The sequence below is a fragment of the Stomoxys calcitrans genome, chromosome 4, assembly GCF_963082655.1.
Source record: "Stomoxys calcitrans chromosome 4, idStoCalc2.1, whole genome shotgun sequence".
NCBI lineage: Eukaryota > Metazoa > Arthropoda > Insecta > Diptera > Muscidae > Stomoxys > Stomoxys calcitrans.
In genome coordinates, this window is record NC_081555.1 from 185,702,341 (window position 1) to 185,774,429 (window position 72,089).

The window sequence follows — 72,089 nt, forward strand, 5'->3', positions numbered from 1 at the left end:
TGAAGCTGGAAAATGTAATTTATGTGAATCCATTCCCTTTGGCTACAACATTCAACCCAAGTTTACTTTCTTTGCAATGAATGCCATACACTGAAAATGTTGTAGTTGAGTTGTTTAATCATTGTTACATTAGTCAAACATTTGTCTAGTTTGGTTCCGGCTATGACCTACACCACCGAGTCCACCTATCCCTAAAAAGGGTCGTCATCCTCTTTAGGGATATTGTTACATCTTTTTAGAGCTATTGTTACAATCTGACCTTAATGTTAAGTATACTGTGTTAAAAAAATTACAACATTATTTTAACACTCTCAAATAATTATATTTATACCCTCCACTACAGGATGGTGGTATACTAATTTCGTCATTCCGTTTGTAACATATTGAAATATTGATCGGAGACCCAAAAACCAATTTATGTTCTTGGTCATCTTGACATTCTAAGTCCATTTAACCATGTCTGTCCGTCTGTCGAAAACACGCAAACTTTCGAAAGAAAAGCTATGCGTTTGAAGTTTTGCAAAGGTATTTCCTGTTGCAGTAGGTCGGTTGGGATTGTTAATGGGCCATATCGGTTCATGTTTTGATATAGCTGCCATATAAACCATTCTTGGATCTTGTCTTCTTGAGCCTCTAGTCGGCGCAATTCTTATTGCATTTAGCTACAATTTCGTATGAGGTGTTTTGTTATGGCTTCCAATAACTATGCCAAGTATGGCTTAAATGGGTTCGTAACCTGATATAGCTGCCATGTAAATCGATCTCGAAACTTGAATTTCTGAGGCTCAATTGAGGGTGCAACTATTATCCGAATTGGCTGAAATTATTAAGTTTTGTGAGCCGCAATTGTCATCCGATTTGGCTGAAATTTTGTAAACAGTCTTCTGCTATAACTTTCAATATACGCCCTTGTAAGCCGATCGTTCGATTTTACGTCTTCAGCCCATGTGGGGCGCAATTATTATCCGGTTGCGCTGAAATTTTGTACCATGACTTCAACGATAGTCTTCAACAGCCACTTCAAGTATGATCTGAATCGGTGCTAAACCTGATATGGCTCCAAAAGCATGACAACTTTTATCCCTTATCCTTTGTTTACCTATAAAGAGAATTCGGGCAAAGAACTTGACAAATGCGATCCATGGTGGAGTGTATATGAGATTCGACCCGGTCGAACTTCGAATGCTTTTAGTTGATTTAACTCCTTTTTAAAGCGGGTGCATTCTGAATGCCTCTAATTCTGTTATGTAATTATATAGATGTTGTTTTTGTAATTGTGATTATATAGATGTTGATTATACAATTAAGGCCTGGAAGTGTGACATTTTTCTTTACTAAAGCCATTTGTAGAAAACAAATGAGCTGCTATGCCATAGATGCTGCGTCACATGCTGTAATGCCGAAACCACACGGCATACCTGCAATTCTGTTGCATTGCAGGTATTGACAACAGCGTCAATTTTGAAAAAATATGAGAAATGAAAAACCCAAAGAAATTTGTTTACCTGTTATTTTTGCGAAATTTATGGTACATATTGATGTACAAACATTTTCCAAGCAATTTTTAACATTATGCAAAATACTAGCCAATTTTTACCCCAAAAGTGAGATGTTTCCTGAGATGATCGTCACTAACATGTCGCTGTTAGTGCACGCCATGTCGATCTTGGGCGTAGTTGCATGCATATGGTAGTGTGCAGTTGTGATGTCTTGTGGTCTGTTAGTTAATTTGTACGGCATGACCTAACAGGACAATGGCATGCTTGTGCAACCCTTTATTATACAATCACATTGACAGCAAAATTCTTAAAAAAGATCGTCTACGGATAAGAGAACACAAAATAGGTGCGAGGGTTGCCCTTTATATTTCGGTATTAGAGATTCCAAAAACAATTATTAATAATCGAAAATCAGACTTAGCGTGATTTCAACAGCCAGACGGGCATGGCTAGATCGTCTTAGATTTTTACGCTGATCAAGAATATATATACTTTATAGGGCCGGAAATGGATATTTCGATGTGTTGCAAACGGAACGACAAAATGAATATACCCCCTTCCTTCGATGGTGGGTATAATAAAAAGTATTTGAGAGTAGAATTCAAATCTAATATCGAAATTTGGGACCAAGTGTTTGTGGGACCCCTCTCCAAAACACCCACAAAGAGGAAAAATATACCGAGCATATCAATATGGGGCTCAAATGAAAAGTATTTGGGTGTAGAACACACAATGTGATAATCACATTCGGGAAAAGTGTCTACGGGGCCATCCCACCGCCATAACATCCCTCAAGTAGGACGTAATTGCTGACCATTGCAATATGGGGCTCAAATAAGAGCCCCACACGAATCTGAGATACATTTTCAGGGCCAAGTCACTATATGACCACCCCATACCCCAAAACACCCCCGGGCTCCAAAGGAAAGGATATCTATCCTTGTTGATACGTTCACTTATGTCAGAGTCCAGTAAAATTATCAAGTAAAAAGTAAAAGCAACAAGTATTAGGTTATGTACCGCAATACTTAGCATAGTTATTGGAAGTCATAGCAAAACATCTCATGCGAAATTTCAGCCAAGTCGGATGAGAACTGCGCGCTCTATTGGCTCAAGAAGTCAAGATCCAAGATCATTTTATCTGACAGCTACACCAGGTTATAAACCGATTTGAATCATACTTTACACAGTGTTCGGAAGTAGTACCAGAACACTACGTGTAAAATTTCAGTCAAATCGGACGACAATTGCGCCCTCTCGAGGCTCAAGAAGTCAAGACCCAAGATCCGCTTATATGGCAGCTATATCAAAACATGGACCGATTTGGCCCATTTACAATCCCAACCGACCTACACTAATAAGAAGTATTCGGGCTAAATTTCAAGCGGTTAGCTTTATTCCTTCGAAAGTTAGCGTGCTTTCGACAGACAGATGGACGGACATAGCTAGATCGACTTAAAATGACATGACGATCAAGAATATATATATTTTTTAGGGTATATGACGCATATTTCTAGGTGTTACAAACAGAATGACGAAATTAATATACCCCCATCCAATGGTGGAGGGTATAAAAACGAAAACTCATATACAAGTTTACAGTTTACATATACAGTTTCAGCGAAATCACGCAATAAATCAGCTTTTTATGGGATTAAAACCCTAAAATGGAAGATCGGTCTATATGACTGCTACATCAATATAGTCTTATCTGATTGATATTTGGGTCGGATGTTGGGAGGCTTTAAACAACTCAGATGTCGAGAGGCCTAAAACAACTCACTGTTTCAAATTTTAGCGAAATCGGGTAATTACTAAAGCTTTTATGGGTTTCGGACCCTTAATCGGCAGATCGGTCTGTATGAGAGCTATATCAAAATATAGTCCGATCTATACCATGCTTTTGTCGGATGTCGGGAGGCATAAAACAACTCACTGTTCAAATTCCAGAAAAATCGGGTAATAAATAAAACTTTTATAGGTTCTAGACCCTTATGGCAGCTATATCTAAATATATTCCGATCAGGACCATATTTGAATCGGATGTTAGGAGGCTTAAAAAAACTCACTGCTTAAAATTTCAGTGAAATCGGGTAATAAATAAAGCTTTTATGGCCTTTAGACCCTTAACTGGCAGATCGGTCTATATGGCAGCTATATCAAATATGGTCCGATTTGGCCCGTTCAAGAACTTAACCTGCATGTTACAAAAATACGTATCTGTGGCAAATTTCAGTTCAATATCTTAATTTTTGAAGGCTGTAGAATGATTACAACAGACGGGCGGACAGTCGGACAGACACACGGACATTCTTAAATCGCCTTAAAAGTTTACGACGATCCGAAATATATATACTTTGTAGGATCTAAAATGGATATTTCGATGTGTTGCAAACGGAATGATTAAATGAATATATCCCATGGTGGTGGATATAAAAATAGTGTTGGCTATACAATCTTGTTTTACTACTTTAGAGTCCCGAAAGGTCGACTTTCTTTTCCGTTGAAACGGACTGAGACTTCAGCATTCTTATAGAGCTCCCTAATCAGCGTTACAATTTTTGTAGTGATGCCCTTATTCAACAGTGTGCTCGACATAGAGCCCCGCAATACTGTGTCAAAAGAACGCTCGACATCGATAAATAGTAGGTAGAGACGTGTATTAAGTTTTGTTGACAGTTCATAATTGTGCGCAAGAGTTAATGTGGGCAGCACAAGAACGCCATGGCCGGAAACGTGCTTGTTCCTTCCACAAAATGCCGTCAAGTGGATGCAAAATACGCTGAAGTAGAACGCATGCCATGACATTATTTTTCGCATTTTTATACTGTGTGCGGACAACCTTCTTTGAGATTGCATCCATGATTCCAATTTTCCATGCTGTAGGAATTACAGTTGTATCCCAGGCCTCTCTGATGATTATAGTGATTGGCTGGGCAGTGGGGTGCGCTCCACATCGCTACAGTTCGGCAGGTATGCTCTTAGGATCGGCTTATTGCCATTTTTAAGTGAGACCAATGCGGCCTCAGTTTCAGCGTAGGTGGGTGAGGCTGTATATACAATGCATCCCTACGTGGGTTTCGGCGGACTGGGGCAATAATGGGGTCGGAACCTGCGTCCTCAGTTGCTGGTCTTTAGGTAGAAGTCTACCAGCCATTTGTCATGGTCTTTCCTGGTATTGCCAAGTCGTTGCATTCCCACGACTGATTGTAGATTCTTTTGGTTATTGCCCTTAATCTTGGCGTTGAAATCCTCAATTACAAGTTTAATGTCTCCCTTTGGCAGAGAGCGTGTCAATGACCAGAGCATTGTTCAGATATGACGTAAAAGAGCTCGCTTTGCTTTCAGTGGCAATAAAAAGCTAACCCTATTTATTCAGTGGATTTCAGTATCTGAGAAAATGTGATCCATCTGGGATCTCAGGTTGTAGTTTGACATCTCATTCTGGACTTGGTAAAGTCTTGATGATTCTGAGAGATTTCTCACGTTCCATGTTTCAATCATAAACCGTATTGTGAATCCATATGCCATCATCTTTATTCCATCCATATGTTTTCTTTATTTCTTGTTGATGTTGTTGATGATGGATAGCGGATTGGGCGATCGCATCCTAGTGCCTTGTGCTGGGGCTACCAGCGACCATCTAGGCCGCTACCGACCCTATTGCAAGGTCCCATCATATTCGCATTCATATCCGCGCAAGCGGCTCACTCCCTGCTTGTGCTACCTTTTTTCCTGCGGTACCCATCATATCTGAGAAGCTTTCCCTATCCACCATCCGGGAAGGAGTCCGATGGGAGAAGTAGCATTCAGGAAGGCCATCGTAGTGCAGAGGTTAGCATGTCCGCTCATGACGCTGAACGCCTGGATTATAATCCTGGCGAGAACATCAGAAAAAATTTTTAGCGGCGGTTATCTCCTCCTAATGCTGGCGACATTTGTGAGATACTATGTCATGTTAAAATTTCTCCATAGATAGGTGTCCCTCTGCGGCGCACCGTTCGTACTCTGCTATAAAAAGGAGGCCTCTTATCATTCAGTAATATGTGTGAAGTTTGACAAAGTTCCTTAGTGGAATGTTCATGTGCAAATTTGCATTTTTTTCATAACAAAAAAGCCAAAAATAGAATTAAATCTAAACAAATATATAGACCTACATTTGACTGATTAAACATGGTAGTTACTTTTAAAAATCTTTTCAAGCAAGGTATTAATTGCTTTAATTATTTTGATACAGAAATTCTATATTTTTTGTAGCACGGCAAGTGATTAGCAAATAAGGCATACGTTGAACATATTTTTAATTGTATGAATTAATTTGTTATTCAGTAGTTTAAATTGTGTATTGACCCGTTCACAAATATGAAATGCGAAAAAAGTGCAAATGAGTCAAATATATGTCTCACATACAAACACGAATTGAGACTAGACAAAAAAAAAAGGTTCCAGATAATTGGAAGTATGGTTTTTGTTTTTATCTGTATATAAAATGATGTTTTTTTTCTTATAATTTTAAAGTTTAACAAATTTATTGTGAACAATTTTGCTCTGCAATTTGTTGATTTCGGAAGGAGGCGGACCCTCCCCCGGTACCCAAAAACACCACCTAAAATTAAAAGTGGCTGAACCTATTTTCTTCAAATTTTAACAGATTGTGTTTCAGTTTTCACAGTTTGTCTGGAGGGAAACATAGGCTATAAATTTGTATACCCATCACCATAGGATACGGGGGTATATTCATTTAGTCATTCCGTTTGCAACACATCGAAATATGAATTTGCGACCTTACAAAGTATATATATTTTCACGATGTCCGTGTATCTGTCCGTCCTACAGCCTTAAAAAATTGAGATATTGATGCACGCTGGTTAAGATCTTGAACGGGCCAAATCGGACCATATTTGGATATAGCTGCTAAATAGATCGATTTCCCGATAAAGGGTCAAATGTCCATAAAAACTCTAATTTTTTTCCGATTGTGCTGAAATATGAAACAGTGAGTAGCTATATTTAGATATAGTACGATCTGAAAGGGTCTGAATACCATTAAAGGTTTTTTAGTACCCGATTTCGATGAAATTTGCAACACTGGGTTATTTCAAGCCTCCCGATGTCTGACCTAAATATGGATTAGATCGGTCCCCCAGCCCCAACACACTTTCCAAACAGTAAATATTTAACGACCATGGCAATATGGGGCTCACATTACATGGATTTGAGTGTGCAGCACGAATTTGATATCCATATTTGAGTCGAAATGTCTGAGTGCCATCCCTCCCCTAAGAAGCACTTCTCATCACCCTAATCTTCAAAACCACCAGATCTCGGAGACTGGTAATGCGATTCGTTCGAATTTTTTTTTGCACTCTCACAAAACTTGGTTTCTATTGTTGGGGTCCAGTGCCTCGGGGGCCGTCCAAATCCCGCCGAATGGATATATAGACCAAATACAACAATGTAGAGCTCAAACGAAAGGTGCTTGAGAGTAAAAAACGAATTTGATATCCAATTGAAGAGCCATGTGTTTGGGTAACTGCCCCACCCGAAAACACACATAAAAGCTATTTAATGTTTAAATTAGTGATTTCAGGAAATTAATACTCATTTTCGGGACCTGGGGTCCACTCCACCTTCAAACAGAATTTATTTACAGATCATGCCATTATAAGGCTCATTTAAAATGTATTTGGGTCAAGTGCCTCTCTAAACCGGAAATATTTACCAATACGATAATATAGGACTCAAAAGAAAGGTATTTGGGAGTGGAGTAAAAATTTACACACATCAATGAAAGATTTTGTATCAAGTTTAAACTCAATGATAAGGGACTTCTTTTATAACCGAGTCCGAATGCGTGCCGCAGTGCGACACCTGTTCGGGAAGAATTTTTACACGACCATGCATGGCAAATGTCGCCAGCATTAAGAGGGGATCACCACCGCTCTAAATTTTGTCAGATGTTATCGCCAGGATTTGACCGCAAGCGTTCAGCGTTATAGGCGGATATAGGCTACAGTGGCACGAATTCAGGGCGAAATGTCCCAACCCTAAAAAGATATTAGAGAGTTAAAGAAGGCGCACCGGAGAGGGAATGAATATCACAAGAAATGAAGAATTTTTATTGACTACTGAAAAGAAATTGCCTGACAACGGATGGGATTTGATCACATGCTCGCCAATTGTAAATGTTTCTTAGGCCGCTAGCTAATCCTTTCAGCCGTTGCACAGCATCTTTTCATGTGTCAACACCGCTTTCTATTTCTTACTGATTTCAAGGTAATTGGGTGCCTTTTTTTATCAAAATTTTTCACATTTGTTATATTCTCAAAATTTTCTTTCCTTTGAGTACTATATCACGTAGATTGAAGGAGTTTAAAGTTCTCAGGACCCTCTTGGACTCAAAGTGCGTCCATTTTTGTGTCTAACTTTACGGTATTCGTAACGTATTGGAAACGTCCAGTTCTTTTCAGTTTTTGAGTATAACATTGTGGCCACCATAGGATGGTCGTAATTTCGTCATTCTGTTTGTAACTCCTCGAAATATTCGTCTAAGACCCCATAAAGTATATATATATATTCTTGATCGTCATGACATTTAAAGTCGATCTAACCATATCCGTCCTTCCGTTTGTCTGTCGAAAGAACGCTAACCTTCGAAGCAGTAAAGCTAGCCGCTTGAAATTTTGCATAAATACGTCTTATTAGTGTAGGTCGGTTGGGATTGTAAATGGGCTATATCGGTCCAAGTTTTGATATAGCTGACATATAAACCGATCTGGGATCTTGATTTTTTGAGCCGCTAGAGGGCACAGTTCTTATCCGATTTGGCTCAAAATTTGCACGAGGTGTTTTATTATGACTTCCAACAACTGTGCTGATTATAGTTTAAATCGGTTCATAACCTGATATAGCTGCCAAATAAACCGATCTGGGGTCTTGACTTCTTGAGCCACTAGCGGACGTAGTTATTATCCGATTTGGCTGAAATTTTGAATGAGATGTTTTATTATGACTTCCAACAACTGTGCTGAGTATGATTCAAATTGGTTTATAACCTGATATAGCTGCCATATAAACCGATCTGGGGTCTTGACTCTTTAGCCTCTGCAGGGAGCAATACATATCGGATTTGGCTGAAATATTGCATGACGTGTTTTGTTATGACTTCCAACAACTGTGCTTAGTACGATTGAAATCGGTCCATAATCTGATATAGCTGTCATATAAACCGATCTGGGGTTTTGACTTCTTGAGCCTCTAGAGGACACAATTATTATCCGATTTGGCTGAAATTTTGCATGAGGTGTTTTGTTATGACTTTCAACAACTGTGCTAAGAATAGTTCAAATCGGTCCATAATCTGATATCTTCCATATAAACCGATCTGGGGTCTTGACTTCTTGAACTAATAGAGGGCGCAATTATTATCCGATTTAGTTGAAATTTTGTACGACGGCTTCTCTTATGACCTTTTACATACATGTCGAAAATGGCATGAATCGGTTTTAAGCCTAGTGCAACTCCCTTATAAACCGATCTCCCTATTTTACTTCTTCAGCCCCTAAAGTGCGCAATTCTTACTAGATTTGGCTGAAACTTTACACAGTGACTTCTACTATGGTCTCCAATATTCAATTCAATTATGGTCCGAAATGAACCATAACATGATATTGTTCCAATAATATAGCAATTGTTTTCTTTTATCCTTTGTTTGCCTAAAAAGAGATGCCGTGGCAAGAGCTCGACAAATGCGATTCATTGTGGAGGGTATATAAGATTCGGTCCGGCGAAACTTAGCACGCAGTCCAAAACGGACTTCAGTTTAACTATCCTGAGTTCGAATTATGAGCGTGTGCAAAAAATCAAAAAGAAAATCGGTAGGTAAAATAGAAAGTAGGTAGGAGTAGATTATTACCTACCCGCCTTCCACCTGTCCTACGAATGTGTTGAATACTGCATGAACGGGGATTTCTAATAGCAAGTTTAGAAATAAGAATATATACTGACAAATAGATAATATTATTATCCATACTTCGGTATGTTTAGAGGTATGTCTTTATTTTAGCACTTCAGTATTTGTACGAAGAATAAATTATTTATCATCCAGTATGTTTGCTCCGAAGCACTTTCCTCCAATGACATGCCCATGTTTAAGTTATATTAAGGATATGCCTGGAAGTAATTGTTTATTGAATTTTGTTTCGGTTTACCCACTGACTTACCCGGTAGTGTGGCTTTTTGTTGGGTTTTGAGCTATATCAATTGCGATTTGGATACAGCTCCCATATACGGTAGTCCTTCGATTTGACATCTTGAACCCGTAGAAGCCGAAATTGTTGTCCGATTTGGCTAAGATTTGAGACCTTGAGCCCCTGGAAGCTGCAAATGTAATTAGATTTGGCTGAAATCTTGTACTAAGTGTTCGTGGTGAGTATAGTCTAAGTCGGTCTATAACCTGATATAGCTCCCATATAAACTGATCTCCCGATTTAATATCTTCAGCCTCTGGAAGCCACAATTATCATCGGATTGGATGAAATTTTGGACGTAGTGCTGTTATGACTTCAAAAACTTCGGTTTTGCAAACTTTTCTATAGAAAAAAATAGTTTTTCCAAATTTTACAATGAAATAAACATTTGACATTTTTGTAGCAATCTAGAAAAAATTAAGGAACTATATTTTTAGGTACAAATTGGCACAAAATTTTTGTATATGGCTATACTCAGACACAATTAACGCAATCAAAAAAAAAAAAAATATTAAAAAAGTTGTTGGTTGGAAAGGTTCAGAAAACTGGGTGTATCCTTTATACGCAAAACAGAAATGTCCCAAGGCACCCAAATATGCAGATGTGGGAATGCTTTGCTATTTGTGTCATAATACTGTTAAGACACTGAACATTGGGACCTTCTGTAGCCACCACTTCATAGTACATCCTGATCCATAGAAGTATTGTCGTTTTTTTATCCCTAATAATTTTCCATGATCCCTAATAATTTTCTTAACTTTTGGGGAGACTGCAGAAAAATTACATCAAATTAATATTGATTTTAGCCATGTTAATACGAATACCAATCAAAATTTTGAATCATTCAATAAGAAAGCACCCAATATAATACATACATATTACGAGTTTCATTACAATTTTTAAATTTTCCTACGGGCCAATGTGAATTTTATCTAAACTTATTGTAGTTTGAGCGTCCAAATACTTAAATTGTTGTACTATTTCTCTCTGTGTTAGAGTACGAAATGCCCTAGCGGATATTACCACTGAGCTTAGAATGTTCCATGTGACAGCGTTAAACGAAATTTCTCCCCAAAAGTGCAATATGCAACAAACAGGAGTAGTGTCCTAGTTGACCCACTTGGACTGTGCATTGCTTGTTGTTGTTGTTGATTGTGCTTGTTTACAAAGTCGACATGCCGAAGTCCACAAATGAAAACCATGTAGGCTCCACTGACCATGCATTTCTGAAACCGTCATCAACTACGTCCAGGGGACGCGGACGAACTTGGAATTTGTTACGTTTTCGTGTACACAACGCCATGCAGGAAGGGACGGCGAAGGGGATACGGATACAGGATATACAGGATATCATGCTAAATAAACTTTGTTCACTCATACCAACGCACACGGGCAGAACATATCCAGGCTGCGGCACAATGCACATGAACAAATTAAAAACTGTGCCCAGATAACCAACATTTGCCAGCAGTTTTGAAACAACACTAAATACACTCTCTTCACATTTACACACACACACAAACACATTCGCACACTACCATATACTAGAATCAAACAATGTTTAGAAGCTTCTAGCTGGAGTGAGAACTGGCAAAAGTGTCCCAGTCACTGTTAATGTTTGTCACCATTAATTAAATGCAACGTTAACTGCTGCAGATTGCGGTGGCTACAATGCCTTCCTCTAATGGCCGTAATCCAAGAACACCATCTGGAATGTTTAACTTTAATACGAGCGTAAATGTTGATATAAATTTGCCATGGAAACTGTGAGTGTGGCCACTGATTATTCATTGCCTCAAACAATCCACATGTGACTAATGCAAAATCAACACTTGATAGTGCGACTGCTAGTAAATCTCGAAATATCCAGCCGACCCAATTCTCTTTTATGAAAAACGCAAAAAAGGGAGAGCTGCATTTGATACCTTCAAGGGTCCTGAATATTACAACAAATCGTCCGCCTCTTTCTTTTGCTAATTTAGGAAACACCCCAAGGTGTAGCAATGAACCATAATGATTGATAGGGGTGGAACAAGTGAAAAGTTTAATTTGATATTTGGCTGGCAAATAAAGTACACCGGCGGAGGATTCAGAACTAATTTAGTACAACGCATTTATCCATTCACGAAAGAAAAAAAAAACAGCAGCAACTTGGAGGTTTACGCAGACCCAACAGTGAGTGTGACTTATGAAGCCACTTCTTGGAACGCAAATGTCGCACAGTGGTTTACATTATAATGTGGCGAAAACAAGTTACACAAGTTCATTAGCCATAAACGAACTTTTCGCCAAGTAAACTTCTTTTATTGAAGAATGTGGGACTTTGTTTGCGGTAAAATGGGAAGAATTTGTGACTAAAACAAAGGATGGATGTTTCTTTATGGCGCAAAGTTTTGGCAAACAATCGGTTTGTTGTGACGTTTTTTGAACGTGGAATTGTAAATACAATCATTTTTTCAAGTAAAGTAAAATTTTATAAATTGTCACTTATCCACTTTATATCCCCCAAAAGAATCATCTTTACGTGTAAAAAATTGTCTTTTGTTGTAAACAAAGCACTTTCCGCTTAAAAGAAGTTTTGAATTTTCGCTTAAACGAGCCATCCTTTACCACAGACGAAGTACATAAAAGTTTAACCATGACTGAAGTGACCATAACATCAAAATGTGGCAAACCTCATGACCAACGTTCAACGATAGAGGAAAATGTTGCATAATTATTATAAAGCAGTTATAAAGTTATTTAAAACGTTTTATTTTTTTACAAGTAAATGGTGGGCGGTTTTGACTATGTAAGGTACAACACCTAGACACAAAAAAATAAAACATTAGACAAACGTTGGACATACAAACATGATTTATTCAGGAAATCCAGTTTCTATTGTAGTTCAATAATATTTCTATCCACTGTTGAACTTTAGTCGTGAGTTTGTCATCTTTTGATGTTAAAGTCACTTCGCTTGTGGTAAAAGTTTTTGGAATTTCGTCTGTGGTAAAGGATGGATATATTACGCCAAAATTAAAAAATGCTTTTGAGCCAAAAATATTTTGTTTACGGCAAAAAAAGCTTTGTTATGCGAAATTTTGATTCGTTTGATCTTTTAATCTCATGTGTGCCACTACTGAAGTACCGAATTTTGACTAGTATTGGACTAGTCCCGATTTGGACTAGTATTGCAATCGTTGCAAACGTTGTAATATGTTAACCAAAACCTCAAGAAATTAGGCATCTGATTCTATTATGAGACGCTTTACTGATGATTTGCATCGAAATCGGTTCAGATTTACACTCACATGTACGCAAATCGCCTGGTTGTCACTTCTAGAGCCACTGATTATCTCGAAATTTGGAACATAATATTCTCAAATCACTATTGAATATTCTAGAGGATTGAATATTCTACAGCTTTGAAATATATGCATAGTTTGAATAACACTTATATAGTCGTTGCAAATTTGCACCGATATGGCCATTATATAACATAATTAAAGGCAGTGATGGAACAATCGGAACCCAATTGAATAGAAATTCTTGCAAATTTGAGGCAATTTCGTGAAGGTGGATACACAAGTGACCAAATTATGGCGAGTTTTGTCCACAAGGGAGCCATATATTGGGTTGCCTAAAAAGTAATTGCGGATTTTTTAAAAGAAAGTAAATGCATTTTTAATAAAACTTAGAATGAACTTTAATCAAATATATTATTGCCATTTTGTTCGATAACTTTTTGCCATCTTCCTGGCAAATTTAGTATTCCACGTTCAGAGAAATTCTGGCCTTTATCTGCAAAAAACTGAACCAAGTGCGATTTTATAGCCTCATCATTGCCGAAAGTTTTACCATTTAAGGAGTTCTGCAAAGATCGAAATAAATAGTAGTCTGATGGTGCAAGGTCAGGGCTATATGTTGGATGCATCAAAAGTTCCCAGCCAAGCTCACTCAGTTTTTGGCGAGTGACCAAAGATGTGTGCGGTCTAGCGTTGTCCTGGAGGAATATGACACCTTTACGATTGACCAATTCTGGTCGCTTCTCCTTGATGGCTGTATTCAATTTGTTCAATTGTTGACAGTAAACATCCGAATTCCTTGGAAGCAGCTCAAAATATACCACACCCCTCCAATCCCACCAAACAGACAGCATAACCTTCTTTTGGTGGATATCAGCCTTTGAAGTGGTTTGAGCTGGTTCACCATGCTTGGACCATGATCGTTTTTGACTAACGTTGTTGTAAACAATCCATTTTTCATCTCCAGCTATGATTCGTTTTAAAAACGGATCGAATTCATTGCGTTTAAGGTGCATAAGGTGCACAAGCGTTGATTCGGTTTGTTAAATGAATTTCTTTCAATACATGTGGTACTCATATTAAAATTGACGCCAAACAAACAAACGTAAACAAATTTTCGCGCACTTTTTTCTAAAGCAAGCTAAAAGTAACAGCTGATAACTGATAGAAGAAAGAATGCAATTACAGAGTCACAAGCCGTTGAAAAAATTTGTCAACGCCGACTATATTACTACTATATTACCGACAATTACTTTTTGGGCAACCCAATATATACCTGTACTGAATTTAGTTGAAAATCAGAATAATCTGGAAGGAACATTGCAAATTTCTGAGAAGATCGTTTTAAAAATGTGCTTTTTAGCACTCCGTAAGTTAAAAAGGGCGACAAGTTTAAACGGGAGCCAACCTAATGAGAGAATGACAGAAATTTTAAACTATGGATCAATGAAATCCACTTAGGCTCAAGAATTGGTGGCAATCTGGAATCTGACTCCGACATCTTTTTGTCGAAAGGCGAAAATCTCAGGTAGGACCACAACTCTTTGGTCCAAATTTCGAGGATCTCCGCAAATATATTCGGTTTTAATGGGTGCAATATCTAAACCAGTAGATCGAACTATGGCAACATTATCCATTCGCTTAAACAAACATACATGTTCGGTTGGGCCGAAGCTTGAGAACCCAAAACTTGAGACTCTACTAAAAATGTACACAAAATGAACTTGGTTGAAGGGCATAGTTTTATTCTACGTACCAAATTTCTACCAAACCTCGCAAACATTTAAGCTTCTTGCGGTTTAAGCGTTCAAGAGATTTGTTTGTATTGAGCTACATCAGGATATTCACCAAATTAGACCACACTTTCCATGGAGGCCTCCGTAGCGCAGAGGTTAGCATATCCGCCTAGGTTCGAATCCTGGCGACAACACCAGAAGAAAAAAAATTCAGCGGTGGTTATCCCCTCCAAGTGTTGGCGACATTTGTGAGGTACTATCCCATGTTAAAACTTCTCTCCAAAGAGGTGTCGCACTGTGGCATGTCGTTCAGACTCGGCTTTAAAATGAAGGCCCCTTAACATTGAGTTTAAAATTTGAATCGGACAGCATTCAGTGATATGTGATAAGTTTGATCCAGCTCCCTAGTGGAAGGTTCATGGGCAAATTTGCATTTGCAGAACACACTTACCATGCATTATGGAAGTCGTTGCCGGGTAACAATGGCTGCCAGGGGGTCCAGATGTCAAATCGAGAGATCGGTTTATATGGGAGCTATATCAGGTTACAGACCGATTTGAACGTACTTCGCACGGTTATTGGAAGTCGTAACAAAATACCATGTGGAACATTTCAGCCAAATCAGATAACTATGGCTGCTTTCTGGGGCAGATCTCAAATCGGGAGGTCTTTTATATTGGAGCGTTAAATTTGAACCGATATGATTCATTTGCTATCTCCAACGACCTACAGACAGCCAGGCGAACGGACGGTCATGGCTAGATCGACTTAGAATATTAAGACAATCGATTTAGATCACTATTTCGAGGTGTTATAAACGGAATGGCGTGATTACTTCACCCCCCATATGTACTAATAAAGTTTCATCGATGTTGGTCTTAAACGCTGCTTTTGTGGGCTAAAGAGGTTAAATCGAGAGATTGGTCTCAATGAAAGCTATATAGAAATATGGCCCGATTTAGGCAGTCCGAGAACTTAGCTAGTTTATGAGAAAACAATCAGCCTTATTGTGAATTACAATTCCCAGGGAATTTTTTCTCTACTCCCTTTTCCTCTATTCTGAAAAACAATTCCCTGTGAGTTCTTTCCCCACTGCCTTTTTCCTTATTCTAAGCTGAAGCAAAACAGCAATTTTCAAAATTTTCTCTCCCAAATATTTACTCTCCCCATTCATTCGGAATAGGAGAACTAAATTCGAGGGTGGAATTAATTCACTGGGAGTTTATTCCCAGGGAGTTTTCAGAACTGGGCTGTGTTAATTATGCCATCATCTCATTTTCTTAAAGCTTAATGTGGTAATAACTGGCCTTAGGCCACACAGACGGATACATGCATAATGTAAACACGTCATTGAATTTTACGTCGGACTAGTATATGCATAGATATTCTGCAGGGCCAGAAAGATTAATTCGATCTGTTATAAACGGAATGACGGGAGTAAATAGACAAAAGCAATGCTACACTGATAAAATCATTTTACAACAACAACAATTTCATAGTAAATGTGTGACTCTAACATATTAAGTATGAAGTTTGGCCCCGCGAAATTGCAACACGAACCTCAAATGAAATTGTGCCCTAAACAAGTATATGGGGAACAACAAAAAAACTTTCGGGGCTTATTTTCGTCATTTTGGGGCCATTTTTCATGCGGCCATAGGGGACAATGTAGTCTATGTTCAAGTAAATTCAAACTTTTCGTTTAAATTGGGTGGTTGAAGTATAATTTTATTTTACATTGGGGCCTTATTTCACTATTTTCGGGCTCAAATGTATTCAATTGACTACGAACACAACATATGGGGGCACATTTTCTGTTTTTAGTTGTGACGATTTAACCAAAAATTTAGTTTTAGGTATTTGATATGCAGAATATTTTAAGATTTACATTTATATGACAAAAAAATAAGCCACTTTGCAAATAATATCTTATTTGCAAAGTGTTCATAGGAACATGAAGGAAAATTGATTTTTTTTTTTTAAATTACGCGGTGTTTTTATATATTTTTTGGCAGCGGCGCTTTATTTATTTGCATTATGTAATTCGAAGCCACATGACGTCGATTTGCACATTGAACTACTCTCGTGTGTGAAAAATATTTTTCCTTAATTTAAAAATAAAATATAAATTAAAAGGAAGTAAATAAAAATCAATACACTGAAGGATCCCAACAACAGATTTGTAAAAGAATCATTGAGAAACTACTCAGTTAGTTAAAGTCAGTAACAAAAAACGTTTTCTCTCTGACCCATTCATAAAGTTAAAGAAATTTTCAAAAAATCGCGTGTTTTTTGAAAATAGTTATTACTTGCGCTGGATTCTGGCGAATCGAAACAAATCGAAATATATTCTCAGATTTTTGAAAATATTTTTTTATCCTTCGTTTTCTGGCATGCCAAAAAAAATTATAAATTTTTTTAAGACAAAATTTTAATTTCGAGCTTGAAGTAAAACAAAAATTACATGAAAACATCGAGTATTAATACTCAACATTTTATTATAAATAAATTTTATAATATATTTTTTTTTAAAACTTTTTTTCTTATTTTGTCCGAAGTCTATGTCGATGTGATTTTATCCACTCCCGCTCTAGAAAATACGCTAAACCTCCACTCTTGCCTTAAAAATTGACTAGTTTGTATGTTTACTATTGAAAAAGTTAGCTGCCTTCACTTAATACATCTTTCTTTTAATATTCTTCTACAAATTCAGATTTATTTCAATTTCGTTATATCACCTATGCACAGAAAAAATTAACTCTTAGAAAAAAAAAAACTACCAAATTTGTGTGTGAGACTTTAAATTATTTGTTGAAGTATCTAAGTCACTCTCTACAAAAGACTCGACTGACAAAACTATTGAAATTTTGTGGACTTTAAACAAATTCTTTATTTGAGGTATCAGTCCATAACCTGATATAGTTGCAATATAAAGCGATCCCCTGTTTCGACCTCTAGAGGGCGCAATTGTTATCCGATTTAGCTGAAAGTTTGCACAAGAGGTTTAGTATGGTATAAATTTGTCTATAACCTGATATAGCCGCCATATAAACCGATCTCCACACATTTCAGCCAAAACGGTCGCTATTTCCATTTCAATGTTGGCTCTGGGCTCTCCCAACGTTGTCGGCGTTGGCTGGTGATATATCAAAAAAAATAGTCTAGAGGTATCATATTGCACGAACGATGACATGTGGTACCATCCCGTTGAAACTACATGTCGTGCAGGTCCATATCTTCCAATTCAGGCCAAAATTAATCAGTGAGAATGGTGCGGTAGCGTTGTCCATACACGGTAACTTGACGATTGGTGTCGTTGATGAAGAAGTTGGCCCGATGACGTCGCCGACATGCAAACGTCAAGCATATGTGGATTTTTACCTTATCAATAACGCACATTTTGCATATTGGCGAACCCATTAAGACCAAAATTAGCTTTGTCACTGGGGATTAATTTTGCTCTTAGCGGTCGCTGACTTCGAATTTCGATAGTAAATTTGAATGATTTGCAGACGTTGTTCGTTCATTTACTTTACCCTTAATGGGACATTTTTTCTGTGTTCTGATTTTGTGCCGATTTTGAAACCATCTTTAGCTGAACTGGGTATTTTGGCGATTTCTTAAAAAAAATCTGTAAAAATTTATTTTTGGTTTTTTAAAGGCACTTTTATCTGAAAAATTCAGAATTATAAAGATATCTCTATTCGTGTTTGTTAAGAATTTTTTCAAAAAGTATTTTCATTTTCAGAAAAATTAATTTTTTGGCCTATTTTTGGAATGAATGTGAGAGCCATGAATGTGTAAAATGAATTATGTGTAAAATTGATAATGTGTAAAACAAAAAATAAGGGAAAACTGCAATTTCCCGATACCGATTGAAAGAATTTAAAAAAAGAGATTTCTTAACAATTCATTTTGGAATTTGCAGATAAATGTGTTGTTTAAAAAGAAAACCAGAAATAATTACGGCCTAATTTTCTTTACAAAAATCCTTAAAATACACATTTCAGCAAAAGATGATTTCAGATCTGGCCCATACTCAGATGTTGAGAGGTCCATGCAATTCACTGCAACGGCAAAATGGGTAGTAAAAGCGCAATTCAATCGAGACATTTAATTCGGGAGATCGTCTTATCCAAACTGAGCACGCTTGTTCATTGAAATCGGGGCACAAATATGACTTTATGAACCCAAGATTTCTTATCGGGAGATCGGTATAAAGGGTGCTATATCAAGATATAGGCCATCTTTGAACGTAAGGCTATAGAGTGATTTCAACAATCAGACTGACGGGCATGTCTACATCCTTCATGAATAACGACGCTCCAGTACTTTGTAGCGTTGAAAATGTATAATATGATGTGTTACAAATGGAATGGCAAAGTGGACAACTTTTAGGTGGTGGGTATAGAACATTTAGCAGGTTTTGGTAGGATGTTTCTTAAATTTTGGAAATAATTTTCTTGAGTGGCAACACTGCTGAAGAGCCTAAATAGGAATATCTGTCCATATGGTAGCTACATTCAAATTTGATTCGATATGCCCAGTTCAAGAAATTTAACTGCGTATTAAAGATATACGTATCTGTGCAAAATTTCAGCTCAATATCTCAATTTGTTGAAGACTGTAGCGTGATTACAACAGACGGGCATCGTAAAATCGTCTTAGAATTTTACAACGGTCGAAAATGCATTTCAAACGGAATGACTCAATGAATATACCCCCTATCCAGCAAAAAATATAGCAAAATATAAATGGAATATTATGCTTCAAAGTCGTTTGGCATTAAACACTTGCCATTAAACTACTGTGCACTGAACATTGTCGATGTGGGGGTTACGTTTAGTGAGCAAAAGATAACCTTCTTCGATATTAACAGCCAGTAATTTATAACAACGGCAGCAGCAGTCATGAAGGTATTCGAACACCAGTGCCATCAGTATGTGTTTATTTATTCGCAGGCATTTCGCCCACTTGCATTGGGAGATTTCCATCTTAACGTCTTCTTAGAGGTCTAGATGTTCACCCTGCCAATGTCCCCAGCCTCCTCACCCACTTAATTCGATATGTACGGATAGAAGAATATCCTTGCACTTACACATACACTCACACACACACACACAGTCGCATACAGTGCTACGTATTGTTCATATAAGCGGCATCATGAAAAATGACAATAATTTCGATCAGGCATCAAATTGTCTGCTAAATTACCAACAAAATGTGAAACAATTTTACGCTTCTTGTGCCGTTTGACATTTTTGTCTTTCCACTTCAACACATTTTATTGCCACACAAGCCGGTGTTTTATGGAGATAGTGGGTGGGGATGGCTGCAAAGGGGTCTTTGTAGTAAGTTTTGGTGTTGCTGCCATAGCTCGACATCAGCAAATGCCAACTTCTTTTCGGAACTTTTGCGTAGAAGTGTAGAGAACAGAAAAATCGAAATAATCAAATTCCTTCGTACATACCCTCATCTCCGCCACCATCACCTTCCTCGTTCAACTGATGCTGATGGATGCTGCTACAAACGCTGTCAACGAGAACGCGTAATAGCGTTAACATCAGCTACCAACTGTCAAATGAAAGTCACTCACTCCCTGGGGTGATTCTTCCTTCTCTATGCCAAGGCTATGAAATTCATATAGCAAATCGCACAGAATAGAATCGAAAATAGTTGACAAAAATTAATTATAGCTCGTGGTAATTGCGCAGTATATCGCCCCCACATTACGAGCTCTGCTAAGACAAATCGGTCAACAAAGTCTCAATGGAAAATTTACAAAATTTATATTCCGAACAGTTTCATTGTGCATATGTACGTCAATTAAATTTATTCCAATCTAAACTATTTAAAACGATACCACATTTCATTAAAGTGAATACAAGTAGAAGCATATGTGTCATTGTTGAAATTAAAACATTGGGATTTTTATACCAACCACCTCATTCCGATTGCACCATTTCGATAACTAAATTTTTACACCCTCTATCATAGGATGGATGGTATATAGTTATACTCGATTTAAGTCGTGCTTGGTTCGAAATAAAACGCAAGAAAAATAATTCGTTTGACATAAAGGAATTTTCGCCAACTAAACTTATTTTCTTTTAAACGTTGGACTTTGTTCACGATAAAAGTACATGTGCTTTGCGATAAATTCTTGCAAAATTTGTGACAAATATAATTTTTTTTTTTACCCTGACAATACTTTCCATTCTTGATATACAGAACATGTTATTAGGGGCTGCAACTAGTTTTTCTTTATTTATTAATTGCTTTAACATTAAACGTTTAAAATCGATTGTGTGTATTGATAGGGACGTCAATTTAACGTTGTAACATAATTCAAACTCAAATGTTTACGATTTGTAAGCAGATCTCAGTGGTTATAGATAATTCTTTCAAAATACATTTGATTTCTTTTCGATATTATGATACACAATTATATTAAAAGCCTTCCATTCTCGTACATCCCATTATGGCTGTACAATTGTGAGGTTTTCTGCAATAGTGGACTGTATTTTAGTGTGAAACTCACAATTGTAAACCCATGCAAATAGAACAAAAAAAAATAGAAAAAGCCAGAGTTAGGTTTATGCAATTCAAAGTTTATTTTTTGGTCTCCGTAAAGAGCTTCGTTCTTACCGTAGAGTAAGCTGGTTTCTTTTTAAGTGAAGAGACAAAGTATTTCATACATAGCAAAAGGGCTAATTCAGCGCAAGGTGAATTGGAATATTATTTCAAGATGGAAACTATTGGGCAATTTGAGCGAAAGCTCTAGCCTTTGGTGAGGTTGATTGTGCCAAGGGTTTCCATTGATGCAAACTAGCTAATATTTTAACCGTTAAATTCAATTTAAAAATCCACATTCATTATAAGAGTAATTCATTATTAACTTATTATTAAACTTAACCTACTTTGTTGAACACAGTTCAACATGGCGCCACCTCTTGCCGCAGTGCAAAATTAGAGAGTACAAGCTCCTGAAACCACCCAACCGAAAATGGTGCTTTGTAATACTGGCATATTCTTTGAAGTCTGTATAAGACCAGCCCGTAGAACGGAGGCCACCAAGTCGCTACCAATAATTATTTCGACATCCTTGGGATTATAAAAGTGAGGATCGGCTAAGTCGATTATGTGGCCATATATGCTTTGGAATTTTTTATCGGATGATGTTGGTGGCATAGTAATTGATAGGTGGTTTTTAACTAAACCGCGCACCTGCAATTTGGTCGTATGGTCGTGGTATGACAGAAGATACACAATACAGAACTCTTTATCGTCGGCTATAGTTGTTGGAAGACTTAAACGATGTACAAGCGACTTTGCAATGAGTGTTTGTACTTGACCGGAGCTTATCAATAATCTTGCCTTTTGGGGTCCCTCTGTTGTAATAATTTTGGCCAAAGCGGTTGGCATAAAAACATTGGTAGGTAATTTTTTGCCTAGTCTTTCTTGGACTGGTTTTCTAGTCCCCTGTTCCTTTTTCGACATGGAGTTCTTACATTGTGTGACCGGGTTGGACAGATTTTTACTTCGGTTTTCCTCTGACTGTTGTTGTATTTTGTCGGTATGAAGCTTAGTGTGGTGCGCTTTGTTACATACTTCACATTTATTACGAGAGCGACACCATTCCCGAGTATGTGATAGGCAAAGGCAATTAAAACAATAGCCACGGCTTTTGACAGCTTCCCATCGTGCTGCTACTGACATTCGATTAAAATCAGGACACAATCTCAGATGATGTTGACTTGAACATACTCGACATTTGGCTTGGCTGTTGAGGAAATTAGGGTTAAGTTTGAAAAGAAAAGAGACAATACGGCTTTATAAATCAGGCAACTGGCAAAATACAAAGCTTGGTTAATGGTCGAGTGACGAGTCCATTTTGAGTCCGGATTTCTGCTACTCGAACCCTGGAATCAGAACCCATAAAAACTCTTTCAACCCTTCCTAGTCGCCATTCTGTTGGCGGCAAAAGATCATCTTTCACTACGACGAAATCGTCCTTCTTCAAATTAGCCTGAGCTGTTTTCCACTTATACCGCCTTTGCATATCCGAGATGTACTCGTTTTTCCATCGTTTAGCAAAATGGATCTGTAAGATCTTTAATTTTTGCCAACGGTTGATGAGCGACAAATTGTCTGAATAACATTCCGGAACAGCAACTAATGGTGCTCCTTTTAATAAATGCCCAGGCGTCAGCGGAATGAGCTCAGAGGGATCTTCGCTTATTGGAGAAAGTGGCCGGGAGTTAAGGACACTTTCAATGCGTACCAGTAGGGTCGTAAATTCCTCAAACGTAAATTTGATATTTCCAGCAGTCTTCCTCATATGAGATTTCATACTCTTTACTCCGGCTTCCCACAACCCCCCCATGTGGGGTGCGTGGGGCGGAATAAAATTCCAAGTGAACCCATGTAAGCCAAATTTATTCACAATATGTTCTTCGGACTTCTGAAGAAACTGGCGATACTCTCTTTGTAGCGCCCGGCTGGCCCCAACGAAATTGGTTCCGTTGTCCGAAAATACTTTAGCAGGTAGTCCTCTCCGTCCAACAAACCTGTCAAAGGTTGCAAGGAAGGCCTCTGATGTCAGTTCCGAACATGATTCTAAATGAATAGCGCGTGTTGAAAAACAAACGAATATGGCGGCGTATCCTTTCTGTATCTTTGAATTTCTCAATCGAGATGTTTTGACATCAAACGGCCCAGCAAAGTCAATACCCGTATAGGTAAAAGGTAAAGAAAACGTGCAACGCTCAGGGGGTAAGGCGGCCATGATTTGATTATGAATCCTATGTTTGTAAATCGTACAAATCTTGCAATTTCTAACGCACTGTTTGACAGAATTTTTTAACCGTATAACGTAAAATTCTTGTCGAATTGCTCGAAGCATCAGGTTATTTTCCGCATGAAGTAAAACCCTATGGGTAAATTCTATAAAGAGTTTGCAAAGTCTAGCCCTTTCCGGCATTATAATGGGATGCCTTTCATTGAAGCTTAAGTTGGAATCAGATAAACGGCCGTTAACTCTCAAAAGTCCTTCTTCGTCACGAAACGGATTTAGTGTCAGCAGCCTACTTTTTTGACTGATAGGTAAGTTATTCTCTAGGGCCCTATATTCAGAAGGGAAATACGCAATCTGTGCCAATTTTACCAATCGGTACTTCACAAACAATAATTCAGCAGCGGTGATGTAGTCCTTCCGGTTTTCCAACAATGGTTTGCGCTGGCATCTCTGTGCAAACCGAAATACGTAACAATAGACGCGCAATGCCCTATTGTAAGAAGAGAACCTTTCCAAAATGTCCTCTTGGTCGCTCTGTATGGTAAATGCCTTAGTTTTCCTTTCGCAATTAACTTCAGCTAATGTTGGCTGTTCTGGCCACTCCGTTGGTTCTTTCAGCAACCAATCAGGTCCGTTCCACCAGAGTCGTCTGTTTCTCAACTCCACGGCCGTACATCCTCGAGACCCAATATCCGCTGGGTTGTCACCACTTGGAACATGCATCCAACTAGCATTTCCAACATTGTCCAAGATCCTTGAAATCCTATTTGCGACATAGGTATTCCATTCGAAGGGGGGTTTTCTTAACCACGACAACGTAATGGTCGAATCTGACCACAAAAAAATATGGCAGTCTTTAAATTTTAAATTCTCGCCAATAGACTTTATAAGCCTTGCCAACAAAACAGCACCGCATAGTTCAAGCCTCGGTAGGCTAATTGTCTTCAAAGGCGCCACCTTGCTCTTGGCCACCAAGAGGAATGAAGAGTTTCCATTGTCCCCATTCGACGTCTTTATGTAAACACAGGCGCAATATGCCTTCTCAGAAGCATCGCAAAAACCGTGTAGTTCAACATTCTCATTCTGAGTGCAATGTACCCATCTAGGGATTCTGAAATCGGCGATATCACAAAAATTCTGAACGAATGATGCCCATCTCTCCAACGAATGCGGCCTGACTTCCTCGTCCCAGCTGGTACCATCAATCCATAACTGTTGTAATAGCATCTTGGCAACAATAATGATTGGTGATAACCATCCAGCTGGGTCAAACAATTTCGCCACCAAAGACAGAATTGTTCGCTTTGTGATATTCCGCGGAGGCAGATCAATAGCGCAAACGCTATAGAAAAAGTCGTCAGTCATAGCGTTCCATCGTATTCCCAAAATTTTCGTCTCACTACTATCTTCAAACATCAAAAAATCTTCGTCAAAAAGATCGTCTTTTGGAATTCCTTCTAGCAACTTCGTATTATTTGCCATAATCTTTTTGAGCGGAAATCCCGCTGACTCCAGTACATATTTCAGCTCGAAGAGCGCTGTCCTTGCTTCCTCCAAACTATGCCCACCAGACAGTATGTCATCAACATATGTCTGATCTTTAAGGATAGCTGCGGCCACAGGATAACTTTGAATGTTGTCCTCACTTAGCTGCAGCAGTGTCCGTATCGCCAAATATGGAGCGCAATTAACTCCAAATGTGACCGTCTTCAAAGCATAATCTTTAACTGTATCAGAAACAGACTCCCGGAATAAAATCCTCTGATATTGATGGTCCCTTTCATCGACAAGTATTTGCCGATACATTTTCTGGATATCTCCTCCAAACACAAATCTAAATAACCGCCATCGTAAAATGACGTTCATAAGATCATTTTGTAGTGCCGGACCCGTATAAAGTACATCATTCAAGGAAAAACCACTAGTAGTCTTCTTCGAAGCATTGAAGACTACTCGAATTTTTGTAGATCTACTTTCCTGTCGTATAACGGCATGATGTGGGAGGTAGAACGAAAAATACCGCGCACCATCGGTAATCTCACTAGAATCCGTCAAGGTCATGTGATCGAGCTGTAAATACTCGTTAAGTACGGCAGAATATTCGTGACCAAGATTGGATGAATTCCGCAAGGATTTCTCCATTCGGAAGTATTGGCCCAAGGCCGTCCTACGGGAACTACCCAAGTGAACATCCCTTGGAAATCCAGGTTTAAATGGCAACCGAACCACATACCGTCCATCATCACGACGTATTGTCGTTTCTCGAAAATACTTCTCGCACCATAGTTCCGAATCAGATTTCTGAATTTTTTCAGGAATCTCTTCCGTCTCCCAGAACTTTCTCACCGCCTCGTCCAAAGACACATCTGAAGTCCACGTCGCAAATGAAGTCACAATTCTCTCCTCTGGAGGACCACTCACAAACCATCCGAATTCAGAGTCTTGTGCCATGAGTCCACCCGAGATATTCCGGCGAATACCTGGTTTCAATATCTGTGGCAGAATATCACTGCCAATCAGTAGGTCTATTTGGGCCGGCTTATAAAAATAAGGATCCGCTAACTCCAAAGATTCCAGATCACTCCAATCAGTGATCCTAGTATGTTCGGTTGGCATAAAATGATTCAGACTCCTAATCACAACAGCCGTGGCCGGTAATGAGAAGTCGGATCTACGAGACCTGAGATTTATCCGACATACTCGTGAAGAGTTCTCAAGGGGTGTACCGCCAAGGCCGGATATCCTTGTAATTGATCTCATCGTAGGGATTGAAAATCTCTCAACGACCCCACTCGCCAAGAATGTCTCCTGAGAGCCTTGGTCAATAAAAGCACGTACCGTAAACCGGTGGCCCAAGTGGTCGATATCCACTAATGCAGTAGGAAGTACAGTACGATGCCCCGACTGAGACAAATTAACCTGCACGTCATTATCGAGACCCGAATGAGACATTATCTCGGCCGGAGGTCCGTCCTGATTAGAATCAAGATGAAATGACTGGGATTGAACCTGAGAACTCATAGAACGGGTTTGATACCGTCGAGAATTTTGAGTCGATTCAGCATGCAAAAAGGTGTGGTGTGTCGCCTGACAAACCTGACATCGGCTACTACTACGACAGCTGTTCACACTGTGTCCATGTGTCAAGCAATTAAAACACACCTGGTTCTGCTCAGCATATTTCCTCCGCTCGGAAACTGTCATAGCCTGGAATTGAGGACACTTTCTGAGTCTATGCTCCTCACCACAGATTCTACATTGGCGATATGTACCGTCAGAACTGACATGATGATTTTGGGACCGTTGCACCCCCGCGTTCGAGTTCGACCCAGGTCTGCGAATATCGGATATAGACTCCAATAAGTCCAGTCTCTTCGATATAAATTCATTCAATCGGTTCCATGAAGGCATCTCCTTATGGTCATCAATGGAATTTTCCCATGCCGTCAGTGTCTCCTCCGGCAGCTTCGAAGACACCCAATATACCAAAATAGGATCCCATGCCAAAACAGAAATGTTATATGTCCTCAAAATCGAAATCGAGTTATTCATAGTGTATTGCAAATTCCGTAAGGATTTGCTTTTCTCAGAAACTACATTCTCCAGGGCAAAAATCTTCCTCAATTGGTTATTAATGAGAATTCGTCTATTCTCATATCTCTGTACCAACGCATTCCATGCCAATCTATAATTGTCGTCCGAAAGGGCGAATTGTTTCACTATTTGGCCGGCCTCTCCGCGTGTCTTAGCTCTAAGGTGAAACAATTTCTGAGCGGCAGATAGCTTTGGGTGCTTATCGTAAATAGCCGAGAACATATCGCGAAAACTTGGCCATTTTTCATATCCCCCAGAAAAGATCTCCGTATCACACGGTGGAAGCTTCAACGAAAATGATGTGTCAAGTGGAGATGCCCCAGCAGTCTCCGAACCGATAGGCACCTTGGTCGCCTTTTGTCTTTCAATCTGAAGCAAATCCAATATCTGTGCCTTACATCCCTTGTAGGTTTTACATGATACAGAAAATTTTGAATGAGTCGATTGCCTCATCTCTTTTGTATACGCCGGGTCATCTGACGTCATCTCAGACTCATATATCTGCACCAATTGACGCCATCGACGTTCTAAATCATCCAACTCTACTTCCAAACTAGAGGTCGTATGATCTTGAATTGGTATGTCAGCGAATGCCGCGCAAAATGTGACCACTTGGTCCGAAAAGAAAACGAATCTTTGTGAATTCATCTCTTAAGTATCTTGTCTCCCTTTACCCACAATAACAGAAATATCAACCGTATAGTTGATCAAATTATCAAATAAGGGATTTTATCTAAAAATACTGCGTAAACAGTATTTGTGTCAGGCCAGTATCCCTCTTATTATCCAATACAATATCCACCTTAAATCAGCTATATCCGTTTCAAAATTATGTCGCCTAATACAATCAAAGCCGACTGGGTATAAAAGTATCTAAGCGTAGTGCTATCCTAGAAAAATTCTAGCCCGAGTCAGGAAAGGGGTATTCAATGCAGTTTGAACTGGCGAAATAAAGAAATGAGCTAAAAAATCATTTCTCTTAATATAAGGTCATAAAATCAAACAAAATTATAAAAAAAAATTTCCACCAAATATCCGACAAGGCACTGAAATGGTTTCTATATCAAGAAAAATAAATCGTTTTACCTTTTACTTTCGCAGCAGGTAAAATCAGAGTATCTATTCCTCAAAACCTAATTCCAAACAACTTCTGAAAGAAAGATACCAAACAATTTCTCTTCCTTTAAAAAGCTCTTACTCGGCTTTCTCAGCGAATAAATCTAATATAACCGTCAAGTTTTGATCACAGCAGGTGTAAAATTAGCTTCCAATCTACGTTCCTGAAAGCAGTTTCTTCTCGACAGACTAATAGGCGTACGAATTCGCATAGAAATGCATTTCTATCATTTGGCCTCAAACCAAATATAGGTATTTAATTTAAACCTAGAATAGGTTTATTAGTAAAATAGAACAATCTATTTAAGCATTCCACTGTTCGCATATCTAACATTGAACATAGCTGTCGCTGTTTCTTCTACCGGGTAGCACGCTCCGAATGTGTTTTCAAATCCAATCTTCTATGGTAATGCCACATAAGAAACCAATATTTCACGTATAATTCAATGCACTCATCTCGAGACACTAGGTATTTAAGAAATTCATCAGGCCTTCCTTCTAAGTCAAGAAAATCTCTTCCACTTTCGTCTCTCAAAGGTCAAGGAAACATCAATCCTCTTCCTCTATTTAATACCAATCTTCTAGATATACTCTGGTTCATAAATTCGCATAAGATGGAAAACCAACATATAACTTTGATAAAATTACGTATAAAATAACTTGTTCATTTATAATTCCAGATCCAAATATTTATTTACAGTTAAAATTCATAATTCTTGCAAAATATTTAGTACTTCAAAGTTCTGACCCACCTTATGGTACGGAGCCAAATCTCTTTCGCTGGCTTGGTATACCTAATTTTCGTGGACAGAAAATTGTTGACACTTCCTCCTCATGAATTCGATGGGCAAAGCAAGCTGCCAAACTGTATGCATCAATCCTCTCGCTCTCCTATGTATATGCACTTGTTCATTCAATCGCCACTAGTTACACTCATTAGTGTAGTCTTCACTATCATTCACTTTCAAATTAATTCTCCCTCTCTAAGCTGTTGCGACATATAGTCTTAAAATTTTGTCTCATTCCACTTAATTAATAAATTAAAACTCCACAAATCAATTTTGGCATACTTGTCATTCACACGTGAAACGATGGGTGCAGTGGAGACCATAACCGTCAAACCAAGCTGTCAACTGACATTTACTTCATAAACGCCCCCAAAGGTCTTCGCTCAACTGCGAAAGAATAGAAGGAGGAAGTAATAGATAAAGCGCAAAAACAAAATAACTATGCATAGATGGAATAACAATTTAAACTCAGTCACAACAAAAAACCGGTTACGTTATCTGAACCAGAGTAACAGTGTCGATGAAAATAAGAGACGACAGTAAGATCTCTTGCCAACAGTGACTCCTACATCAAGCAATCAGTCAACCTCTTAAAGAGCAAACCAGACGGACATGCACTAATTACCAAGAGAAAATGTAAGAGCTTCCGCACGAGGGCATTTAAAAAAAAATGTTGCTAAACATTCAGATATGATGCGCCAAATTCTAAATTACGCTGATTACGCTCTTTAGGTTCGTATCTCTTTCCTTAGCAAGGCTATGATGTAACATTCGTAGAAATGCACATGGATATGTAATCCAGATTTTTTTTTAATTTTCTCGTTTCGTAAAAAACAATTAAATGAGCGTTCAAGGGGTTACCATAACACTTATATTTTGCCGAGTTTGCCAAACCGTACTATTCTTTTTCATCCAAACTTAACGTACCTGTGTTTTTGGCTCATCTCCAAATATAAGTAACTTCTATTTATTAGCTGTCAATTTCCTCGTAAAAGGCTCGAAAAGGACCATGTACAATTGTGAGGTTTTCTGCAATAGTGGACTGTATTTTAGTGTGAAACTCACAATTGTAAACCCATGCAAATAGAACAAAAAAAAAAATAGAAAAAGCCAGAGTTAGGTTTATGCAATTCAAAGTTTATTTTTTGGTCTCCGTAAAGAGCTTCGTTCTTACCGTAGAGTAAGCTGGTTTCTTTTTAAGTGAAGAGACAAAGTATTTCATACATAGCAAAAGGGCTAATTCAGCGCAAGGTGAATTGGAATATTATTTCAAGATGGAAACTATTGGGCAATTTGAGCGAAAGCTCTAGCCTTTGGTGAGGTTGATTGTGCCAAGGGTTTCCATTGATGCAAACTAGCTAATATTTTAACCGTTAAATTCAATTTAAAAATCCACATTCATTATAAGAGTAATTCATTATTAACTTATTATTAAACTTAACCTACTTTGTTGAACACAGTTCAACAATGGCTTTGTATTATGACCCACTGTATTCGTTATGCTATAAATAAAACAAAAATTATTGTTGTTGTTTTCGCACATTTAAATACCTACTTTGTGATGGATATTTCTTAATCGCGTAAATGTTACCAAATAATGTGTCTTAGAAATTTTTGTTGTGTTTCCTTGTATCGGACAGCCATTTGTGTGTTGCTCTAATGATTTTTTTCATTGGACACATCACCATTTTTGTACCGACACCTAAAATTTAAACTTTCCGAGTATACCATCCGCACTCGTCCGAGCTGCTCAATATACTGAGTGAGTGCTGTTTGCTCAGTCAAAACATAAATTGAAAAGATGTTGTATGTGAGAATGACAACAAGACGACAACAATTGCAATTAATATTAGTTTTTTGTGTACGTACAGTCATTTTTGCCAACCACTGGTGTATATGCTTAAATACTCACCCTTTCTCTTAAATAGGAGAGACACAAGCGAATAATTATTGGTCCGGTACACGAATAATCGTTTGCGACTATCGAAACTCTTTTGCAATTAAAGAGTTTTTTGTTCTACAACAAAAGGAAGGTCTTTTACTGTAGACGGAGGGTTTACAATAAACAAAGTCAGTTACGTTCAATAATACTACCTTTATAGCTAACGTCTGATATGTTGAAGTGCAAGGTTACACTATTAAAATAAAAGGAAAACTTCGTCACAAAAGAATTTTTTTTTGTCGTAAAAATTTCCCTTACTAATCTATTTCCCTAATAATAATCTAGTCATACTGTGCCGAAATAATGATCTGCGACCCCACAAAGTATATATATTCCTACTCGTCTTGACATTCTAAACCGACCTAGACACGTTCGTCCGTCCGTCTGTGGAAATCACTATAGCGGTCGAACGCGTAAGACAAATCGCTTGAAATATTTACAGATACTTCTTAATTGTTGTCCAGTACTCACACAGAGCGGTAAAATTTTAAGAGTTTGGTAAATGAGAACTGTAAACTTTTATTAAAATGGGAACTAGTTTGTCGCTTGGACTTGGGAATTTGATATGAAGTTTAGATTTTGCTTGCTTAGAGTTATGCTTGCTTATACAAATGGTTTCAACTTAAGTAATTTTTAAACGCTCCAGCATGAAACGGGTTACCCGAATACTGGTTCATCCATACACTCAACGATCTTTAATAGCAGAGATAAGCACTCAACCGGAATTTGTTATTCAAAACAGCAAAAATGTTTGCTAAAACTGCTGTATCGCCAAACATGGGGCTGCTGTATTAGCAAACGTTTCGGTCAGCTAAATCAGCAACCAAAACAGCTGATTTTTGTTGCTAATTTTGCTGTTACTTGGTTTGATTACTTAAGGCTTGTTTTGAAATTTTGTTGGAACAGATAATTTTAATTTGTGGAATATTACTGTAAAGAAGCTACCTTACCCATTAATTGCTATACATTTCAAATTGTGGCTGAGCTCGCTCGTATTTTTTTAAATGGTTCTACTAATATGTACATGACTGACATGGCCTTTTTGTTTCTAAATTTAAAGAACAAATTATGGAAATATACATTCAGTGCTGATTATAAACATCCACTGAGATACACATTTATATTTGTCTTTAATTTTTTCTTTTAACATTCTTTTCATAACTAAGGAGCAGTGATTTTCAGCAAACAACAGACTTTTCAGCAGTCAGCCTGCTGCTCTGAAATTGCAGAACTGCTGCTGTAATAGCTGGAAAATTAACTACTAACAACTAGCAGACAATATTTGCTACTTTCGGCATATATTTTTCTATGAGTGTGATTTTAGTAAATATTTGATCTGTTATAAATTGAAATATTTAAAAATTATCAAATTGTTAGAAATTAAATTAAATCTTAAACTGTTTACCTCTAATAACAAAATATGGCATACAACATACCAAATTTTTGAAGAATGTTTTGAAATTTTAGGCCGATTTAAACTTTGAACTGTCTGGAAACAGCAGAAAATTACTGCTGTCCTATTCTCAGCAGACTTTCTACTCTTTCAGCAAACGTATTTGCTGTTTTACTAACAGTTTTTCTGAGCTTGTAACTCACAATAAAGTATTGTGAGTTTCGTATATTACTTCTTGGGTCCTCTGAAGATGCAATTTTGTCTGATTTAACGAAAATTGTGCACAAAGACTTTTGTCATGACTTCAAAGCTATGAAAATCGATATTCGGAGTTAACTTGTCAAAAACCAGGGGAGTGCAATTCTTATCTGATGTGAATACATTTTTAGTTCCACCTTATAAACGAATGTAGTCAAAAGAACATAACAAATGCTTATTGGAAAGTGTATAAGTGTCAATCAATTTTGAACCAGGAAATGGTATTAAATGCGCACGCTATCCGTCCAAATGATATGGTTATCAGTTTTCAAAAAAATTTTTAATCGACTCTGCGAGGATATCTATGCCGAATATGTGAGATAGAATCCCTGTGGTCCGCTTAGCTACTCCCGTTTTGTATACCCTTTTTAGTGTAGGACTTCTAAAAACCTAGGTAGTCAATCAGTTTATAAGACTATGAAGTCTTGTAATACAAATACTAAATTTCCCACGAACATTTCTTTAAAGAACAGCGGATTCTTCTCTCATATCAATGAGTGCACGATTTTGAAAAAAAATCTTCTGGTCTTCCAGGATTCAGCTTTAACTCAATTCGTTTGAGCACTCAAATAAACGAATAAAAAACAAGTAAAAGCGTACTAAGTTCCGCCGGGGCGAATCTTATTTACCCTCCACCTTAGATCGCATTTGTCGAGTTCTTTTTCCGACAAGAGTAATTAATCGGATTTGGCTGAAGTTTTGTTATCACTACAATATGCATGCCAAGAATTGTCCAAATCAGTTGATAAACTGATATAGCTCTAATGTAAGCCGATGCCCCGATTTGACTTGAAGGGGCAACTATAATCCCATTTGGCTGAAGTTTTGCAATTCGAGTTTTGCTATGAATTTCCGAATGCTGAATCTTCGTTGGCGGTAACATAGTGCATGTAGTGCATGAAATCTATCCTGTAGAAAGTCTGGTATCACTGACAAGCATCCTTATGCCATGAACACACACTATGAAAGTATGCCTAGAAGACCTCCACGCAACACACATTCCGAAGACGATCTGGAGAATCAATGGAGTTGGAACGCCCCGCACCGCTTAAAAAAGCCCGAACATGTCAAATAAATTTTTATGCAAAGAACCTCCAAGACCTTCTTATTGCAAAATAGCTGGTCAGCCTGCATTAAGATCATTCATTCGATCGCACTCGAAGATCGCCAGAAATTTCTCGAAGACTTAGCCTTTCGCTCGAATGGGTATGAATGACAAAGTTCATTCGCAAATAAGTAGATCAGATGCGAAATCGGATTATCAATGAAGTTAATATTTGGCCTGCAGTCAAGTTATTGTATATTCCCCAAATGAGTACCCATCGACAACAACTCGTATAGTGTGATCTTTAAGAAATTTTCACCGTAGTGTTATCTTTACGCTTGTTGTATGTTGTTCAGTGTTTTTTTTTCAGGGACGCTACAAAAGTGGAGCGATAGGGACAGCTAACGACGCCATATTTTTGCCGTTCCTTTGAAATTCCTATTCTGTAAGGTTTGCCATTTCATGGTGAAAAGATATTCGAGCCAACAACGAATCCAATGAATTAAAATTTACTACCGAAATTCGGAGTCAGTGGCCTCATCGTCAATAAGCAAAACACGAGTCATCATTGCATCCCGAAAAAATTGCGGTTTGGTGCGGTTTATGGGCCAGCGGTGTCATTGAGCCGAACTTCTTCCGTGATGATCAAGACCGTTCAACCAGAAATGAGCCTCATCGCTGAACGGTGAATGAACACATTTCGAACCGAACACTGATTTTGGTAATAAAATTCAATGATTTGCAAGCGTTGCTCGTTAGTAAGTCTATTCATGATGAAATGTCAAAGCATACTGAGCATCTTTCTCTTTGACACCATGTCTGAAATCCCACGTGATCTGTCAAATACTAATGCATGAAAATCCTAACCTCAAAAAAATCACCCTTTACTTCATGCGGTCTTGCGGTATTTCGATGGCTTACAAACCGAATGACGCAATAAGTATGCCCAACCTATGGTGGAGGGTATATTGAAAAAAATGTTAATTCTAATTACTGTTGTTCGAATGTCTAATAGAAATTGCAAACTTCTAACAAACGTCCCTCTTGAGTTCGATGCATATATCCGGTAAATTTGCAATTTTTTTCTCATAAAGATTTCCTCCCTTTAACGCTTTGCATCGATACACGGTCTGACTTTAATTAAAGCCTTATTTACTTCACTTACGGTGGAAATGTTGGCATTTTAATTGGGCTCCATTGGTTTTTCACCACTAATATAATCCAAAAAGTGGGGGAAAGCGAAGGGAATGAAAGAGATAGAATGTATGTAAGCCATAGTAACAGGTGCAACAGGGCAAGGGTCTCAGCCGTTATACAAATGGAAAGCTGTATATTTCTAGTTGGAGCATGGCCAGCAAAGCATAGAAAGAAAAAGGTGCTCCGCACACTAAAATATTAATGAAATGAATTAATAAAATCCATTTTGTTTGGTAGCGGGCGAACTGCACGTGTAGGCTGCCAAAAGGCGAACTGTGAGAGCTACCTTTGGAGTATTTACCACTTTTGGAGATCCTTTGGCCATGGCCATTGGCATGAAGGGATGTGTTCGCTACACGTCTGTCCAATGTTAGGATGCTGTAGTCGCCAACAACTATACGAGTAGAGGCGTTCTTCGCAGGAGCCTAATTGCATTGTTGCTCTTCCTGTCGAGAGGCACAGCATTAAGGAGCACGAAATTTTACGTAGATAGAAGAAGTTTAAATGAAGCATATTTTAGTTGGCAGCCAGCAATGATGCATTAAACAAATTAAAGCAAAAACACCAACAAAGAACACTCCTCATTTGGCTGCTTGCGCCGGGCCAAGAGGCCAACGATACATTGCCGCCCTCCAACGCTACATTGGCATTGGCATCCCTTTCAACTACCCCACAAAGAGTGATAATTAAGATCATTTGTTAAAATGTTGGAAAAACGTCCAATAGCCATTAATTAACCCTAATGAACAACAATAGCATACACTTGCTGCCCCGCACTGCCTCCAGTTGTGGCCCACTTGTGCTTCCTTAATTTTCAGCCGAAATTAACAAAAATTGTCGATACATGGCTCCACGTGACTTATCTGTGTTCTGCGTTAATCTAACGTCCGCCGGACTTGATGGAGAAACTAACTTCATCTCGAGATGAAAGTTGCTTAACACGTTCTCAGCATGTACGAGGACGTTGTACCTCGTCCGGCCAACAATACGCTGGGCCACGTGTCACTTTTTGCCCAACCAACCCAATAAGCAGCCACCCAGCCAACGAACAACGAGCTGCTAACATCTCGAAGAGTTGCAAGAGTTGCGAAATGACTTTTGCTGACAGAAGGACATGGCCAGTGTACTTGGCTTATCGCTAATACGAGCAAGTGGCTGTTGTGTTTCTTTCGTTTTTTTTTTTTTGTTTTTCTAGTTTTTTGCTCTCGATCTCCTTTTTTAATTGAGTTTTGCCATAAAAGTTCGTTCGCGTTGAACAGGATTTGATTTCTGCCCTACAATTGTTTGCGAACAGTTTCATCTGAAGTTTCCTTTGTATCGACATAAACTCGATTTTATCACGAACAAGTAGCGAACTTTCGTTAAGCTTGTGCTGCCAGCCTAGATGTGAAGAAAATGCAATGTTATTAAATCTCTCACTCATGGGTGAAGCACAACCAATTTCAGCCCCTACATGTGTAGATCCACACGCCAGAGCTTTTCGATATCTCGCATTTGTCCATGTATTTCTGTCACGTATTCAAAAACGAGAAAGTAGAACTTTCTAATTTGAGGGAATACGAAACGTTGACATTATAATGCAATGACAGTTGATATAGAATTTATCTAAGGTAGCTGCATGACACAATTAATGAAGTGGCGTTAACTCATCAGGCGAGAGTCCTATTATTTTGCATTTGAGAGTCATATGTGGATGGGAAGTGGGAAGGCGCTAGCATAACATAAGGTAAGAACTTCATTGAAATTATAGAGAAGGAAAATCGGCTCCGCTCCGACAAAATAAAAAACTTTCTTGGCACCATAACAGTTTGCTCCAAACAATTGCGGCTTTATTCACAAAACTTAATATTTGATTTGAAATAGGTTTATTTTCCCAGATTTCCTTTATACAATTGTCAAATAAACCTATTTATAAAGTTTAAGTTTAAAGATTGTGAATAATAATGTTGAACCCCAAACTGAAAATGAGAAAAAGCCATCGAAATGGGGTGCGTTTTCAAATGACCGCAATCCAAATGCACCTCAAAAATAAATGCAATAAATGCCCCAATTTTAAATTGGAGTCACATGGCGATTTAGACTTGGGGTGTATTTTCATGACGTAATTTCACCCCAAATACCATCATACAAATATTTTTTATTTTTTTTTAGAAAGAAACAGAAAGCGCCGCATTCATAAAATATTTCCTAAAATCGTGCAATATTTTAAAAATGTGCTTAATTCTTTTTTTTTGGAAAAAGCAAAAAGCTCCGCAGCCGAAAAATATTTAAAAAAATCGCGTGATTTTTTGAAAATATTTTTATAAAAGGCGAAAAATATTTTCAATAGAATTTGAAAATGTTGAAAAATCGGTTTTTGGAAATAGGTTTCCTTTTTGTTGGTGACACCTCTTATTAAAATTGTTGTTTTTGTTGCAAAATAAATACATTTGAGCCCCAAAATGTTGAAACGACACTACAAATTAATTGCCCCCAAATATAACTGGCAAAGTTGCGATTTACTTGAGGAAAACCCACACACAACTGTTTGGGGTATATTTTCATTTTTAATTTGCTGCGTAATTCCGTAAGGCCAAACTTCACGCCGCCAGTTTTTTTGGTTACGAACTTCTTATTTCGGCGAACTAAAACAAACTTTTAATATCATTAAGTTTACACAAGATACCTTTAAAGTTGCAAATGCAAAATCAATGAGTGCTGGCCGATTCAAATATAAGCTCCATGATACGGGACCTCCTTTCTAAAGCCGAGTCCGAATGACGTGCCGTAGTGCGACACCTCTTTGGGGAGAAGTTTTTACATGGTATCTGTAAATTTTTTTATTAAAATGTTGTCTCAAGAGAATATAGGGTGATTTTTTAGCTATTATATTTTTGGCAACAGAGGTTTAAACAGTGAGCTGTTCCACTGTTAAACATCTTCAGTGTGGTCTATAATTTTACCATGAATCGTCTTACAAACGAACAACGCTTGCAAATTATTGAATTTTATTATCAAAATGCTTTGTTCATCGCGCACTTCTTCCATTTTACAACGAAGCTTATTTTTGGCTCAATGGGTACGCAAATAAGCATCAGCCAGAAGCATTGCGAGAGCTACCAATGTATCTAGAAAAAAGTTTGGTGTGGTTTATGGGCTGGTGGCATCATTGGACCGCACTTCTTCAAAGATGATGCGAATCGTAACGTAACTGTGAATTGTGAGCTCTACCGTGAGATGATATCCAACTTTTTTTTGCCCATATGCAAGAGCTTGACCTGCATGACATGTGGTTTCAACAAGATGCCACGCAACACGCATAACAATGGACTTATTGAGAGAGAACGTTCGGGACCGGTCAATTGGCCACCTAGATCGTGCGATTTAGCGCTTTTAAATTTTTTTTTGTAGGACTATGTTTAAGCTCATGTCTATACAGACAAGCCCGCTTCAATTGACACTTTGGAAGACAACATTGAAGTATTCATTCGTGAGATACCGGCCGAAATCTTATACAGTATGCCAAAACTGGACTAAGCGGTTGGGCCATTTAAAACGCAGTCATATAACCCGATTTCTCAAAAATTTTAAACGGTGGGCCAATATGGTGCAGATGCGACCATATATATTGGGTTTCCTAAAAAGTAATTGCGGATTTTTTAAAAGAAAGTAAATGCATTTTTAATAAAACTTAGAATGAACTTTAATCAAATATATTATTGCCATTTTGTTCGATAACCTTTTGCCATCTTCCTGGCAAATTTAGTATTCCACGCTCATAGAACTTCTGGCCTTTATCTGCAAAAAACTGAACCAAGTGCGATTTTATATCCTCATCATTGGCGAAAGTTTTACCATTTAAGGAGTTCTGCAAAGATCGAAATAAATGGTAGTCTGATGGTGCAAGGTCAGGGCTATATGGTGGATGCATCAAAAGTTCCCATCCAAGCTCACTCAGTTTTTGGAGAGTGACCAAAGATGTGTGCGGTCTAGCGTTGTCCTGGAGGAATATGACACCTTTACGATTGACCAATTCTGGTCGCTTCTCCTTGATGGCTGTATTCAATTTGTCCAATTGTTGACAGTAAACATCCGAATTAATCGTTTGATTCCTTGGAAGCAGCTCAAAATATACCACACCCTTCCAATCCCACCAAACAGACAGCATAACCTTCTTTTGGTGGATATCAGCCTTTGAAGTGGTTTGAGCTGGTTCACCATGCTTGAACCATGATCGTTTTAAAAACGGATCGAAGTCATTGCGTTTAAGGTGCATATCACAAGCGTTGATTCGGTTTGTTAAATGAATTTCTTTCAATACATGTGGTACCCATATTAAAATTGACGCCAAACAAACAAATGTAAACAAAATTTCGCGCACTTTTTTTCTAATGCAAGCTAAAAGTAACAGCTGATAACTGACAGAAGAAAGAATGCAATTACAAAGTCACAAGCCGTTGAAAAAATTTGTCAACGCCGACTATATTACTACTATATTACCGACAATTACTTTTTGGGCAACCCAATAGATATAGCAGCCATAGGGAACGATCTGCCGTTTTAGGGTCCTTAGCCCATAACTGCTGCATTAAACAACCGATTTCGCTGAAATTGGGAAGAGTAGTTAAATTAAGCCTCTTGACACCTAAACTGAAATTCTAAAATCCGTAAAATGAGCATTTATTATTCGATTTCGCTGATATTTGAAATTGTAAGTTGTTTTGAGCCTTACTACATCCGACCAGAATATTGTCCAAGTCGGACCATATTTAAAAATAACTGCCATTTAAACCGTCCTTCCAATTAAGGGTCTTAATCTCATAAAAAACATGGATGAGCCCGATTTCACTGAAAATGTGACTTGTATAAGAGTTCTCGGCACCATGTTTGGATGTAACTATAAATGTGGTAGTGGAGTTGTAATAAAATGAGAGGTTAGGCAGGGCAGAGGTTAGCTTGTCGGCCTATGACGCTGAATGCCTGTGTTCGAATACTGGCGAGAACATCAGAAAGAATTTTAAGCGGTGGTTATCCCTTCCTAATGCTGCCGACATTTGAGAGGCACTTTGCCATGTCAAAAACTTCTCCCCAAAGAGGTGTCGCAGTGCGGCGCGCCTTTCGGACTCGGCTATGAAAAGGAAGCCCCTTATCATTGAGCTTAAACTTGAATCGAACAGCACTCATCGATATGTGAGAAGTTTGCCCCTGCTCCTTAATGGAATGTTCATGGGCAAATTTGCATTTGCATGTATCCATGGTGGTGGGAATTCAAAATTCGGCACGGTCGAACTTAATTCGTTTTTACTTGTTTTCTGTCTTCTTCCCCTTGATTTCGTCTGCCTTCTGTTCTTTAATGGAATGCCCTTGGACAAATTTGCAAAATTCTGCATTTTACTTTTTGAGAGGAAGATGATGATTTTCGTGAAACATTTTCTCCTTAACCTTTGCAATTATGTATACATTTTTATTATAATTTTTTTTTCCATGACAATTTCATGCGCTATCGGCTTCTATTTGACACCCAGTCCATTTCTTTGGCACACCAGAAACACTTTAGTGTAGAGGGTGGCACAAAACTCTTTTCCAGTACCTACGGAATGACATTGAATCGCACAGAGGTCATAGTGTAGCACTTACTGACAATGAACGATGCAATAAAAATAACATGATTCACGGTTTTGTGATTTATGACTTCCTCTCGAATGTATCTGCTAATAGTAATGCCTTGCTACGTCCTGATCCTATTTGCATTTATAGGACATCAGTAGACCGAGCGAGCGAGCCATATTTATGCTTATCTCCATGCCAAATCCTACAATAAGGCATTATCTTAAAAGGATCCGACGTTAGATTACAATGTTTATTGTCCTTTTTGTAAACACAAACATCATTTAGTAGAGGCCGAAGGACCACTATAGAGGTCGCCGTGCGTATGGCTGTGTGTGGGTGAGTGGGAGAGGTGGGTGGTCTGCGAAATCTTTGGGAGCACACGGATGGTAAATAGTATGCAAATGGAAAGCACTGCACCAAATTATAGCATACCTCCCGGCAACAGTGGACTCCAATAGCCCATGATGGTAATCTCTTCGGAGGGCCAGATGACATGAAGGCTCGCGCTCATTTGGCCACATTCTATCGCGTTTATAGCCCGGCAAAATAGAAAAATTGTGACATTTACATTTTATGGTTGATCGCAGAAATATCTGTTGGGTCATGTGCTCGCATGAATACGGGATGATTTGTCGAATTGTCTACAGCAGCCACCGCCGCTTCCGAACTTTGCCGTTTAAGCGCAAACATTTTTAATATTTTATGGATTTTGTATGTGCGAATGGAGCGCGTATGTACTGCTCGCCTCATATTTATGTATTAAAAGTAAAATTTTTATGGGCGACTGACGAAGGATTCATAATGCAAATGTTAACGAAAACGGCAATACATTCTCCCACGCACACACATACAAACACACACGCACACACACACACCCACACACATTTACCATTTATGCTGATGGAATTTTGTATTTTATGGCACAATCGCATTAAGCAGAAATTTATTGCATCACTGGGACAAGAACTGACTGTTAGAATGTTTCTTTTTGTTCGTTCTTTTCTGTTTTGTCTTTTTTTCATTCGTTTCTGATGCCTTTGTTTTGTGGCTAGCAAAGCCAATGCCAGCCAAAAGGCTCAGTAATCAAGCCGATGTTTGGAGGGAGTTTGTTTTACGAGCATTTTCTCTATTTTTTATTTTTTCCTTTTCCAAGCAAACCTTAAGAACGAAAGTTTGTTAAATAGAAGTTCGTATGGACTCACTCGTGAAGATTTCATCTAAGTTTTCCGGATGAGTTCGTTGCGGTGATACCTTTTGTGCCGAATTTTACTTGTTTTGGGGGCACCAGTTAAATTTTATACCAGTTTTTCCGGCAATTTCGTTAACAAAACGTCCCCAAAGGGAATTAAATATTGTGAATATGCAAATTGGCGAAATACGCTTGCAAACATTTCGGCAAAGGTCCTAAAACAAAAGCCGAAAAACAAAAATGAATGAATAAAATCCCATCACAATGCACACGTAGGCTCAAGAGCATAGGCATATATGAAGTCTCCCCTTTGAATCCCATAGCAAATTCAAGGATAATTGAGTATTACAATTTGGAAAAAGCAACTTCATGAGTGTCATCTCAAATTATAGGCTATGTAAGCATATTGCGTTGTGTACAAACCTATTTTTGTGTGTTTTGTTCCGAGTAGGGTAAGTGCTTCAAAGTTCGGCATGTACCAGTAGTTGGCACTTTTGTTTTTTACACTCAAATTACTTAAAATATATAAAACTTTTTATTACAAGAATTATCAATAATATCCTCGGCACTCCTTGTTAACAAAAATATTAAAGCGGAGATTACAGATTACGTCAGAAATTCGTTTTTAGTGAGAGGGTGTCCATCAGCAAGTGCAAAAGTGCCTGCTCTTAAGAAAAAAAATCAGTGAAAGTTTCGACTTTATGAGTTAAGAAAGCGTCGATAAGTTTAATATTTTTAGTCACAAATAATTTTTAATCGTAAAGGACAATCAAAAGAACATTTTAGTCATTAAACTTATTAAAAAAAAAACAAATATACAGTTTCCGATGTAGCTTATCTTCGAAATTAACCTGCCTATGGGCGAAATAGTAGTCTGTACTCCGTTGGAGGCCTGCGTGGCACAGAAGTTACTTGTCCGCCAAATACAAAAATACAAATTTTTATAGTACAAAATAGCATAGTACCTCACAAATGTTGCCAGCATTAGGATGGGAAAACCACCGCTGAAAATCGAAACCAGGCGTTCAGCGTCATCTTAAAATAACCTCTTCATAACCGATCACCCTGTTTACCCATCTTCAGCTCAGAATAGGAATATTTTTTTTTCACATTCACAAATGTATTAAGATTAGCTTTTATTCAAAAATGGCCCATATCGTATCAGATTTTGAAAAGGCTGCCACATAGACTGATCTCGCAATTAAAGGTTTTGAGCATATAAAAGGCTAATTTTTAAGCTGATTACGCAAGGTTTTTTATAAATGCTTTGAAAAGAAAGATACCCTCTATATTCGTGTCGAATTTTATCCATATCGGACTTTATTTGATCTAGATCTAGATCTCGATTGAACTTCTTGACCTCACAAACGTCTTATTTTGTAACCGATTTCCCTGAAATTGGGAGTAGTATTGACCTTTCTACAACCGTAAAATCATACGGTCTTGGCTGAGTGTAGCTTTTCTATACTGATCTCCAAATGAGAAATCTATCTATGGTTGTGGGCACCTAGTTAATTAGGCCGGCCTAATTATAATTTTTTTTTGGTGTTTAGTACGTGATAAGTATGTGATTTAACAAAATAAAACCTGTGTGTTTAAAACAAATGTATCAGCAATTTTATTCAATAATCGACATTTTCTTTACCAGATTACTATATGCCGACTTTAGGGACATGTCATGCCGAACATTGGAAAATTGTGCCTACTACTGGTGAAAAATCACCTTTCACTTCATGTTTTAAAAAATTGAAAATTTCATAAAATTAATTAAAACAAGTAAGAGCGTGCTAAGTGCGGCCGGGCCGAATCTTATATACCCTCCACCACTGATCGCATTTGTCGAGTTCTATGCGTGGTATCTCTTTTGGGACAAACATAGAATATTGAATAAGAACTATTATGCTATTGAAGCTATTTATATCAAGTCATAGTCCGATTCGGACCATAAATGAATGCAGAACATTGTAGAAGTCATTGTGTAATATTTAAGTTCATTCGGATAAGAATTGCTCCTTGTAGGGGCTCAAGAAGCAAAATCGTGAGATTGGTTTATATGGGAGCTGTATCAAGCTATTGATCGATTCAGACCATATTAGACACGTATGTTAAAGGTCATGAGAAAAGCCGTTGTACAAAATTTCAGCCAAATCGGATGCGGATGAATTGAATCCTCTAGAGGTTCAAGAAGTCAAGATCCCAGATCGGTTTTTATAGCAGCTATATCAGGTTCTATACCTATTAACGCCATAGTTAGCACAGTTATTGGAAGTCAAAACACCTCGTGTAAAATTTCAGCCAAATCGGTAGAGAATTGCGCGCTCTATTGGCTCAAGAAGTCAAGATCCAAGATCGGTTTATATGATAGCTATACCAAATTATGGACCTTTTTGAATCATACTTAGCACTGTTGTTGGAAGTGATACCAAAACACTACGTGCAAAATTTCAATAAAATCGGATAAGAATTTCGCCCTCTAGTGGCTCAAAAATTCAAGGCCCAAGATCGGTTTAATGGCAGCTATATCAAAACATGGACTGATTTGGCCCATTCACAATACCAACCGACCTACATTAATAAAAAGTATGTGTGCAAAATTTTAAGCGGGTAGCTTTACTCCTTCGAATATTAGCGTGCTTTCGACAGACAGACGGACGGACATGGCTAGATGGACTTAAAATGACATGACGATCGAGAATATATATACTTTATGGGGTCTTATGCGCAAATTTCGAGGTGTTACAAACAGAATGACGAAATTAGTATAGGATGGGGGCTATGGTGGAGGGTATAAAAACAACATGGAGAAAAAGAGGTAACAAATAGTCAAGTCCAGTGGAGGTGCCAAGGAAAAATTTATGATGTTTTTTTATTTCTACCAAATGAAGACATCCAACTATTACAACAAAATACACTTGCCCAACTGCTACTCTAAATAATCGTCGATTGTTAGAAGTCTAAGTTATGTTTTACATTTTTTTTGTGCTTGCTTCCACAACGTGATGAACTTCAAATTAGCAAGTCAGCAAAATCAATGGTATAAGCTTCAGTAAAAATTTGCTACAAAATTTTTTTAGTATGGTCACAGATTAAAATTAAGGAAGTAATTTTTCCTTGCGGTAGTATTTTTGAACGTGAAAATTTTTTTTCAACCAGAATAATGTAAAATGTGGAGCATGTTACGAAGATAGCGATTTCATAGCTGACCAAAGCTTCATCATAAGTCTGCTAAGACCAATGGAGAATACATGGTTCCGCCTACTCACTATCATATAAGAGTACCTCTTTTCGAGCGCAATAAGAAAGTAAGCTGCCAATATCTCTACTCAAAAAAACATGCAGCATCAGCATGCACACAGTAGGAAAAACCAGCAATCTTTGTTGGCCAAAGAGCAACTTTTCAATGCGTGCGTATACCCATTTATTGGCGTGCCGTCCATTCATTCACAAAAAGAAAAAAAAACTATTGGAAATAGAAGCAAAATCGAGGCCTTTTGGTTTCAGCTGCATTGAAAAAAGTAAGGTTGGAAAATTTATTATCTTTAAATTACGTTTGCTTATATTTCGCTCGAATCTTTAAATTAAGGACAATAATTTTTTTGTTGCGTACAAAGGAAAACAATTACAAAATTATCATATTAACTATATTTGTTCATATTGGATTTTAGAATCGTATGATGATCAAACTCAAAGCGAAAGCCCTATCTTGCCACATCACCGTTTGTAATTCGGACAGACACAATTCGGTGTACGCACATTTTTTAGTAGCAATTGAAAATAGCAAGAAATTGCCAGAACGTCTTGCAAAGGCTTTCCTTACTGGGAGTGTCTATGGAGTGTCGTTAAATATTGGGTTGCCCAAAAAGTAAATGCGGATTTTTCATATAGTCGGCGTTGACAAATTTTTCACAGCTTGTGACTCTGTAATTGCATTCTTTCTTCTGTCAGTTATCAGCTGTGACTTTTAGCTTGATTTAGAAAAAAGTGTAAAAAAAAGTATATTTGATTAAAGTTCATTCTAAGTTTTATTAAAAATGCATTTACTTTCTTTTAAAAAATCCGCAATTACTTTTTGGGCAACCCAATATATAAAATTTCTATGTAAAAAATTCATAAAAATGGATTATTAAGATGTGATTTAGTTCTTTAGACATGCAGAAATGCTTTGAATGATTTCAAAATTATAAAGAAATCAAATCGCAGAGGCAAGTCTGATCGTTATTAGACCGGAAGATAAGTTAAAGCTGAAATCGCGAAATTTTTACGATTGCGGTAATATTAATAGGTCTTTATAAGAAAAGACTGTAAGACTATCTATTCAATAAAGAACGAATTAGTGAAATATATTTGCGTGACTGAAGACCATAAAAAATTGTCAATGCTGGTGATGTCACAATGATAAATGAGCGATGTTTTCGCTAAACAGAAGCAGGTACGATTTTGTCCTCGTCCCATAGTTAATTTCATTTATTTATTTTTTTGTAATACCAATACAACAAGATTATTATCTTATACACTACGGTACTGGAATAATGGTGTTATGTTTACAATATAATGTATCGAGATCCAAAGATTATAAAGGATTATAAACAAGTAAAAGGGTGCCAAGTTCGGCCGGGCCGAATCTTATATACCCTCCACCATGGATCGCATTTGTCGAGTTCTTTTCCCGGCATCTCTTCTTAGGCAAAAAAAAGGATATAAGAAAATATTTGCTCTGCTATTAGAGCGATATCAAGATATGGTCCGGTTTAGACCACAATTAAATTATATGTTGGAGACCTGTGTAAAATGTTAGCCAATTCGAATAAGAATTGCGCCCTTTAGGGGCTCAAGAAGTAAAATAGAGATCGATTTATATGGGAGCTGTATCGGGCTTTACACCGATTCAGACCATAATAAACACGTATTTTGATGGTCATGAGAGGATCCGTCGTACAAAATTTCAGGTAAATCGGATAATATTTGCGACCTTTAGAGGCTCAAGAAGTCAAGATCCCAGATCGGTATATGTGGCAGCTGCATCAGGTTATGAACCAATTTGAACCTTATTTGACACAGTTGTTGAAAGTAAGAATAAAATACGTCATGCAAAATTTCAGCCAAATCGGATAGGAATTGCTCCCTCTAGAAGCTCAAGAAGTCAAGTCCCAAATCGGTTTATATGACAGCTATATCAGGTTATGGACCAATTTGAACCATACTTGGCACAGTTATCGGATATCGTATCAAAACACGCCGTGCAAAATTTCATTAAAATCAGATAAGAATTGCGCACTCTACAGGCTCAAGAAGTCAAGACCCCAGATCGGTTTATATGGCAGCTATATCAGGTTATGAACCGATTTGAACCATACTTGGCACAGTTATCGGATATCATATCAAAACACGTCGTGCAAAATTTCATTAAAATCAGGTAAGAATTGCGCACTCTAGAGGCTCAGGAAGTCAATACCCAAGATCGGTTTATATGGCAGCTATATCGGATTATAGACTGATTTAAACCATACTTTGCACAGTTGTTGGATATCATAACAAAACACGTCGTGCAAAATTTCATTCCAATCAGATAAGAATTGCGCACTCTAGAGGCTCAGGAAGTCAATACCCAAGATCGGTTTATATGGCAGCTATATCGGATTATAGACTGATTTAAACCATACTTTGCACAGTTGTTGGATATCATAACAAAACACGTCGTGCAAAATTTCATTCCAATCGGATAAGTATTGCACTCTCTAGAGGCTCAAGAAGTCAAGACCCAAGATCGGTTTATATGGCAGCTATATCAAAACATGAACCGATTTGAACCATACATAGCACAGTTATTGAAAGCGATACCAAAACACCACGTGCGAAATTTTAGTCAAATCGGACGAGAATTACGCCCTCTAGAGGCTCAAGAATTCAAGACCCAAGATCAGTTTATATGGCAGCTATATCGAAACATTGACCGACAGACGGGCGGACGGACATGGCTAGATCGAAATAAAATGTCACGACGATCAAGAATATATATACTTTATGGGATCTCAAACGAATATTTCGAGTAGTTATAAACAGAATGACGAAATTAGTATACCCCCCATCCTATGGAGGAGGGTATACAAATTAAAAATTTAAAAGATGGGACATAAATAATGACGAAATTACTCCCATCCTATGGTGGAGGGAACAAAAATTAAAAATTTAAAAGATGGGACATTAAATAATTTGTAAGAGCTTTAAAATTGATATGTTAAATTATGTAATGTTTATTGCAGTTGAGAGGAGAGTAAAAATATTTTGCTCTTAAAACTACATGCACTGCTAGAGGTTTGAACGACATTTGGGAGTTGAGAGACGGATTGTACGAAAAAAATTGATTTTTTGATGTAGTAAAAAGATGAAGATGTGACGGCTGTAGATTTCTCCCTCTCGAACTATGGTGAATCCCAGTTTGTGATATAAGTATGATGGCTATCGCGTATGTATTATTTTATGAAGAAATATCAGTGATTTGTACGCCAAATATTTCTCAAGTGGCATCTTGAGTATTTGAAGCGCGAACGATGACACCAGACCAAATACATAGCGTACTGCGTTGTTAAAGGTGGTTTGGAGATTCTTTTTGGTATCAGCATCACAACCCGCGAATATTTCGACACTAGAAATATTTGATTATTTATGGGAGCAAATGCTTGTGTTAGCCAAAGATTCCAACTCATTGAGTATGCTTTACCACAAGCGGCAGAGATTGGGTCCGACCAGTTCAAGCGTTCATTGATTGCTATGCCCAGATTCTTGGCCTTATCACCAATCTCGATGGATGAAGTTCCTAGTTCTAGGGTGGTCTTGGAATTTACGGTGACATTCCTATTTCGAATAATAACAGCCATAGATTTGATAAAAGTTTTTCCTAACATCCAACTATATTTTAAGATCATTGAAATATTTTTGTGTTAAATAATAAAATGCTAACCCCAATTTAGTATTGAAAATCTTTGATATCAAGTAATTTTTTTTCTGTGTAACCGTTTACACATATTGTATACTAACTGAATACATTTCCATCATAATATATCACCCATGTGGCAAAGCATTCAATTCTGCATTAGATAGTAGACCAAAGGAAGTGAAAAGAACTGCTTGACAACAAGAAGAAACTCTCTTGGTATCCTTCTGCATAGTATGGTTTCACATAACTCCATTTAACCCCATGGACTTAAATTTGTGCCTAAACTATAGCTTCCCTCGCATATCGGCGAAAACTTTGCCGCAGTATCCTTTAGGACAAATGCACTGTTATCCTGTTGGAAGATGTGGGAACAATTTATAGCACAACTCTTAACGAATTGCTATCAGCAGCTGCCAATAGCCAAGAATTTGAGATGAGAGTCGAAAGTTAGTTTTTACTCCACCTCTATGCCATGCAATGGAGAACATTGACACCATCGTAGCTGGGCACATGCTCGCTTAAAACCTCATGTTCTCCTACTATTTAAAATTGCTTGTATATAAATAAATACACTTTGCATTCGTATAAAGCCAAAAAGTCGGCAAAATGTTCAAACATCTGTATCAAAGACACTAAACACAAGAATACTCGGATTCATCGATACCCAGCTAACAAAAGTAGATGTAAATGACGACAACATAATTTTAAGCAAACTCAAAGATTTTCCCCCCATACACTGAATAAAAGGGTATCGTATTACGTAGTAAAACATTAATCCAAAATAATATATAGATTTTATTACGCTTTACGAAATTTTTCTCTTCTGGGGCACATCCCATAGCTCAAGCGATCACCCCAATAATCAGAGAGGCCTGGAGGGCCTGCTAAACACAATAAATAAACTGATGGCAAGTGTTCTTCTGCAGCGTATTTCGCTTGCACTTGACAGCAATTTGAGGAAGGAAAAATCATGACACTAATTAGGGAGCTGTATAGGAATGCTGAAGCATTCCTTGGTTTCAATGGAAAAGAGAGCCGACCTTTCGGGATCGACACATGGATCCGCTGTATGAAAGGAGAGTTGGGATCAATCCATATATCGTGGAATCAAGCCAACAATAGAGCTCGATGGAGAGAGCTTGTTGATGACCTATGTTCATACTGAACAGTTTACTATTGGTCATATTTTATTGTAATATATTTAATATAGTTCGATTGTAAATGAAGGATATATATACATATACTCCCGGAAGGTCAAATTGTTTGCAAATAGATGTACTCCTTTACAATACCAACCAGGACGGTATAGCCACGAAAAGTCTCGGTGTGTAAGAAGGAGATTAGTGCCTTCTCTGAGAATGGCACTATCCGCATTGTGTGGGTGTCGGGCCATAGTGGGGACAGGGGGAATGAAAATGCAGACGATTTGGCAGTCAAGCTTTCGGTATCATAACAGGACACATAGTACTGCGAACACAATTATGCAAAATCGGTGCGGCATATGATAGCTTGTATAGGGCATGCAGGGAAGATGTTGAGACTTTGGAGCATTTCCTTTGCTAATGACCGGCTATGACTGCTAACAGACACCGGCATTTAGTTGGGGCACAATACCAGGCATAAACGAACTTTGGGGCGTGGTATGGAAAAGAAATATGGATTTTGTAATCAGCATGGAATTCCTTACTTAAATTTTCTTTTACGAGGTTACTTGTCTAAAATAAAAATGGGGTGGATTAATATCTGAACCATTTTTTCAATTTTTTTTTAAAAATGAATTTCTCTTATTTGTTGTTGTATACAAGTGTATGTGGAGTTTTTTATTTGTGTTTTTCCATTAAAATTAAAAAATGCTGCCAAATTGTGTGGGTTTGTATGAGTGATTGTCCGTTTTTGTCGAATTGTAAAATGTAAGTTTTTTTTGTGTTTTTGTTGTTCGACAAACGTGTGTGTAAAGCGGTGTATCGATCGGTGTGACTTTATAATCAATATAAGACGAAAAAGGAAAATAACTAAATATTTGTGGCCACCTGTTTTTTTTCAAGATTTTTTTCAATTAGTTTTTGAAATTTCGGATACATCGAGTACAACAAATTGCTGAAGGCGTCATTTATGGTAAATTCTACTTACCTTGTTTTCATTATTTTATGATTACTGTCTCTGGAAGAAAAAGGTGTAAAAGTGGTCGCGTATGCTGATAATAGCCACGTCTATTGCGGTTTAGGGAAAGTTTCCCAACAATGTAAGAGATATACTTCAGGAAGTTCTGAGTGCAACAGCGAAGTGGCATACCAAAAGTGGTCTAGGTGTAAATCCGTGCAAAACAGATGTAGTTTCTTTCAGCAGGAGATACAAGTTACCTACAGTGGCACCTGGATAGGAAATTTAACTTCAAATCCAATATTTTTGAAAGGGTTAGAAAGGCAACTCTTGCCCTATAAACCTATTAGAAAGCCATTGGCAAAAGTTGGCGGCTTAGACCGCGCGTCATGCACTGGGTACATACTGCAGTTGTATGACCTATTATGCTACATGGTGTTGTAGTGGACGGCGCTTCAAAAGTCCACCCAGTCAACCGGATCCTGATGCATTGAATTTAATGCTACATCTAATGCCCTTCGACATTCTGGCTACGCAAACTGCTGCGACCACTGCCGTGAGGGTATGAAGTTTTTTCTTTGGTCATGTGGCGGCTGCGGACACTGTGTTATCCTTCATACAATATCCGATGTTCCAGGCAGTGTGGATTACACCCTGTCTGAGCCGCTTTTTGAGAAAAAGTACTGAACCACTATCACTGAATGAACCGATTGGAACTACGACAGACCATGTCTAATCGGAAAACATGCTGACAGACTGAAAGTTGCCAGTGACGACTTTTGCAGACGCTGTGGAGACATCGAAGAAGAAAAGACTATAGAACACCTTCTGTGTATGTGTCCCGCACTGGCAGCCAGAAAGAGTTCCATTTTAGGTTCACACTTCTTTGAGAACCTGTCTGATTTAGCAGATGTGAACGTTCGCAAGTAGCAGGCCTTTTTAAGCGACCTGGATGGTTCAACGGTAGGAACAAGAAGGCATCTTCCTTCTTCTGTTCCTGTGGTACCACAATGGTCGAAAACGTCTAAATGAGTCTGATGGCAGACTGCCACTTAAACTTAACCTAAACCTAATGATTATCATATGACACGCAACGAAACGCAAAATGAAATTGAAAACATGCTGAAATTGAGTTCAGATATCCCAACTTCTTTAAATTTTAACTATGTTTTAATTCGTTTGCATATACCAAAAATAAGGAATTGTGTATACCAAACTGGACAAAAATTCTTAAGCGTCAAATAATGGTCAATTGTTCTACCACCACAGTTGACCCCTTTAGTCGGCATCTTAATTGTTCAATTGTCTCATTGTTTCAGAAGTTGTCTGAAAACTAATTTTCTCGGGATTAAAGACATATTTGGCAATAGTAGCTGATTTGAGTATCGGCTTCGAACCAATTTTTAAATGGCTTATTTTGCTGGGTGCATGCAAGTGTGTGTATGTTGAGCGTGCAATCAACAACTCTCCGTACACAAGTCGACGGAACGCTGTGTTGCGATAAGTGGAAAAACTTCGAAGCGAGCGCGATGACGACGACGGCAATCTCATAAAGTTTTAATTTATTACACTCACACAGGCGCAGCCATATCAACTAGACACACGCACACCAACATCTATCTGTATGTTCTGTGAAGTTTTCTTTTCAGCCATTTCACCAATAATAAAATGCCGGGGTTCCTTTCTGCCACCCGGAGGAGAATTTGTGTACTGCACTTTATTCGAAGGCAGTGCTGCCAGGGTTTTTTCGTGAGAAATCGTCAAAACTGGGAAGAAATTAAGAAATTTGTCTAAAAAGGTCTTGAAATCGTCATACCCCTAGATTCATCTACTAATTCATTTACATTTCACAGATTTCGATAGATCGAATAAGACTGGATGGTTTATAAAAATATTAAACAGCATTGCTCCTATATTATGGATCATAACGCCAAAACTAACACATAATAATAATAACAAATGTCTTTCTTAATAAAACATTCGTTTAAACTTTTGCATGGAGACTCTCTATCAAAATGCATTTATTCAGTAAATAGAGTAAATAACTAAAACAAGTAAAAACGTGCTAAGTTCGGCCGGGCCGAATCTTATATACCCTCCACCATGGATCGCATTTGTCGAGTTCTTTTCCTGGCATATCTTCTTAGACAAAAAAAGGATAAAAGGAAAGATTTGCTCTGCTATTAGAGCGATATCAAGACATGGTTCGGTTCGGACCACAACTAAATTATATGTTGGAGACCTGTGTAAAATGTCAGCCAATTCGAATAAGAATTGCTCCCTTCGGGGGCTCAAGAAGTAAAATAAAGAGATCGATTTATATGGGAGCTGTATCAGGCCATAGACCGATTCAAACCATAATAAACACTTATGTTGATGGTTATGAGAGGATCCGTCGTACAAAATTTCAGGCAAATCGAATAATAATTGCGACCTCTAGAGGCTCAAGAAGTCAAGATCCCAGATCGGTTTATATGGCAGCTACATCAGGTTATGAACCAATTTGAACCTAATTTAACACAGTTGTTGAAAGTAAGAATAAAATACGTCATGCAAAATTTCAGCCAAATCGGATAGGAATTGCGCCCTCTAGAAGCTCAAAAAGTCAAGTCCCCAGATTGGTTTATATGACAGCCATATCAGGTTATGGACCGATTTGAACCATGCTTGGTACAGATGTTAGATATACAAAGTACTTCGTGCAAAATTTCATTCAAATCGGATGAGAGTTGCGCCCTCTAGAGGCTCAAGAAGTCAAGATTTAAGATCGGTTTATATGGTAGCTATATCAGGTTATTGACCAATTTGAACCTGATTTAATACAGTTGTTGGAAGTCAAAGCGAAACACTCCGTGCAAAATGTCATTAAAATCGGATAAGAATTGCGCCCTCTAGTGGCTCAAGAAGTCAAGATTCAAGATGGACCATTTACAGTCCCAACCGACCAACACTAATAAGAAGTATTTGTGCAAAATTTCAAGCGGCTAGCTTTACTGCTTCGAAAGAATGACGAAATTAATATACCCCCATCCTATGGTGGAGGGTATAAAAATAAATAACAATGATTGACTCTAAGACCTTATAGCTATTAATACATCATAGGAGTTAATAAATTAAACTTCTGATTTCTGCCACCATAATTAAAAAGAGGGCATACAAGCCAAATTAAAAATTCTCCCTTAAGAGGTGTAGCAATGCGCCGTTCGGACCCGGCTTTAAAATGGTGAATCCGGACAGCACTCTTTTATATGAGAGAAGTTTGCCTCTTCACCTTTGGAACTGCTTAGGTATAACACGCAACTTTTTAGATCATGAAGATTAATAAGCATATCTACATCAAACTAAGGTCATATTTGGATCATATTTACACGCAAAAATGGAACGTTTTAGTTAAATTGCAACTGTGTAAAGTTTCGCTCCAAAATATCAAACTGTAGTCATAAATGTGACATTATTGAATGTTGAAACTTTATTTATTGTAAGCCATTTAGCAACTTCGTCTACGATAAAGAGATAAAACCAAAAATTCGCCAATGCACTGCCGTTACAGCAGTAAGTCTGCTGAAAATGTGATAGCAGCGATTTTTTAATAAGCTAGCAATCATTGTCTGCTGTTTTCCAGTGGTAAAATGTTAAAAAAGGTCAGAAATGTTACAAATATTTAAAAAAAATTTATATTTCATCTTATCTTTTAATTTTACAACCATATAAAATAAAATACTTTCTAATTGCTATTAAGCAATTTCTTGCCAAATATTAAAATATATTTTTTCATGGTCAACTCCGTTTGGCAAAAAAAAAAATATACGTAAATTAATTATATTTTACTCTCTTTCTAACAATTTCTAACAGATTTTTTAGCAATCTGCTGTACTGACAGTGAGTTTAATTATCCGTAAGCTTTTTTCTATGAGTGCCGACTCAAACTCGTACATATAAAATGTTTAGATTGTTTTATGATGCGATCATTACCTTTTGACTAGCAGTCAGTTATGTGCGAATGGTAAACTCGAAAAGTGACAAATTTTGAAATCTTGCTTTGGTAGAACAAGTAAGAGCGTGCTAAGTTCGGCCAGGCCGAATCTTATATACCCTCCACCATGGACCGCACTTGTCGAGTTCTATGCGCAGTATCTCTTTTTAGGCAAACAAAGAATATTGAATAAGAACTGTTATGCTATTGTGAGCTATATCAAATTATAGTCCGATTCGGATCATAAATGAATGCTGAACATTGTAGAAGTCATTGTGTGATATTTCAGTTCATTCGGATAAGAATTGCGCCTTGCAGTGGCTCAAGGCGCAAAATCGTGAGATTGGTTTATATGGAAGCTGTATCGAGCTATTCATCGATATGTTAAACTAATAAGAGAACCCATTGTACAAAATTTCTTCCAAATCGGATGAGAATTGCGCCCTCTAGAGGCTCAAGAAGTTAAGATCCCAGAGCAGTTTATATGGCAGCTATATCAGGTTATGTACTGATTTGCGCCATACTTAGCACAGTTATTGGAAGTCATAACAAAACATCTCGTGCTAAATTTCAGCCAAAACGGATAAGAATTGTGCCCTGTAGCGGCTCAAGAAGTCAAGATCCCAAATCGGTTTATATGGCAGCTATATCAAAACATGGACCGATTTGGCCCATTTACAATCCCAACCGACCTACACTAATAAGAAGCATTCGTGCAAAATTTCAAGCGGCTACCTTAACTCCTCCGAAAGTTTGCGTGCTTTCGACAGACAGACGGACGGACGGACATGGCTAGTTCGACTTAAAATGTCATGACGATAAGAATATATATACTTTATGGGGTCTTAGACGCATATTTCGAGGTGTTACAAACAGAATGACGAAATTATTATACCCCCATCCTATGGTGGAGGGTATAAAAATCATGTACTTCCATCCTAAACAAAGTCCCAACATTATTCCCAAAAGAAGTTCACTTGTGGAAAAAAGAAAGTGCCGATTTTTTTCATGAATATGCATATTGTGCCCACAATAAATGATGCGTTTTTCCAAGGTAGCAACATTATACGATACATAAATATGCGAAATGCGACCACGCACTTATTTTTGTTTTTCATACAAAATTTTATTCAGAATATTTTTAGGAAAAAAATCCCAAATCTAAGGTGAACTAAAATGCATACATTCAAAATTGCCGATCTTGGCCATTTACTGCATAAGTAAAGAATATTGTTGCCAATGAAATAAAACGATCAAAAATCGAATACACGTGGCCCGCGAAAATTTACAATTCGCACAATTCGCTACACTTTTGGTTCATATATAGAGGCATGGATGGGGCTTAGGTTCGATTTATAAGAAAAAAAAATTAAAATTCTCCGAAACCATTTTCTGCAATTCGGTATTGAGAAATTGTGTTACTAGTGTATATGATTTCTTACCATAGTTAAAGAGATAATAAAATCTTAACGCTTTATTATATGACCTACAACATTTAATATCTCTACACAGTAACGTAGTATATCGACAAATTCATTTTAGTTTCCCAGTTCATTGAAAGTTCAAATGTAAACATCATCGTTTCCCACAGTCATAAAACTCATTTCCACAATTTTGGGCAAAAATAGTCAAAATGGTGTAATGGTGCTTTTTGTCTGGCAACTCTGATCATAAGGTACATATGTACCTCCATGCTGTAGATGTGTTTCCATTTTTTTTTTTTTTTTGGATAGGAATTCGTCGCCGTTCTGTAAGTTTATCCTTATAATGGATAACATATTTTTTGAACAGATTTAGCTACACATACCCTCTCACACCTCATCGAGATGGTGGTGTGCAGTCGTTTACTCCGGTCTACTTGCAAGAGCAAAAACTCCAAAAAGTATAAGAAAATGCAGAAAAATGGAGAAAAAGATTTGTGCATAATGCAATATTTGCTTGGGGCCCTTTGTTAAAAAGGAATTTCGTTGTTCAAGGATGAAATAAAAACGTTGTTTTGAGGGATAAACATTGTTATTTTTTACGTCCTTTTTTCATTTTGCAGACACGACAGCCCCTAATGCCACAAACTTTTGTGGAACCAACCACATAGAAATACATAGAGCAACAACGGCAACAACATCGGTGGCATGTTCTTTTCAATGACCGACCCGTCACACTCTTCCATATACCTGTGCATCCCCGAAACGTCAACCGAAGATGCAGGCCTTCAGCAATGTAAGACACATGATAGAAGTACTTAGAGGATACTTGCCAAAAAGAGCACTTTTTTCAGATGTAGTGCCGGCATCCGGGCCCTCCTTGCGTGAACAAAACCGCACGAGTAAGCTTCTTCACCTCTACCACTCGAGCCGCATGTGGCTAGCCGTTACCCCGGCCTTTCCGAATATTAACTACAACAATGCAATAGGAATTTAATCATGTAAGTAAAGAAATGAACGAATGTACAGCCTGAAAATCTGACGAAATGTCCTTCCTTGCGTCGTGGCACATGTGTGTCTGCTTTCCGAGTGCTCCCTTAGAGTTTTCAACACACTGCTCATTTGCTCGAGAGGCACTGCAGTAAACCTCGTTATTAAAATGTTTGTTTCCCGGCATGCCAAGCTACCTGCCATTTAATCACTATAATTGAATTACCCAGTATCCTGGAAACAAATCGTTTTCATTGTACAACCATTGTAGTGCTCTCAACTAAGTTTCGGCTAGACACAAGAATTGTTGGAAAAAAATAAATTTTCTGAAATTTTCATTCATTACAGTCTTTTGATTTGTAGATTTGAATTGAAAACAAATAAGTGATTGCTATCTCCTTAATGTGTAAGTAAAGACGATAGCAAGTATGCCGCAAATATGATGAAAATGATGATGCAACTACACACGTGTCTCGATCCCCGCCATTGCCTTTCGATCTCATCATAAATATGTCGATATTCTTGAAATTATTTTACAAAAGAAGCGACGGGCAATACCTAAACTATATTCATATGCTTTATGCCATAATTTACCCTTCAGCAGTTTCAGAGTACAGACAATGTAATTCAGAACAAGCGTGCTAAGTTCGGACGGGCCGAATCTTATATACCCTTCATCATGGATCGCATTTGTCGAGTTCTTTTCCAGGCATCTCTTCTTAGGCAAAAAAAGATAAAAGAAAAAATTTGCTCTGCTATTAGAGCGATATCAAGATATGGTCCGGTTTGGACCACAATTAAATTTTGTGTTGGAGACCTGTGTAAAATGTCAGCCAATTCGAATAAGAATTGCGCCCTTTGTTGGCTCTAGAAGTAAAATAGAGAGATCGATTTATATGGGAGCTGTATCGGGCTATAGACCGATTCAGATCATAATAACTCGTATGTTGATGGTCATGAGAGGATCCGTCGTACAAAATTTAAGGCAAATCGGATAAAAATTGCGACCTCTAGAGGCTCAAGAAGTCAAAACTCCAGATCGGTGTTTATGGCAGCTATATGAGGTTATGAACCGATTTGAAGCTTATTTGACACAGTTGCTGAAAGTAAGAATAAAATACGTCATGCAAAATTTCAGCCAAATCGGATAGAAATTGCGCCCTCTAGAAGTTCAAGATGAATTCAAGTGACTTCTTGAGCTTCTAGATCTGTTTATATGAGAGCTATATCAGGTTATGGACCGATTTGAACCATACTCGACACAGTTGTTGGATATCATAAAAGAACACGTCGTGCAAAAATTCATTCCAATCGGATAGGAATTGCGCAATCAAAAAGTCAAGACCCAAGATCGGTTTATATGACAGCTATATTTGGTTTTAGACCGATTTGAACCATACTTGGCACAGTTATAACTAAACACGTCGTGCAAAATTCCATTCCAATCGGATAAGAATTGCGCATTGTAGAGGCTCAAGAAGTCAAGACCCAAGATCAAAGATATCAGGTTATGGACCGATTTGACCCATACTCGACACAGTTGTTGGATATCATAACAGAACACGTCGTGGAAAATTTCATGCAATACGGACGGACGGACGGAAGGACGGACGGAAGGACTGACGGACGGAAGGACTGACGGACGGAAGGACGGACGGAAGGACGGACGGAAGGACGGACGGAAGGACGGACGGAAGGACGGACGGAAGGACGGACGGAAGGACGGACGGAAGGACGGACGGAAGGACGTACGGAAGGACGGACGGAAGGACGGAAGGACGGAAGGACGGACGGACGGAAGGACGGACGGACGGACGGACGGACGGAAGGACGGACGGAAGGACGGACGGAAGGACGGACGGAAGGACGGACGGAAGGACGGACGGTTTATATGGCAGCAATATCAGGTTATGGACCGATTTGACCCATACTCGACACAGTTGTTGGATATCATAACAGAACACGTCGTGGAAAATTTCATGCAATACGGACGGACGGACGGAAGGACGGACGGAAGGACTGACGGACGGAAGGACGGACGGAAGGACTGACGGACGGAAGGACGGACGGAAGGACGGACGGAAGGACTGACGGACGGAAGGACGGACGGAAGGACGGACGGAAGGACGGACGGAAGGACGGACGGAAGGACGGACGGAAGGACGGACGGAAGGACGGACGGAAGGACGGACGGAAGGACGGACGGAAGGACGGACGGAAGGACGGACGGAAGGACGGAAGGACGGACGGAAGGACGGACGGAAGGACGGACGGAAGGACGGACGGAAGGACGGACGGAAGGACGGACGGAAGGACGGACGGAAGGACGGAAGGACGGACGGAAGGACGGACGGAAGGACGGACGGAAGGACGGACGGAAGGACGGACGGAAGGACGGACGGAAGGACGGACGGAAGGACGGACGGAAGGACGGACGGAAGGACGGACGGAAGGACGGACGGAAGGACGGACGGAAGGACGGACGGAAGGACGGACGGAAGGACGGACGGAAGGACGGACGGAAGGACGGACGGAAGGACGGACGGAAGGACGGACGGAAGGACGGACGGAAGGACGGACGGAAGGACGGACGGAAGGACGGACGGAAGGACGGACGGAAGGACGGACGGAAGGACGGACGGAAGGACGGACGGAAGGACGGACGGAAGGACGGACGGAAGGACGGACGGAAGGACGGACGGAAGGACGGACGGAAGGACGGACGGAAGGACGGACGGAAGGACGGACGGAAGGACGGACGGAAGGACGGACGGAAGGACGGACGGAAGGACGGACGGAAGGACGGACGGAAGGACGGACGGAAGGACGGACGGAAGGACGGACGGAAGGACGGACGGAAGGACGGACGGAAGGACGGACGGAAGGACGGACGGAAGGACGGACGGAAGGACGGACGGAAGGACGGACGGAAGGACGGAAGGACGGACGGAAGGACGGAAGGACGGACGGAAGGACGGACGGAAGGACGGAAGGACGGACGGAAGGACGGACGGAAGGACGGACGGAAGGACGGACGGAAGGACTTGGGTTTGGGAAGTCATTTTACTTAACCAAGTTTCTTCGCAACAAGTTAAATAATCCTATAGGAAAAAACGTTTTTATTTACCCAATATAAACGTGATATAATGTTGAGTTCAACGCTTCCTTTAAACCCATATTCCTCAACTTGAATAGATATTCGTTCAAAATAGTTTCGAATTTCTCAAATTTGAGTATAATTGAGTAAATGGTTAAAAACTTAAAAAATTAGAATGCAAGAGCGTCTGATATATGATTTCACTGCATACAAATATGGTCAAATCTGGTTTATGCACTCAGAATAATGATGTGAATGAAATAAAGTAAAACACTTGGCAAATTTTAATCTAGTTTCCTTAAGTTTTGATTATCCCATCCGTAATTAGTGGCAAACAGCTCATTAACTTGGGTTTGGGAAGTCATTTTACTTAACCAAGTTTCTTCGCAACAAGTTAAATAATCCTATAGGAAAAAACGTTTTTATTTACCCAATATAAACGTGATATAATGTTGAGTTCAACGCTTCCTTTAAACCCATATTCCTCAACTTGAATAGATATTCGTTCAAAATAGTTTCGAAATTCTCAAATTTGAGTATAATTGAGTATATGGTTAAAAACTTAAAAAATTAGAATGCAAGAGCGTCTGATATATGATTTCACTTCGTATAGGATAAATAGATCTATGTTAGAAACTCTAAATAAAATGCCCTTAGAAACCTTCTAAGGTTTATTACTGATACAAATTATTTAAATCAAGTAAAAAGGCGTTAAGTTCGGCCGGGCCGAACTTTGGATACCCACCACCTCGGGAATATGTTTACATATATTCCCTTCATAAAAATCAGGTGAAAATTGCATACCTTATGTCCCATAGCAGTTATATCGAAATATATTCCGATTTGGACCAAATACTAATAAGTACAAGTCATTATTCAATTGAGCATAACAAAATACCGATCTTTTTAGTAGCTATATCTAAAAATAAAATAAACCGATCTGATCCATATACAACATGGATGTCGAAAAGCCCAACATAAGTCACTGTATCAAATTTCAGTTAAATCGGCCTTGTTTTGGGGCCTAGACTTTAAATCGAGATATCGGTCTATATGGCAGCTATATGCAAATCTTGGTCGATCTAGACTAAATTGCAGAAATATGTGGGGGGGGGGGGGGGGCTCTAACTTAACTCTCTGTCCCGAATTTCAGCGAAATCGGATAATAAATTTGGCTTTTGGGCCTAAGACCCAAAATCGGAGGATCGGTCTATATGGCAGCTATATCAGGTTATGAACCAATTTGAACCATACTTGGCAGAGTTCTTGGAAGTGATACCAAAAAAACACCACGTGCAAATTTTCAGCCAAATCGGATAATAATTGCACCCCATAGATGCTCAAGAAGTCAAGACCCCATATCGGTTTATATGGCAGATATATCAAAATTTCAAGCGTCTAGCTTTACTCATTCGAAAGTTAGTGTGCTTTCGACAGACGGACGGACATAGCTAGATCGACTTATACTGTCATGACGATCAAGAATATATAGACTTTATGGGGTCTCAGACGCATATTTCGAGATGTTACAAACTGAATGACGAAATTAGTAAACCCCCATCCTATGGTGGAGGGCATACAAAATTAATAAATAATGTTACATTAGCGATAAATACCAACAAAAAATGAAAACTTTTTTAACAAAACACTATATGCGTATCGGAACCGATTTTGATGAAATTAGCAGAAGTGTAAAGATATTCTATGAAACAATCGTTACCAAATTTCGTGAGAATCGATAATTGTTGCTACTACGGCCTTATAAATGTAAATCGAGTGATACCTTTGTATGGGAGCTATATCTATATCTGGACCGATTTGGATGAAATTTATCTGAGAACTTTCCATACCAAATGGAGACCACTCCATAACAAATTTCGTGCAAATCGTTTGAAAATTGTAGCAACTTCGATTATTTAAGTGAAAATAGGGCGATATAAATGTATATGAGAGCTATATCTAAATCTGAACCGATTTTCACCAAAACTCATTGTATTTGATTGGTTAACATATACAGGCAGCCAGGCGAAATCGCGGCCAGACGGACATGGCTAAATCGAACTATTAGATAGTAATTCTGAGTCAGTTTGTACACTATACAACTGCCAAAGTGTTGGTTCCAAGTGTAACTTGAATTTTTTTATGAGCAATAAGTGTCATATTTATGTTTACTTTGTGCTCAAATTAAATACTTTAACATGGAACCTTTCAATGGATTCCAAAAAACTAAATTTCTGTATACTTGGACGCCAAAAGGAAAAAATATAAAGGGTATGAGTTTCTCTATTTGCAAAGAAACATTTTCTGCGTTATAGGATAGGACATACATACGTACATAGGTCTATCAAATACTACACCCAAAAGACAGGTTTGTTGCCTGAACCATTTTTTTCCCGCAGCAACTTGTCTGTTGTGGCAACCAACGCACAGTGAGATAGTTAGATAGAAATAAATCTTTGAAATTTGAAATGGTTAGAAATGTTAGAGATGGTTGAAATGTTAGAGCTTGGAAAAATTTCAAGTTCCTAAGTGGCTAGAGTTGGTGACCTTGGCATCTTCCTTGGCAAATCTTCATTTGTAGTCCGATTTTCAACTGGGGATAATTCTGTTAAATATTTTATTTATTAACACCAAATGCAATAATCATTTTAACTTTAATATGATATATCAAGAAGTTTACTAAATCCGAAGTCGCTATGGCGATAAAATCTCTGAAATGAGGAAAAGCCCCAGGCTACCAGGAAGGCTTTAATTGCTTTACATTTATTTTCAACGCTTGCTTAATGTACAATTTTATACCACCATAATGGAAAGGAGCACATATAACAATGGTCCAAAAACCAGGCAAGCCGGTTAATCAAGTAAAATCATATAGCGCGATAAGTCTGCTCTAAATTCTATTAAAAGTTTTGGAAACACTTTATCTTAAAAGATTAATGCCTTTGATTGAGGAACGGAAGCTAAAACCAGATCATGAATTCGTAAGAATCACGGTACGATTGAGCAAGAACATCGATTGGTTGAAACGACCCATCATGCCTTCGAGTCAAAATAATATTATACTTCAGCATATATAGATATTTCACAAGCTTTTGATAAAGTATGGCATGAGGGTCTTCTATATAAAATCCGAAAATTTCTTCCAATCAACTATTACCTGTTTATCACATCATACTTACAAAACAGATTCTTCTATGTTCAAGAACATCCGATCTCCTCCTATCGGAAATGACCGTCATTGGAACTTTCGCTGATGACACAGCTGTGATGGCTGTAGACAAAGACCCTATATTGGCAAGTAGATCCCTGCAAAACTATCTCAATGATCTTTGTTTTTGATTAAAAAATTGGGATATAAAAGCGAATGAGACAAAGTCTATCCATGTCACATTCACCCTGGATCAGGGAATATGCCCAATTGTAGAAATGAGCCAAATTAAAATTCCACAGGCAAATTAAGCTAAGTACCTTGGTTTATACCTGGATTCGAAACTAAATTGAACAATACATATAAAGGAAAAAAGAAATGCTATAGACATACAGGGTGGCTGATGAATATTGCTACAATGATGAATATTGCTACATTTTTTTTTCGGTGTATGGAATACATTTTTCTTTTATTCATGTTAAATTAAATTATTAAATTAATTATTAAATTATTATTAATTAAATTAATTAATTAATTAATTAAATTAATTATTAAATTATTATTATTAAATAGAAAAAAAGTTATTACATTTTTTTTTGGTAGCGGCTTTCATCAGCCACCCTGTACAAGCCAATAAGATGAAGTTTCTCATTGGCACTAATTCAAAAATTTCGCTGGAAAACAAATTATTGATTTACAAATGCATAATCAAACCTATTTGAACATTTGGCATCCAACTGTGGGGAACAACCTGTAATTCGAACATAAAAGTTTTGCAACAGTTCCAAAATAACCCGAGCAACTTAATAAACTACACGAAGATCTACACATAAAAACGATAATAGACGAAATTTTATCACCACTTCAAAATTACAAACAAAGAATTCAACAACATCCGAATCAACTCGCAACATTTCTAATGACAAATATTAGTACTTTTACAAGGCGCTTAACAGGAGGGCCTCCCAAAACATGCTTCTGCATACTCCGTAGATGAAAGCAATTAAATAAACCGAAACTTTTAGATTTAAAATGTAAATTGGGGAGGTCTTGACTGAAGATACCAATAAATGGGTTTACAACTGGGTAAACACCATTTCATTATATTAAACGAAATAATGTTACGCTTAATGTAAATATCTATACAAGATAGAAAGCATTAATAAATATGAATTAAAAAAATAATATATAATAAAACAATTTTAATCCGCATGGAATATACTTGTTGTATACTCCCATTATCAGACGTATAATGTTATATAGCGTTGTAGTATGGTGAAAGGCAGAGTTATATGGTGCTTAATCTGGTCCACATACTAACCGATACTCAGTTGGATTCAAAAATTGTTTGATTTTGCCACATTTGCGCGGCTGTGTGGCTGACACCATCTCGTGGCTGTAGATGACACCATCTCGTGTACTTCATAAAATTTTACGGTAAGTTGTGAGTAAATTGCTGAATACTATACCGCCGATTACCTAAGGTTAACACCTTACAAGTATCTCCAGCTCTAGGAGCCTATGATTACCGCTGACAAATTCTTCTACATTCTCTCCGGGATTTGAATCCATGCGTTCAGCGTCGGAGCCGGATTTGGTGGCCTCAGATAAATAATGGTGGAATGACCAACGAAATGTAGGCAACATTTGATCATATTGATCTCTGGAACCTTAAAGCCCAGTCTAGTCTGTCTGCCCGAATGGCTTAAATATCTTCTCAGACAGGCACCCAGCGATTTAATTTCTGAAGAACGTATTTTGGAATTCAAAACCCGTCCTCAACTATGGCGGGGCACTAGGAACAAACTTACAATCCCCAAAGGGGATTATGTGGTCCAAGAACAGTCTTACACTTCGTGTTCGTCATGACGGGTCATTGCAGATTGGTAAACATGCTGATAGACTAAATGTTTCCAGAAGCTGCGGGGAACATATGTTGCCAAGTTGCCGGGGTTCCCCTTTAGGTTCATAATACTTGGAAGACTTGTCTGATTTCGCGGATGTAAACAGTTGCATGTTTAAAGCTTCCTGAAGCGATGTGGCTGATTCAACGGTAGGAACTAGAAGGTATCATCCTCTTTTTTCCATTGTATCACAGTGGTCTTAAATGTCTTAGTGAACTCACTTGCAGACTGCCCATGAAACCTGATCTTACATACTATAAAACAGAGTTAAGTTTTCTAATATAAGTTTTCTAGGCAAAGTAAGTTTTCTAATAGCAAAGTAGTTTGCAAATATGTTCATGTTTTCTTAAAGCAATGAAGCGGCGGCTGCATTTATTTTCAGAATCTTAATATGTCTGCATTGAAATTAGGTGAAATGAGCACAAATTTGATTTTCCTTTTACTTATAACATTCACAATCACATTTCCACACTTGCGGTCTGCACCAGAATGAATTCGAAATATGATTGGGTTAAAGACAACCCAGTTCTGGCACATCAACATTAAATTAAACAAAGACATTTGCTTCAGAGGTCACAACAGCCGCAAAGGTATTTCCCATAATTCTTGCCACAAATCTGGTACACTCGAACCACAACACAAGGATCAAGGAATGGAGAAAATCGCGACTAAAATATTTTATTGTGAGTAGTAGATGCTTGAGGATTGGTTGGCATAGGCAGCTCGGAAATCCTTTTCGTCATCATGCCATTCCGAAGATGATGCATGAAAGCCTCCACTGAACTGGTTTAGTTTTTGTGGCATCTGTGATTGCACGTCCCTGCTGATGTTCTACAAGCAAGTTTTCCATTAGTTCGCCATGATCATAAATCAAAATTTGAAATCTTCGTAATGACAAATACTTTCAGCACTCGTCCTAGTCCTCACTCTACTCAGCCGAGGTCGGGGCAGAGTTCATTTTCTCTTGGAGTCGAGTTAATTAATCATTTTTCCCAAATCTTACTTTGGAGAAACTTAACTAAATGCCAAATGAGTTTTACAAAATACACTTGTCAGGAAAATCTAAGCCTCCGCTGGAAGCCAAGACATGGAAGCAGTGCTGCCACATGTTTTGCCAAATGAGGAAAGGAGCGTGCGATGAAAATTCCAATTCAATTCAAATGCACCCAATCGACTGGTCATTATTTCCATTCAATGGACGCCGACCTCAGCAGCCACTAACAATGCTGCTCTTTTCCAATTATAAGCCATGAATGTCACCAAGATTTGTGTGACCAAAGGGAAGGACTTTTGGTTTGTTGGCTTTAATTCATCCTATTTTGAATGGGGCATTGATATCTATCCCTTTTGCTGGTAACACTGCTGGAATGGAGAAGTACATCAAAAGGTTGGCCTGAGGTTTCATGCCAAATTAACAACAAAATCCTTCAACTCTTTCGGCAAGCAAACAAGGCCACAAACCATCCCACACGCAACCTTTGGCAACTTTGGGTCAAATGAAGGCCGAAAACTACGGCCCCTCCGCCCGATGAATTAAAAAAGTTTAAATACATTTAAAATTGGTGTGTGTATGTGTTTGAGTCAGGAATGTGTACCCCGACCTCTTACTGGTCTGCTTGGGTCCTGTCGATTTCATCTCGTTCTTGTTAGTGAGGTTTTCCAGCCATGCCATCGCTATTTGTTATTTGCTCAAAACTTTTAATTGGCTCTGAAGCGGACTCTTCTCCGTTCTCTTCCATCTTGCCTCTGCTCCCAATTTTTTTTTCATTTGCCTCCTTTGTTGCCATTTTGGTATTGCTATCCGAAATTATTATGGAGTAGATAATGAAGCTACTGCATCATAAATCAAACTGTCAAAAAGAACTTAAACGTGAAAATTCGCATTATTAACACCAAAAATAAAATGAGCTGCAAAGCCATCTACACAAACTTGATTTCTTTTCCGTTTAGGGTTGCTGCCACTTTAGCAGGCCAAAGAAAAAAAAAAAAACACCAACGAAGACAACAGCAACTACAATGTTTTGTAACGATAACAACAATTGCAGCGGCAACGACAGCTACAGCGGCCCTGAATGGCTGGCAAAAGGGCTTCAAGGAGGTGGTAAAAGTTAACCATACTCTAGTGGGCTATCATCCACCTCAACAGATGCGAACAAAGGTGGTACATCCTTCAGTGGGTCTTGCTTACTTAGTAGTAGTGTGTGTGTGTGTGTGTGTGTGGCTGCGTTCACTGTTCACAGCAAAGGGAGGGGAGGTAACGGGAGACGGGTGTTGAAACCTTTAATACAGAACAAATAATAAACGTATTACTTTACCCTCTTCCGTGCGATGTCTTTGTCTATTCCAATCTTGGTCATAAACTTCATCAAGGGAGTAGTGAACGAAAATCAAAAAATATGTCCAACTTGGGAATTCTCTGCAAGCCGATAATACACACACACACACACACTGACGCACTTACTTATTTGCCCATTCGAGCGGGGTCGCATCAACGCATACATAGTAACTTTATATTGCCAATTTGATAGGAACGTGTCCAAGAGAACATCATTGGTATTTGTAACCATTCCCCTGCACATCACACAACTCACTCTTCACCCTCCCTCCTTCGACGACCGATCACCAACACCCACCACTAGCCGCAGAACTCTGATTAATTTAATTTGTTGAAGAGAATCACATTTGTACTGTCAGATGTTCACTTATGTGAAGTTGCAGACACACACACGCATGTCGAACACACACACATGTCGAAATTCATGTAAACGAGATTGTTAATTCAAGATTCAATTGACCAAAAGACACGGAGCAGCATAGACATGTACTTTTATGGTCACATCGGAGAACCGCATACCAAAGTTATGTTAACAAAATCGAATTACAAACCTTCCTCCTGCGAGTTGAACACAAACCCTCCATGGGGGACATTTTCAAATTGAGGCGAATATTTGAGGCCAACAACTAACTAAGGGATACGAGAAAAGATTATTAAAACTGTCATTATGGTCGCACAAACTAATCTTAACCTACTAACGGTTATTAAGCACACAGAAAAAACATTGACTTGAATTTGACCAATTAGACATGGTATTAAATAATAAGAAGATTTTAAACAAGTATAAAGGCGTTAAGTTCGGCCGGGCCGAACTTTGGATACCAACCACCTCGGGTATATATGTAAAACACCTTTCATCACAATCCGGTGAAAATTGCATGCCTTATGTCCCATAGCAGTTATTACGAACTATATCCGATTTGGACCAAATACTAATAAGTACAACCATATACGACACGGATGTCGAAAAGCCTAACCTAAGTCACTGTGTCAAATTTCAGTGAAATCGGATTATAAACGCGCCTTTTATGGGGCCAAGACTTTAAATCGAGACATCGGCCTACATGGCAGCTATATCCAAATCTGCACCGATTTGGGCCACCTTTCAGAAAAGTGTAGAAGAGTTTAACACAACTCACTGTCTAAAATTTCAGCGACATCGCTTTATAAGGCTCCAAAACCTAAAACCGAGAGATTGGTCTATATAGCAGCTATATCCAAATCTGGACCGATCTGTGCCATATTGCATAAGTATGTCAATAGGCTTAACCTAACTCACTGTCCCAAATTTCAGCAAAATCGGATAATAAGTGTGGCTTTTATGGGCCTAAGACCCTAAATCGGAAGACCAGCCTATATGACAGCTATATCCAAATCTGGACCTATCTGGGCCAAATTAACGAAGGATGTCGCAGGGCCCAACACAACTCACTGTCCCAAATTTCAGCAAAATCGGATAATAAATGTGGCTTTTATGGGTCTGAGGCCCCTAATCGGAGAATCGGTCTATATGGGGGCTATATCAAGATATAGTCCGATATAGCCCATCTTCGAACTTAGCCTGCTTATGGACAAAAAAAGAATATGTGCAAAGTTTCAACCCAATATCTCTATTTTTGAAGACTGTAGTGTGATTTCAACAGACAGACGGACGGACATGTCTAGACCGTCTTAGATTTTTACGCTGATCAAGAATATATATACTTTATAGGGTCGAAAATCGATATTTCGATGTATTGCAAACGGAATGACAAAAGGAATATACACCCATCCTTCGGTGGTGGGTATAAAAACAGTAAGGAAAGTCGGGCGCAGCCGACTATATAGTACCCTACACCACCGAAAATTCCTACTACTTTTTACAAATAGAACCTGCGTTGAAATCTTGTCAGACTTTAATTTTGTAAAATAACTGAAACGTCAAATAGAACGTCGAGATGTTTTTGCAATATTACCCGATTCTGGCTAACGCAGTTTTAAAGACGAATATCGGCTAAAAATGGGAAATCTGGACTGAACAAAAAAAATTGAATTCAGTTTTTTATAAACAAAGATTTCACTTAAAACTAAATTTCAATAAAATTTTTTCTAAAAACAAATCTTCTCTAACGAGAAATTTTCAATAAAATGCTATTAAGGACAAAATTAAAAAACATTCCATTAAGGAACAGGGGCAAACCTCTTCATATGAGTGCTTTCCGATGCGAATTTAAGCTCAATGATAAGGGGCCTCTTTATTATAGCCGGGTCAGTGCGACAGCTCTATATCTCCAGCATTAGGAGGGTATAACCACCGGTGAACATTTTTTCTGATGGTCTCTTCAGGTTTCGAAAATAGGCGTTAGGCGTCATAGGCGGAGATGCTGATATCCGTCAGCAGGACCAACAGCTCAATATTTACAAAGGTAATTGGTGATGGAAGACATTCGTGGATGCTAAAAGTCCTACCAAATCACTGCGTGGAAAATTTAAGTCATGTCGCATAATATCTGCGGCCTACAGGGTCCCAAGAGATGAGTTTATTTGGTAGCCATATGTAAACCTCGACCGATTTGGCCCATTTAAAATTTCAAATTTCGAGGCGTTAGCTTTATTCGTTCGGAAGATAGCGTGCTTTTAACTGAGACGGAGGGAAATTGCCAGATCGACATGAAAGATCCCGATAGTTAGGAACATGTTTATAGCGTCTTGGATCGATATTTTGAGGTGTTACAAACGAACTGACGAAATTAGTATACCCGCATCGTATCGTGGAGTGTATAGAGATATATAAAATTTGCAGAATGCAAATAATATAGAAAATATTTTGGTTGTGCTTTCTTAACTTGTTGTTAATAAAACCAATTTCGGATTTATGTGACATTTTTTGTGGCGCTTATATAAAAATATGCATTTTTATAAACTCGGCTCTATAGGTCCTTATTATTAAAAAACATATTTTGTGCTGTGGGATGAGCGCATATTCAAAGTACGTTTGGTATGCTAAGTACATGCAAAAGCTTTTAAGGGGATTTCCAAAATTTTAAAACTGCTTCAAGTTTTGTAACATCGAGAGAATAGCTCCGAACGTGATCGGCCTAACATTATTAAAATATTTTTTAATATTTGTGCTCCTCAAGGCTATCAATTTACGTTTCTAATAAAGTCTTAATGCTCTCGAAAACTAGCACAAGAAGCTGTTGTCATGTGAGCCGTACTTGTGCATGCATTTGTCGACACAGATATCTATGTTTGTGCTCACACATACATACATGCATGTGTACATATTCGAATGCTCCCACACGTTTCCAGTTACAATATATTCATTCCGTTTTTACCGCATGATCCGAGGGTAATTTAGCCCTTATCCATCATGTTGCATACTTTGGAACCGTTGGCTTCAGTAGTCCTTACAAACATGAAATGTTGCATATATTAAGGCAAAATGACTTGCTATCCCACTTGTATTCGTTTCCCCACAATGGACAATACCCAGCGCTGAATTCCCCGTTTAATACTAACATTGTGTTACGGCAATAATTTGCCTCAGGGATGACCTAGCGTACGCTTTAGAATAGGTTAATGTTAAATGTTTAAGATAGGAATCCTAGGCTGCCTACTACAGAGAATGCTTCAGATTACTTTTAGTTATTTTAATTATTATCCCCTCCACCATGGGATGGGGGTATACTAATTTCGTCATTCTGTATAATAAAGTATATATATTCTTGATCGACATGACATTTTAAGTCGATCTAGCCCTGTCCGTCTGTCGAAGGCACGCTAACTTTCGAAGAAGTAAAGCTATCCGCTTGAAAATTTGCACAAAAACTTCTTATAGGTCGGTTGGGGTTGTAAATGGGCCATATCGATCCATGTTTTGTAATAGCTGTCATATAAACCTATCCTGGATGTAGACTTCTTGAGCTTCTAGAGGACGTAATTTTTATCCGATTTGGCTGAAATTTGGCACCAAGTGTTTTGTTATGACTTCCAACAACTGTGCTAAGTATTGGATCTTTACTTCTTGACCCTCTAGAGGGCGTTATTATTATCCGATTTGAATGAAATTTTGTAGAACGACTTCTCCCATAACCATCAACATACGTGTCAAATATAGTCTGAATCAGTATATAGCCTGATACAGCTCCCATAAAAACCGATCTCCCCATTTTACATCTTGAGCCTCTGGATGGCGCAATTCCTATCCGATTGGGCTGAAATTTGGCACGACGTGTTTCGTTATGGCTTCCAACGACTGAACTAGGTATGGTTAAAATCTGTCTATAACCTGCTATAGCTGTCGTATAACCGATCTGGGTCCTGGACTTCTTAAGCCTCTAGAGAGTGCAATTCTTATCCTATTTGGCTGAAAGCTCGAGCTTAATGACCATGAAAAATTAGATATCATTGAAAAAAAAAAAAAAAAATACTGAAAACAAATTAACTGACCGACAGATCCTTGGACAAATGCATAGCACCCAAGGTGCCTTAACAATCACTTTCGTGGCTCCCAGCTTTGTAGCTCA

General features: G+C 38.2%; 1 protein-coding gene and 1 long non-coding RNA gene across 3 annotated transcripts; both read right to left on the bottom strand.

Annotated features, from left to right (window-relative positions):
* Positions 1 to 9,518: 9,518 nt before the first annotated feature.
* On the bottom strand, positions 9,519 to 10,077 carry LOC106091340 (uncharacterized). Its single transcript, XR_001221988.2, has 3 exons — positions 9,955 to 10,077; positions 9,722 to 9,878; positions 9,519 to 9,671 (listed from the first exon to the last, which is right to left on the bottom strand). It is a non-coding gene; the product is annotated as an uncharacterized LOC106091340 (long non-coding RNA).
* An 11,284-nt stretch (positions 10,078 to 21,361) lies between these two features.
* Positions 21,362 to 30,502, bottom strand: LOC131996783 (uncharacterized). Of its 2 annotated transcripts, none has more exons than XM_059366701.1 (3): positions 30,241 to 30,502; positions 29,994 to 30,095; positions 21,362 to 22,554 (listed from the first exon to the last, which is right to left on the bottom strand). In XM_059366701.1, exons 2-3 carry the CDS (start codon positions 30,008 to 30,010, stop codon positions 21,741 to 21,743), a joined length of 831 nt encoding a protein of 276 aa, XP_059222684.1. In that variant the 5' UTR covers positions 30,011 to 30,095; positions 30,241 to 30,502; the 3' UTR covers positions 21,362 to 21,740. The 2 variants fall into 2 exon arrangements, with proteins under 2 accessions (XP_059222684.1, XP_059222685.1); XM_059366702.1 differs by having other exon boundaries at positions 29,994 to 30,108.
* Positions 30,503 to 72,089: the final 41,587 nt, after the last annotated feature.